Here is a 72,089-nt window from a genome sequence, read left to right on the forward strand (position 1 = left end):
AGATGGATTCATGTTGAGTCACTATTCATGAAACATGAGTCAATGAGTTTGACTCAAAATGTCACATAGTTAAATCCTAATAGCAATATCACAATTTGACTTGTTGTGGAAATTATCTCCTACTTATCAATTTACATATGCCTATTTTGCTTGTATTCTCATTGCCAAACAAGCCCTAAATGATTACAAAGTGAACTCTACCATGTCTCTTAAAATATAATAAAATTATAAATATTTATTTACTAACTTCTCTCTTGCATTAATAATTATAAAATCATTTATATGCAACTAAGAATTTAATTAAACTTGAATAATCACTAATACTAACATTCACTTCATAACTAAATAGATAATATTTATTTCATTTCAAAAATTAATAAGTTATTATTATTATTTTAAATAAATAAATCTGAAAATTAAACTATACGAATACACATGCAATTAGTATTTTTGCATGTTTTTGATCTTTCAAATCATGCAACCATACTAAGTTTTCTATTTTTAGCATTTTTTGTTCATATGCATGTAACCCTACTATACTTAGCTTTCTATTTTTAGCGTAATTGTTTTCACATACATTTAACCATACTGTACTTAGCTTCCATTTTTATCATAATTGTTTTCATGTGCATGCATAAGTTCAGTTAAAACATGCTTTCCTCTCAATTAATTTTTTTCTTTTTTCTAATAAATTTTTTAATTAAATTATTTTAGATATAAAAATAATATTTATCTATATTTAAAAAATTCATGATGATCTCATGGTTCTAATGACAAATTTAAAGTTCAAACCCTTACTATTCAATTTATTATTTTGTTTTAAATTTCAATAATGAAATATTCCCTATGTTATCGAAAGGGTTTTAAAAGAATATAATCATAATAAATTTCTACAATTTTTTCATAATTTTTTCCCTAGTCAAGTTTTTTTTATTAATAAATTTTCCTTTTCAAAATCTACAATATAATTTCTTATACAACAATCAATATAGTAAATTACTAAGCAATATGCAAACACCTAAGAAGACACGAAGTAGATAGATCTTTCAAAAAAATTCTACAATGAGTTTTCAAACTCTACCTCAAAACCACAACTAAAATCTAAGACAATCTGTGAATGCATACAAATCTTGATCCTTTAAAACTTTACAATTCTTTTGATCCAATTCTGAATTTTACTCCCCAAAAACTGTGTGTAGAAATGAGTTCAAATCTCTTAATAAACAGTTTAACTCTACCTAGGGTTTTTTGGTTTTTGAAAATGCAAAGACCTTTCCTTAAAATATTTTTTTTTCTATTTAATCCTTTCATGCACACTTAAGGAACTTTTTAATTAAAATATTCTTTTTAATTTTATTTTCCTCCAGCTTATTAATTAGTGCAAGCACTAATTAAAACATAGTTCATTATTTAAATTAATAATAACAATAAAAGCTCATTGTTTAAATGCAACTCTAATTTAATTATTATTAAATAAATCATTATAAAAAACAATATTAAATCTTTAATATTTTAATATTTTAATTCTCTTTTTGTCCAATTTCTTAAATTAGACTTTTGAATTAAATCTTTTAAATTGAAGTACATATTGATGCGGGAGCATCCAGAGGTATAAGGGCAATCCTGTGTCACCCAAAAAAATGTACTTAGACTTAGTTTCTGTTTCATGTCTTTACATTTTTGGATACCCATTTGGCTCAAATAAAGGTTCCAACTCTCATAGTTCAACTATCAGTGCGTTTGAAAATCTCAAAAAAATAGGAGCATGTATCTGGGCCATCATTTCGGTAAACTAGAAGGTGTGAATTGGCCAGATGAATGTAATCATGATTTAGAGCATTCCAGAAAAAGAATTAGGTCAATAGGCCCCACGGTTTGAAAGTTATTGCAGTTTTTTAGGTTTTGGAGACCTCCTAAGAATGCTTCAAAGTCAGGTTTGGGGCATTAAATGACTTTGAAAAGGGTTGAAAAATGGGGGACAAGCTAAGCTTGTCCCTAGGTCTATAGAGCGCTTTGAGAGCTTTCCAAAAATGTAAACGAATCATCAATCGGAGCTACGGTTCAAAAGTTATGCCTCCTGAAAGTTCGGTTACCATTTCTGGATTCTTCTAGATTTGCACCGACTTCTAACGCAGCTTTCAGAACCTTCTATTTTGTCGATGGATGCCTACTAGCACTTTCTAGAATGTACTCCTAGTCCTTAACCCTCCGGGGTCTATTTAAGGAGATTTCTGACATTGTAAAAGGCAGTTTGGAGTGGAGTTTGAGAGGAGGTGCTAAAAGGAGAAATATTCTCCAGATTTATGCTATTGTAAGCCCTTAGGGCATGTTCTGAAGTTTATTTTCTCTGTACTATTTGTACTAGCTTATTTTCTCAGTTAATATAATTTCCCTTTTCTGTTGTGTCCATTTTGTTCTTGGGTTGTGTCCCCATCAAGCGGTATTAGAGCAGGTTTTCCTGAGTGTGTAGACAGAGTGCCGACTGTGAGGTAGTTTGCACCAGGACTGTGTGGTTGTGGGTTTGAGTTAGAAGATGCCTCCATGAAGAGAGTGTGGCGGAAGGGCAAGAGTTATTAATCTTGAGGAGGTTAGAGCCCTCCAGAGGCAGGTACAAGCATTGCAAGAGGATCTTCGTAGAGGAGCAAATGTTGCCGCAGGTGACAACAGTGAGGATGACAATGAAGAAGAAGTAATGGGACCAGAAGAGGAAGTTGATGGGGAAGTTCTGAATCCTGTAGAGGAAAGGCTTTTTAGGGCCATTACTAAGTTTGGGAAAAGACCCACAATTGAAGTGGGTGTATTTTCAGGAAATTTGAAACCAGATGAGTTGATCGATTGGATCAATGAACTGGAAGAATACTTTGAGTATGAGGATATAAGGGACCCAGATAGGGTTAAGTTTGAAAAGGCCAAACTAAAAGGCCATGCCAAAATCTGGTGGCAAGCGGTTCAACTGGAAAGACTTAGAAGAGGAAAGGAGAAGATCACAAGATGGGATCGCATGGTGGACAAATTGAAGAAGCAGTTCATTCCTGTGGACTACGAGCTTGACCTATTTAAGAAGATGCATGGGTTAAAGCAAGTAGGAAGATCAGTCCAAGAATATATAGAGGAGTTTTACCAACTCTTGATTAGAGTGGGGCATGCAGAAGCAAATAAGGAGAAGGTTGCTCGTTATATCAGTGGGTTGCGACCTAGCATCCAGGAGGAATTAAGTCTGGTAAGAATGACTAGCGTTGAAGAGGCATACCAATTTACCCTACGAGTTGAAGAGAAGCTGAATAAAAGGTTTGAAGGAAGACAAAGAGGGCACAATCAAGGAGGAAGGGGAAGTGGTAGATCATCTGGAGGCCACAATGAAACCCAAAAGAAAAATGAAGATGTGGGTACTAGCAGAAACCAAAGGAATGAGGGTTTCAACCACTCCCATGATCAAGACTTTGGAAATCAAAGAGGAAGAGGTAGAGGACGTGGACAAGGAAGAGGAGGCTTCCATGGTACCTATTTCCATTGTAATGAAGAAGGTCATCGTGCCTTTGAATGACCTCAACGACAAGGAAGGAAAGATAGGAGAACTGAGGGCCAAGCTAGGGTTTCTCATGTGGATGAGGATGCACAATCATCACATTCAAAGGATGCAGAAAGAGGAGAGACCTTGGTAAATGAAAGAGTCCTACTAAGAGGTGAAAATGAACCAGGACAGCGGAGGATTTTGTTCCATACCAGATGCAAGTGTGAGGATAAATGTTGTGATGTGATCATTGATGGTGGTAGCACTAATAACTTGGTATCAAAAGAGATGGTCTCTAAGCTGAAGCTCAAGAGGGAGAAACATCCCCAGCCCTATCGGATTTCTTGGGTAAAAGATGATCATAAGGTCCTGGTAAGTGAACAATGTTTAGTAAAATTCAAAATTGGGAGTTACCATGATGAAGTTCTCTGTGATGTTATTTCGATGGATGTTTGCCATCTATTGTTGGGTAGACCATGGCAGTTTGATAGACATGCAATACATGATGGACATGCAAACACATACTCTCTGACAAAGGATGGAGTTCGCCACAAATTGAAGCCCATGAAAAAGGAAGGTGAAAAGGTATGTAGCAGTGCTAAGATTTGTCTTGTTGATGGAAGGAAGTTTTTAGATGGCATGAAACATCAGCATATGTGCTATGCTTTGATTCCTAGGAAAGATAAAGAAGGTAGTAGTGAAATACCATTTGAAGTTTCAGATTTACTAGGAGAATTTGGAGATATTATCTTTGATAATGTTGCAGATGGATTGCCACCAGTAAGGCAAATTAGTCATCAGATAGATCTGATTCCAGGAGCTAGTTTTCCTAACAAGGCTGCTCATAGGATGACTCCTACTGAAACAGAGGAGCTAAATAGACAGGTTCAGGAGCTGTTGAGGAAGGGCTTGATTCGAGAGAGCCTGAGTCCATGTGCAGTACCTGCAGTACTTGCTCCGAAGAAGGATGGAGAGTGGAGCTCAGTACTTCACAAAGATAGATCTGAAGAGTGGCTATCATTAGATACGGATTCGAGAAGGAGATGAGTGGAAAATAGCCTTCAAGACCAAGGAGGGTCTTTATGAGTGGTTAGTCATGCCCTTTGGATTGACGAACGCCCCAAGCAACTTCATGCGGCTCATGAATGAGGTACTTAAGAAGTTCTTGGGAAAATTTGTTATTGTCTATTTGGATGATATTTTAATTTTCAGCAAGACTTTGGAAGAACATTTACTGCATATTCGTAGTGTCCTTGAAAGGCTAAGGGAAGAGAAACTATTAATTAATCTAAAGAAGTGTGTCTTTGCAAAAAGGGAGTTAGTCTATTTGGGATTTGTTATATCACCTGAAGGTCTCAAAATGGATCCAGAGAAGGTAAAAGCCATCTTGGAATGGCCTACTCCAAGGTCTACTACTGAGGTAAGATCATTTCATGGTCTGGTTAGTTTTTACAGGAAGTTTATTAAGAATTTCAGTGGCATATGTGCACCCCTAACTGATACAATAAGAGGGGATAGAAAAGAGTTCAAATGGACTGCAGCAGCTGCGAGAAGTTTTGAATTGCTAAAGAAGAAGGTGACAGAATAGCCTGTGTTGGCACTTCCAGATTTTAGAAAAGTGTTCTAGGTGGATTGTGATGCTAGTGGCAATGCTATTGGGGTTGTATTAAGCCAAGAAGGTAAGCCTATTGCATATTTTAGTGAGAAATTGAATGATGCAAAGAAGAAGTATTTTGTTTATGATCAAGAGTTCTATGCAATAGTTCAGGCCTTAAAGAAATGGAGGCACTATTTATTGCCAAAGGAATTTGTTTTGTATACTGATCATTAGGCATTACAGTACCTAAATAGCCAAGGTAAATTGAATCAAAGGCATATGAAGTGGGTAGAATTCTTGCAGAGTTATACATTTGTGTTGAAGCATAGAAGTGGAAAATCTAACAGGGTTGCAGATGCACTAAGTAGGAGACAGTCACTGCTTACAGTAATGTAGGTTGAAGTAGTTGGGTTTGATGAACTCAAGAATTTGTACCCTGAGGATCCTGATTTTGCTGAAGCATGGAAAGCTTGTAAAGAACCTGTTGCTATAGATAGAACCAAGTGGTTAGACTATTTGATTCAGGATGGCATGTTGTTCAAAGGTAGTCAATTGTGCATTCCAAGGAGTTCCATGAGGGAAAATCTGATTAAGGAGAAACACAGTGGAGGGATGGCAGGACATTTTGGTTGGGATAAGACCATTGCCAGGTTTGTCAAGTTGCCAAGGGGTTTAGTCAAAATACTGGCCTATATCAGCCATTACCTGTTCCATCAAGGCCATGGGAGGACATAAGTATGGATTTTGTTCTTGGATTGCCAAGGACACAAAGGGGTAATGACTCAGTATTCGTGGTGGTTGATAGGTTCTCCAAAATGGCACATTTCATTCCATGCCACAAAACTCATGATGCTGTCCATATTGCAAACTTGTTTTTCAAAGAGGTGGTAAGACTACATGGTCTTCGAAGGAGTATAGTTTCTGATAGAGATACTAAATTTGTGGGGTATTTCTGGAGGATATTGTGGAAGAAGTTGAGAATAGACCTAAAATTCAGTTCCACGCATCACCCACAGACTAATGGTCAAACACTAGTGGTAAACAGAAGTCTAAGAAATTTGTTGAGATGTTTAGTTGGGGATAAGCCCAAGGGATGGGATTTGATTCTACCACAGGCAGAGTTTTCTTATAATAACTCTGTAAATAGGAGTACTGAAAAATCACCATTCCAAATTGTATATGGGAATAGCCTAAGGACTGCACCAGAGCTAAGGAAGATAGAACAAGGGGAGAGGAAAAGTGTTGAAGCTGAGGAATTTGCTGAACATATCAAGCGTCTACATGAGGAGGTTCAGGCACACATAACCAAGATGAATCAAGAGTATAAAGCTAGGGCTGATCAAAGGAGAAGACATAAGGAATTCCAAGTAGGAGATTTAGTCATGGTACACTTATGAAAAGAAAGATTTCCAGCCGGTACTTACAACAAGCTGAAAATGAAGAAATTTGGCCCCTGCAAAATTTTGAAGAAACATGACTCAGGAAATGCATATGAAGTGGAGCTGCCAGATGGTATTCAGATTTCTCCCATTTTCAACATTGCAGATTTAAAAGAGTATCATGATGATGGTGCAGATGAGGAGTTGGTGTTAGAGCCATGTCCAATTCTTGCTTCTAAGAAGGAGGAGATAGAAGACATTCTAGATCATCGTGTGGGTAGGAGTACCAGAAACAGGCAGTATGAAGAGTATTTGGTCAAATGGAAAGGACAACCAATCGAGGACTCAACTTGGATTTTAGCAGCTGAGGTTTCCCATACCCTAGATTTCATCAAAATTTTGATGAAATTATAGCGAGACAATTTTTCAACCATTGTCCTTTGAAATATCGACCAATGCTCATTGAAAAATAGATCCAAATTTACTAGTAAAAGACACCCTTTAAAATTCCTTTGGATAAATTTCTTTGTGAGCTAAAGGAGAAAAGGGAGAGAAATATAGGCACACTCTCCAACACTTCCTATAGCTCTACTTTTCACTCATCCTTATCTAGAAAACTAGTAAAATAGGGAAGATATAAAATTGATAGAAGGTCCACTTGGATGAACATCATAGGTTAAAGAAGCTACTCTTCTAGGTGATGTGCAGAAGAAACAAAATAAATGTTATATTTTTATGTACCCTTTTGATTGAATCCAATTTTGTATGGATTTAAATGTATAAACTCTCTCTACTATTTGTTATTCATTATGTGCTACAAGTTCTCAAATATCTACCTAAATGATCTTTAATAGGAACAAAATAAATCTTGAGTGCTTTGAACAACATTGCATTTACATTTTATAAAATTATACATTAAAAATGTAATATAAATATGATATTTGTGAAGTGTGCTTATCATTAAATGAGAGAACCCCTAACTAATTTGAAACATTCAAGAGTTAATTTCAAACATGAACTCATACTCAAATGATACAAATCAAATAGTAACACTTTGTTTTTCTATCTCTAGCAAATTTAATTCTTTACAATTTGTAGTCTAAGAGATTTTTATTGTGGATTAATATATTTATCTATTTTGAATAATACTTAGTTATTAATTATTAAATACAATTGTCGATACTAAAAAATGGTCCATTCCTATGGCCCCTTTTTAATGTGTTTTCTACATTGTGTATTAGATATTTATCTTCGCCAATATTGTGTCATTTTCTATTAATTAAATAATAATAACCTACTTAATTGATTACTATTCCTAGTCAATTTGATTGGTCAATGATGTTGATTAAATATTTTTCTCAAAGTTCAATCCTTGATCATTTTAATCTTGTTAATCAACCTTACCTATCAATCAATTGTTTCCTATATAGTACAAATGACCATTAGATTTTTCCTTATTTCTAAGACCTAAGTTTTGATGAATGCATTTTTATTTATTTATCCATGGTATCATAATTAATTAATTGACCAATTTTTTGATTTTAGAATTTGTTAATTCTTACAATTTAAATTTCTAATTTGTGTGAAATATTGAATTCTAAATTTAAATAATATCTCACATTTTACATTAGATTTTGTTCCAAAAGTCTAGCTTCCATTTCCCTTAATTTGTGTGTCATTTCATATTTTGTAGCCTTCATCCCCTCTTTTCTCCATCTCTTACACTTTCCTCTTTCTAACTCTTACACTCCCTAGTTAACTTTCATACATTTGTCAAGTTTCCAAATGAACATTCTCACTTCTTTTGGTTTATTTCTAAAATGAACATAAAATGTTGTCATAAGTAATAGCATTTTTCCAATTGCTAATTAGGAGATTTTTTCTCTCAAATTCTTCAAATTGAAATGATTTCTCTCATTTTTACTAACCAACATCTTTCAATTCTTCTTGTCATTCTTAATTGTTTTTCCTTAATAAGTGTAATTGATCATGGGAGCTACACCAATATGCTTTAGAGAGAGATAAGGGCCCGTTTGGTTGCTGGAATACAACCGGAATAGGAATAGGAAATTAGAATATGATTCGTATTCTTTGTTTGGTGCGTGGAATAGGAATAGGGAATAGGAATACGTATTCTCATTTTAGCCCCAAAATGAGCTTTTGTCCATTCCAAAAAATACCTGTAATTGGAATTGCTATTCTTGCATTCATTTTAGCTTTCTCAAATTTGATTAAATTTTCAAATCCGCTTTGACCTGGGGTGAGCGCTGGAACTTTGCTTTCAATATTTTCAAATATTTCAGCGATTTTCCAATGGCGCCAATTGCATTTTCAGAAATATTTTCAAATGGCACTGATTGCAAGTTAACCCTATTCCAATTTAAGCTTGCATAACCAAACAAGGGATTAACAAGATTGGATTGGATTTTTCCATTCCTATTCTTCATTCTCCATTCTCATTCAAATTTTCTATTCTAATTCTCAGTTCCTACGCTTGCAACCAAACGGGCCCTAAAGGCCTAGAGCATATTGAAGGGGGTGTTTTCATTGAATTATGTTTCAAGTTTTTGTGCATTTCCTTTTTATAGTGTTAACATAAGATGTTTTTGTATGCTTCTTGTATTCCATGGTTGCCTTAGGTGTATATTTCAATTTTTTCTTCACTTACAATATGAAGATAGTAGTTTTCCACAATCTATTGAAATTGCTTATTGTATTCTCAAGAGAATTTATGTTTCTACCATCATCAGCATGAGAGAGTTGAAGGAGAAAAATAGCAAGATTGCAGTTCTTATATTCCAATGAGGATATTATCCAAACATTGCTGAAAAAATAGAAATATAATCTATAAAAAAATAACAAACAATACTATTAAATATTAATTAGAAAAATAAACATTTATAAATTAAAAATATTTTTACATAAGAAAAATATTAAATATATTTTAAAATTATTAAACACTCTAAAGTATATTTTATCTTTCCCTAAATTTAAGTAGATATTACATGGAAAATCTTTAAAATAGAAAACAATATAATATTTGATAAGTAGGAGATAATTTCCACAGCTAGTCAAATTGTGATATGAATATCAGGATTTAACTGTGTGATTTTGAGTCAAACTCGATGACCCATATTTCATGAGTAGTGATTCAACATGAATCCATCTCTCATGAGAATAAATGGAACACTTAGCACTCATTGGATCTAGGTGATGCTCACAAGGGTGAAGCACCGGGACTTCCCGGAAGCTCACCCATCCCAGTAATATTTTTTCTTTCCTTTAAGTAATGGATTTTTTTCGTGAGGGCTCCACCGTCTTTTGTTTTTTAATTTTAAATGTCGCTGATTTGATGCAACCGTCATTGCTTTAAGCTTTTTTTTAAAAAGAACCGTTGATTTTTTTTTCCTGTTAAGAGCCGTTGATTTAAAATATATATATAGGAACCCTTCGATGATTTTTATTTGTAATTTTACCCTTTGGGTTTTCTACATCTGATTTTCAGTTTTCTATTTTTGTGTTTATGTGATTTATTCTAGTTCTGTGTTTCTGTGATTTTTTTGTGTTCTGTGTTTCTGCGTTCTTGTGTTTCTATGATTTCTTGTGTTCTATTTGAATTATGTTGTGTTTTCATTTTTTTATGGAAACATGATAGAAGAGGAGCAGGAATCTTCTGAGTCGTGGAGGGATTGGGCGAAGGATAAGCTCTCTTAAGCGTTGTTACAACATATGTATGTAAAGATAAATCTAAGCATCTTTGTTTTGAACATTACTAGATATCATTCACAGTAATAACTTTATGTTATAGGAGCATACCCAAATAGGTTTAAATCTGGGTTTTCATTAATGTTTTCTATTTTTGACCTTTTAGTTATTATATATTAGCTAAACCATAGAATGAATTCACGTAAGTAATTGGTATCATGACAATGCATTTAGCCTCATTGTTAATTGCAGTTTAGTTAGCTTTGAATAATTCTAAGAAGTGGGGTATTTGTGTAATATGCATGTTCGTTTTTCAGTTTGCTTCTTACTGTACTAGGGTTTGAATAATTCTAAGGAATTGTATGGTAGCATCCCAGTGTTTAAAACCAGATGTCTGTAGGATCAATTTATAGCGTAGATGGATAAACAAGAATGAAACAGGATGTTTGTAGAGGCTATAAAAGTTATAGGAAGTGATGGAAACAGAAGCCTTCTCATTGAGCCAGAGCTTGTGGTTTAAGCCCGCAATTCGTAACATATTGGCAATCCTATATCTCATAACACCTTAACAAATTACCTCCATTATAGTAACAAATTAACTTAACAATTCATTTACAGTGGGAATGATGTTGCAAGATCATGTTTCTTTCACAACATGAGAAGTACCAACTCTAAAGGGACATGGGAATTTCTAAAACCTCTAAATTCTTCCATGTTGTAATGTAAGCATCAAAGAGGCTACAGAAAGAACTATTGCTCATCTGATCTCATTTCCATGTTCTTACTATAGCCTAAAAACATAATCTTACGTCCAATGAAGGAAGAGAAGTGATTACTGAGGGGGCCAGATAGATATAATGTGTTTTTCACTACATCATGCCACCTATGTTCAGTCTACATCATGGAAAGGCGTGACTGAACCTATGTGTTTTTTGTGAACTTAGAGTGTCAACTACATCATTTTTCTCTGGAGGGATTGCATTTAAGACAACCATGGTCCTCAAAGGATCTAAAGTACCCTTTGGCTACGTCTTAGAATCAATATCCTCTATCATGAGATTCATATAATTCTTGAATATTCATTATATCAGCAATTTCTTCAATAATATCTAAATCCACAAACACTTTACTGTCTAGGCTTTTATTGTTCTTACTCTTGCATTTAGAACAACTAATACAAATAGGGGACTACCTTAACGCAAACTTCTTTTCTTTTTTAAGCAAAGCAATTCTAATTTTTTAAATTTTACCTTCATAGTATCCACAAAATTTAAGTAGTAATAGGTTTGTCAGGGAAAATAATGTGATCCAATGGGGAAGAGATAGCATCTCTGCCTACAGGGGTTTCTGAACCATGAATCATCAATTTTCCAAATTTTTGATCCACTTACCATTTTTTAGTTCTTTTGATCATTGGAAAAGTGCTGGCTTGAATTTGGTCTTCCTATTCCTTAGTTAGATCAATTCCTAGAAATGTCTGTCACTACACCTTTTCATCATATTGAGGATCCAAAATATTTGTCTCTTGATTATTAACCCCAGTGATATTCATCTTTAGATTAAGAGTGATTATCTAGTTCAACGTGATCCATGACCACATTGTCCTCCTTACTTCAAATCCATCAATTCTTTCCCCAATAATCCTCCAAGTGAAAGATATGGGTGAACCATAGATCTATATTTAAATGGTCTTGAGATTATCCCCTTCTATCAAATTTGGGTTTAATTGTGTGATGCTGCAGTTTCAACTTCTTTAGTTCAGATTCCAAATTCAAGGCATCTGAAATAGACTTACAAATGAGATAGCCCAATTCAACAAGGAATGATACTCCTGACTTCTTTTTTGTCCCTATTTTCTTATCAATGTGAGCTATTTCTATACAAATCTCAACCAGTACATAGAAATCAAGAGCATATCTGGGTAATTTGAAAGCCTCGCGATCAAAATTGCTAATTCAGATATATGTGAACTTAGGAAATTAGATATAGTAGCTTGCTTACCAACGGCATAACTTAATTGAACATCCTGTTGTTAACATTTCCCTATAGAAAATAAGCTAATCTACCAATAAAAATGTCATTTACGCCACTCTAAGGCCAGATAGATATATGTGTTTTTCACTACCTCACAAATACTCTTATAACCCTCAGATTTTGTCACAACTTTCCATGATTCCTACTATTTAAGTAAACCTAGAATGATGTGCCTAGGATAGTCTTGTGGCATTCTAAGATATTACACAAGTACCTAGAACAGTCCATATCAGAGATACATTTCAAATTAGCTATGAACATGGTAGTTCCCAAGAAGCCGTGTTCTCTCCCACAACACCCCACATTACACGCATTGTGTTAATTTCAAAAGAAACAGGGGAAAACAAAGCACACTAACAATTGTAGTAGGCAATAAAAGTATTTTCACGCATAGAAATAACATCTGCTCATGTAGAATGCCTTGACACTATTATTTAAATTGCATTTCAAACACCAAGAGGACTGACTGTCTTCTAAAGTATATGAGAACTAGTTGGCCCAAATTCATAGATTACAACAAAGGGTGCCATGATACGAAATTGGTCAAATAAGTAGGTAAGTTCTGATACTTTGATTATTGCCAGGTTGCTACAAAGATTTGTGCTAATTCCTTCCATTTTCTATTAACTCCTTCTATACTTGCTTGAACTTCTTGTACTCTTGCATGCATTTTATGGCCATATTGTTATAGTTTAGCATTTTTTGACTGAAGTTTGTTCTTCATTTATCTTTGTGGCTTAGAGATACCAACATTTTCATTTGGTTGTACCATCCCAAGTATATTTATAGATATTTCCTATCACAAGATTTTCTCTTATTGGAGTTACTAGCCAATGTTTTCCTCTATCTCCTTGTCACAGAATTAAGATATGTGTTTTGTATCATGCTACATATTCTATAGTTGTGTCATCTCATATGTGTGTGTGCCCATTTGAACTGCCTGTGCCATTGCTTGTGGAGGTGTAGTATATTGATGTGATCCAATCAGTCTTCTAAATCTTTTCTTTCATTCTCCAGATTTAAGTCTGAAGTCTTGTAGATGCTAATTTACCTTTTTCTCTAATTCTATCCATAAATTTCTCCATTACTCTTTCTGATTTACTATTTCTGGTCCTTCGATAGATAAGATATCCACTATTTTTTTTGGTTTCTTCCTATGGAAAACTAATCCAAGTCCATCAACAGATGGTTAGAACTATAATGTTTTCATTTGTTGTTTAATAATTCTACAAATCCCATCACAGGGAGAAATACTAATTGAGGTTGAACTTGCAAGGCTAGTTGGATAAAACCCTACATACAACTGGGGGACTAGTGGTTCTTTTGGTTTCACCTTATCTCTAACTGTGTCTTCTACTAACTTTTGTAAGTCATCCACACTGACCAAAAATGGACTTGTACATAATTTTTCTTGTAGAGTTGTTTGGTCAAGGATCTTAGTGAGATCTTCTACAGTTAATGGGTTGATGTTCTGACATGAGGTGTCAACAACATCCTTAATTTTTATGAATGTTGTAGGTGTGGTAGTAGAGTGAGGAGGACTAGGAGGTGGAAGTTGTGTGTCTTGCACACTTTGATCTTCTTGCTGCTCACCAGTACCCCTGTCTTCATCTTTTCCTTCCTCCTATTCAATCTTTTTCTCTACTTTTGTCTTCTCTTCTCTCCTTTTTCTTCTCTCTTCTGGCTTAGCAATAGCTTCTTCCTTGTATTCTTCTTCAAGAACATCTTCAACCTTTTTGTACAAATTCTTCCATGATTTTTTTGTTCTTTGTACAATTTCTTCAATTTTGTTTTGGAGAATGAAGAATGCCCTGTACTTAGGTGTAAACCTAGTGTTATGCCTTTTGACTGCTTTAGCTATTTGCTCCTTAGTCAAATCAGGCAGTATGCTTCCTAGGGTTGATTCTCTCTTCTCCTTCTCCATTTTCAAACAAAACTACCATTTGTCTTCTACAATTTTAGACAGTCCCTTTGGCAATTGTCCATCTAGTTCAAGAGGTGTACACTTGAACTGTGCTATCATTCCATAAACTGATTCTTCTATTCTATTTTGTTCCTCTTTAGTGAACTTATTGAAATCAACTTTATTCATGTTATTTAAGTCTCCATTTCCAATCTTTTCACATAATGTATCAACTAAAGACTTAGGAGAACGACTTACCTTTTCAGATTGATATTCCTCATCAGTATTAGGTTGAGCCACATATTTTCTTCTTTTCCTTGGCTCTTCCTATGCCATCTTGATTATTTTCTTCTTTGTAGCTTCTTCTTAGCTTTTTGTGTGGAGGCCCTTGTTGCAGCTCTGGTTGTTGGCTTTTGGGGTGTTGACATGGCAGTTTTCTTTGGTTTAGGCTAGGCTAGAGGCTATACTATTTCTTTTCTTTTCTTTGGCTCGGCTTGAGTTGGTACTTTCTTGGCTTCTTCTTCCTCAACACCTTCCTCCTTATCTTCACCCAGACCTTGAGTTAATTCCATTGGGCCTTGTTCTTGTTCATCCTTATTATCATCATCTTCTTCTTCTGCTACCTCAGTTCCTTTACCAAATTTCTTCTTTATTTTTTTCACCATTTTATCTTTCTTCTTAATTATAGAGGCAGTCTTTAATTTTGTTTCAATCTTGGATTTAACCATATCATATGTGCCAAAAGATTTGGCAGACTTGTCTATTTCCTCTGCAAGCAAAGCAGTGATAGCTGCAGATGCTTCATCCACATCTAGTTCATAACCAAATGGCCTTAGCCATCTCACCCTTGGAATTGCTACTTGGATATAGGTGAAATCAATATCAACTAGGAAACATATGTCATTGATATGTTTTTTCGCTAAGGAAACTGGTATTCTTACCCTTTGCTTCATGGATTTCTTGAAATCCTCAAAATATCTTGTCATTTGGGCTTCAAAGTTATCACCCATCTGATCAATGAACTCATTGATTTGTGTTATTGCAGTTTTGTTAGGGTCCCAATTCACCTTTCCTATAGAAGGAAACTCTTCCATAACATAAAAGAACATACACGTAAGAACTGAACCAAATTTTCATTGAGCACCTTTTGATCTCCTTATAGCTCCTAGGTTTTCATTTATCTATTGCAACATAAGTTCTGACAAATCATATGTGTGATCTTTCTTTACCAGTTTCTATACTACATCAACAGCTATGCATGGCACACTGTTCAATTGACTGGATTGATAGAATTTGTGGGATATTATTCTCACAAAAAAATCTAGGAGAGGATCAGTGATGGTATCAATAGTCATACCCCTCTTATTTCATTTTGCCCTTGTATTTCTTTCATTGATCTCTTTGGCATCATTGCCTAGGGTCTTAGTCTGATCTAGGGTTGGGAAACTCGTAACCCTATCTACTATCCCTTTCGTAATCTTAACTGGACATGTTTCCAACCATAAACATCCATTGTGGATTTTGCTTAAAATAATTTGTATCCATTCAATTTTGAATACTATAGGATAAACTAGGGCATTGGTCAAACCCTTTCTCTCGACTATCTTGTATTCATCCTTCAAAATCTTATCCTCACACAGTTTTTCATAGGCTTGGAAAATTTTAAAATCACCTATGGCACTAATTTTACATTTATAACACTTCCTTACATCCTGCACCATAACTACTTTGGATGGAATAATGGATAATGCGCCAATAGGGTTATTTTTGTAGGTGACTTTTGGAATGGGCTCGAATTCAGGTTGTTTGACTTCATTACTGACCAATTGTACTTCATGACTTTCCTTCCCTTTAGTGGTTCTTGACCCAGATGCCATTGTTTTCCAAACTAGGGTTTAAAATATAAACAAGCTTTCAAACTCTATGTAGCTCGACACTTGAATGAAATATCTTTGATCAATGAGATTTATGCTTAATCGATGTTGAAAGAGGTTGAAATCTATTTGGAACACTAGATTCTCCGCTATGAAGTTGCTTTGCTCTTTTCTTCTCCTTTGCTTCTGGTTCGTGATGAAGAAAAGTGATTAAAATAATATGCCATATTTCCATTGCATTAAATGCTCAACGGCACACTCAAATTCCATGAGCGTCCAATATAGGGTTTTTTTTTTAATAACGAACCTCTACTCAATTAACAACAAAAAATGTGTACCTAAATAATTCAAAATGTATCAAATCCATAGTCATTAGAAATCTCATTCTGAGTACTTATGTCATGCAAAATTACATGTTGTTGCAAAATTACTTATGTCATTAGAAATCTAGTGTGAAGGCACAAAGTTGTTGAGGGCTATCTATAGTTGATACATATCAAGTTATAGAGGACTAGTTAAAGTTATGAGAAAGTTACATTGGATTTATTTGAACCTAGTATTCTTTCTTTAGGAAAATTTCATGAATAGATAGAGTGAAAGTGTTTATATTAGTGAGCTTTAGGATCAAATATTTTATTGATGCAAAGTTAAAGGCATGCTTAGGACTTGGTTAGGAGTCCTTGATTAAATTTGTGTGTGTTGATGATGATCAAAAATAGGGTTGCCACAATGATACTACTAGAGCATACAAGAGGAATAATGTTTTTGGATGCCTTGATAATATAATGTGTGCCTACAAATCATGGCATGATTTATAGAGTTGTTTCATGTTCAAGTATGTTGTTGATGATCATGTTAGAATATATAGTCCACTAATGTAACTGAGATGGGGGGTGGGTGAATCAGTTATCCAACTATTAACTATTATCATAATTATCAACCTTAAACAAACTTGACCATATGAGTAATATAAATTGAAACCACAAAATGATACTCATACACAATTACACCAGATATGTTAACTAGGGAAATCCTTGATTAGAGGGAAGACCCCAGTGGGGATGGTACCCACAAGATGATGTACTAATATCAATATCCCTTATTAAGGATGAACCCTATTAGGAGTCTATGAATACATTCAATACATATGAGTCCCTGTTAGGAGACTTTGAATCCCTGTTAGGAGACTTTGTATCCCTGTTAGGAGTTGTGTCAACCCTTTTAGGAGTTGTGGAAGATAGTTGGACCCACTGCCCAAATAACTTTAAGGACAAGACGAATGAACCCACTATCCAAATAATCTATATATTATTCCTTGTAGAATAATAGAATTATACTATATTATTCCTTCCTCTTTCTTTTTCCTATCAACCGGACTTTTGCTCGTTTTGATCTTGTAACCATATCAGAAATATTATATCCAATAATCCCTTGGATTGTTTAAATGCATTTAGTAAGCACTTTGCGTATTTTCACACTTCCCACTTCTTGCAACAATGGATACACATTACAATCAAGGAAAAAATATTTCCTTTATACCATATCTTCATAATAATTCCTTGAGCTAGCCTTGAGGCTTTCCTAGTTAATTATAATAATATAATTAATTAATTACAATTACAACAACACTTTTGGTTCATAGTTTTACAAAATTTCACATGTGTGATACTAGAGCTTGTAGACTCATTGACATCATCAACTAACTATCCTCTTTCACTATTTTACTACACATCTTCTCACTACATCTTAGATATAATATAGCAAACAAACATCAAGAACTATTTTCCCAATACTCTATCTCTAAACTGCTCTCTATAACTTAGGTACATCTTCCATACATCTTTGACTCAGACTTTGTGCACTTAACCACATCATTAGGACATTGTGCCGAACATGTCCATAACTACACATTACTAGACAATTAAACCATTTTCTATACCATTAATATCTATGTTTTCTACTTAGCCAATCTATATAGAAACCATGCTAAGTTGACATCAATGACAAACATAGTTATGAATGCAACATTTCAATGCTCTCCAATGCTTAGGATAGTCCCCCAATGAAGTATCATCAACAATCGTGCTAATGAATCATTGTGATGTACTAGCCAACCTACAATGGTTTAGTTTGTAATATAAATTGATATTAAGTGCTTAGTGAGGCCCATCTTATTTATTTCTACAAGGTTGATTAATTGTATAAAAAAATGTAATCAACTAGAGTTGTGAAGAGTTCTTGGTGTGGGGATGCATGCAAGCCATGTATCGGTGACCATTTTAATAAGTTTGAGTGGAATCTAGTGTACTTCACTGGAATTGTTCACACATGTTGAAGATGCTACTATGCATTTTAGAAAGTTGTGGATTATTGTCTAGTTGTATTTGTACGGCAATGAGCTCTAGGTAGTGTGCTTGAATGCAAGGGCATTACCCTCTGCAATAAGTTATACATTTAACAAGGTATAGTTTATCATTGGTTTTAGCTCTACCATAGATTTTCCCTAATAGGGTTTTCACACAAAGATCTTGGTGTTATGTGTTGATGAGTTATTTTGGTTATGTATTTACATGATTAACATTATGATCAATAATTTTTAATGGTCTAATTCTAGAAAATGGTTAGAGTTATTGAGGTTAGGACACATCTGATTCACCCCCCTCTCTGCTTAGTTGTATAATGTTGCTACTTCTAACAAAAAGGACAATATAGATTGTGTAATAGTCTAACAAAAAGGACAACATAGGTTTTGTAATAGTTTAATTCTTTTTTCTCAATTTTGCATTAAAAAATGGAAATGCATTGTAACTCACGTGTTGAGGTTTTATAATCTCTCATTTCTGGTTTGAATGAAAGAAAACATGTTATCTTTCTCAATTTCAGTGTTCATCATTATGTTTAAGTGAATTTATGCAAGTTATTTTGATCTTCAACCCTTTACTTGTTAGTTCATTTCAAGAAATGTATGGTAAGGAAATGTATGCTCAATATAGGAAAAATCTTGTATATGATTGTTACATTAGTGTTTTGGAGTTGTGAAATATACTTTCCATAGTTGTATGTAAAGTTCTTATATGCTAGATACTTATGGATGAGATGTGAATATTTGAGATGATGAAAATATTGTCATGGATGTCAATAGTAAAAAGATAATATTATCATTACAAAGTGTTAAATTGAAAGTGTTGGAAAGAATATAACATTTATCATTGATGTCAAGAACTAACTAGACTGATTAATGTCAAAGGAAAAATGATATTTATCTTAGAAAAGACCACAATGTCAAGAAAGTAATCAAGAGGGAATATTTAATATGCAGTAATAAGACAAAATGAAATTAAAATATATACATAGGTTATCATTTATATGATCTTAATAAAGAGAAAAAAGGCACTACACTTCTTATTTACGAAGCAATGATTTTGAAATAATGTAAGTGATGATGAAAGACAAAGACACATCAAACAAAACCAATGGATTAAGGATAATTTTAGCAATCAAACCTCATACGATCAAAGACATTGAAACTAAGTTAGAATTATCATCACATGAGAAACAAAGATATTGATATCATCAAATGATGAATAGGGATCACAAATAATATAGATCCAAAGACAAGTCAAACTGCCACATATATATGAACAGATTGAATCTAACATTTCTTCCTAGAAATATATATTGAAGATATTTATTTCTTTACCTTTGTATATATATTAACAAAATATGTCACTATCAATATTTATTTTCAAAATATTTTGAAACAAAATAAATAGTATTTGAAAGATTCATAAAAAAAACTATGAATAAAATGAAGCCATCTTTTCAAAATACATATAAACCATATTTTCAAAACAGATCTAAATTGAGAAGTGTTGAAGTATTTAAACAAGAAAAATATATACTATATGTCCACAATCAATTGAAAACAAGGAGGCTAACATGCACATGTATCACAAAGATACAATAGACATAAAGCTACTATAAACTATGAGAAGATAAGAATTTCTTGAAAAGGATGAATTATTAGCTTGTACATGCTAGTAAGAAATATCAAATAATTTATGTACCATGTCAGCACTTAGGCAATGGATATTGTTGATGTGAATTTTGTTCAAGTACAACATGCATAATCAAATACTTAATGTTTCAAGAAGAAACACCAAACACTCAATCCTCTCTTGATATAAGGCCATCTTTCATGCTAAGTTGCAAAGAAAGATCATGAAATGGCTTCAATTTTCCTTCTTAATCATGGACTTCACTTAGTTATACGATGCGATATGTGTTGGTTATCACAAAGAGAACTAGGCTATTCATTCAATGAATTCCAACTCTTGCACTTTTAAATATTTGGCTCTACGATGTGCAATAAAAATATAAGTTACAACTTCCCAATTCTCCACTTTAACTTAAAGTTCTCACCTATTCTCATACTTTTATGATGAATGCAAGGAATAATGGATGATCTTGAACTCTACTAGATGTAATCTCACCAGTGGCTCCACCAATCTAGTGCAAGCTTCTAAGGAATACACAAATAATTTTCACATTAGTATCATTCTCCAATCCCATCATCTAGATGCAAACCAAAGATTGAACATCAATTAAAGTTAAGAATTTTCATTGATTTACCACACAAGGCACTCTTACAATCAAAAATTTGAGGCCAGTGGACCAAATTCATTCAAGTTAAACAAGAGAACATCCACAATAACTTCCATTCAACTACTATAATTCAAGATGAAAAAAAATGTACTCCAAGTGAAAGATTAATGAATCCATGCAACACTTCAAAGCAATAACAAGTAATCCACCATGAAGAACCAACAATGAGTTATCAATTACTTCAAAAATTATTATAGCAACAACTTCATCTAGTCTCTTCCTTAGCTACCCTAATCTACTCTAGCTCTCTACTACCTCTAATCTTTAAGATAATCTCCTAAGCTCCTCCAATCTAACCCCTTACAAATGAGAAGGCCTTGGCATTTTATGATTGTTCAATGAAAATGAAGGGCCTAGGTCAATTAAAGATCAAGGGTTGAGATTTCTTCCAAAAATCCTTGACTAGGGTTGCCCCATTTACACTAGTAGAATTTTGGCAAATAAATGACCACATGACCAAAAAATTTAGTCACAAGACTAAATTGTTTGGTCAAGTGACTGAAATTGATCAAATTTTAGTAAGATTTTTCAATTTATGAGTATAAAAGATCAAATAAATGACTATACAATTGGTCACTAATAATTGGTCACAAAAACAAATAACTAAATGGATGATCAATGATTTTTTTTATCATATTACTATGTTCTTTAACATTTTTAATAAATTTTATTACTCTCTAATAGAGTTTTTGTCCTATTAATACATTATTATTAATTAACTTCCTCGAATGTCCTGTCAATTGATATTGAATTAGAAATGAACTCAAAATCACCTCAATCTAGACTCAAACTCCTCAAAATCGACGAATCAACTATCGAAAAATTAAATCAAAACCCTCCATGCACTCAAAAGAGAACTCCAAGTACTTGCATATCAAAAAGATTTGTCGTCAATTAAATATGTTATAATCTCAACAAATAATTTCTATTAAGTAAAAAAATAATATATCAAATTAAATTGTTAACCTTACCTCCTTACAAGATGAAGCTTTAATGATAATCTTTACATTATGATTTAATAATTATAATGACTTACAAAAATTTCTCATATAATAATTATTAAATTTACATTATTTAAATTCAATAAAAAAAACAACATAAATAAATATATTTTTACTTTAAATTTATATTTTACCATATAATATATATAATAAATATTAATTGACATATAACTCACATTCTATTTTAATTTTTAGAAAGAAAAAAAGAGCCAATTAATAAAGATGAATATCAAGTATAAGACATTTTATTATTATTCATAAAACACTAAACCTAAAATAAGCTCTCACCAATGTATTTCTTCTTTAAGAAGATTGGATAAATAATAAAGCCAAAATACGTGGATTCTTGAGACACCCTATTTTGCCCTAATTTTTTAAATATTTGGTCTGCCCTTTAAGCATTCTGTTAGCATTGGAGGTAGAATTTATAGGAGAAAGGTGGAAATTCGGCACAATAGCCAAAATTTTGTTTGCAGACTTCATTTTTAACTGGTATGATCTCATTTTTATTTTTCCTGTTGATAATCCTGTGTTGAGACTAGGTTGGAAATGTTATTGTTTTCTTCTACCCTCTCCTTACCAACCCCAAATTTTTCATATATAAAAAAGCGTGCTCTTTATCATTTTTGTTTTCTTTCTGTGTTTTTTCTAAAGATACATGTATATTTGTAGCTCATAGTCAGTAGTGAAGCTTCTTAATGCTTTACCATGCATTTCCTCATATGGTTTTTTCATAAATAAACCATAGATTTGTTTCACATAAAATTGTGTTCATTTCTCAAGCACTCGGAAGAGAGCCTTTTTATATATATAATCATAAGGGTTTCTCGAGACTTTCTAATGCTAATTTATATCTTATATATAAAAGCTTTGTTATAATTTGGCGATCTTTTGTATATTTGAAATAAAAATGCATGCTTCTTTATTTCATCAATTTTTTCTATAGTTTAGTTTGAGTTAGCATATTCTCTAGATATATTCCGACATCTTTATTTCCTTGGTAGCGAGGGTTTTTATGTCTATTTCTGCCTAAATTACAAGGGTCCTCTGATTGGAAACTAGGGCATTCTATTTCTGACAATAAAATCTAGTGGATCTATGGTAACTAATTCCATCCATCTATGTATTTGACATTCTTTTCCTACATATGGGTATCTTTGCTGGTGTCATTTCTATGAAAATTGATCACTTATTTACAACATTACATACTTCTATTTGGGTCTCCTATGGATTTTGTGGGCTTGACCCAACTTCTTTTGTTCTGTAGTTGTTAAATCTAGTAATGACTTGTTTGAGGAAATAGTAAGATAACATGAGGGCAGGATACTAAGATAACAAATAGACCTAAAATCTTGAAAAAAATAGAGAGTTCATTTTCAAAATAGATTTAAGGATCCTTGGTTAATATAAAGATCAAATTTTATTTTAGAGACAACATATATACACATCACAGCCTGTGTTCCAATAAATTCATAGGAGCTTTCATGTATTGCTGATTTAGATTACGTGTATTTAAATGATACTAATGTTGAATGAAGAATCAATTAAACCAAACATAAATGATAACGGATGTGTATTTTTAATTTATGTTATCTTTCTTGTCAATCATAGTGGTAAAGATGAAATCATAAATTGGAAAGAAAATAAATAGAGTACATATCTTAAACAAGAGTTCTGTAAGGTAAACATTAAGTCTTGACAAGACACGTGAGGATTATTACCATACTCTATTCAAGAAATTTTTTCTTAGTATGGTTTAGGGTATAATTTAGTGGCTAATATTCGTAAATTGGCTAATTTCAGAATTTTTTGGCTAGTAATTTGGCTAATAATTTAAGATTTGATACAACCTAAATCGCCATAGTTTTATAAAATTCAGTTATAGAATATTTAAAATCGCTCCATAATTTATTTTATTCAAAAATTTAAACTCAAATATTCATCACAATATTTGTTACATGAATAGATTTGAGTTACCTAAATATAATATATTATTGAAGAAATTAAATTGAACTAAACAATAATTATCATAATTATTAGTTACTTTAGGGATATATCACTAATATTTATTTTTTTCACTATTCATTTAAACTATATCTAATGATTCTCATAATATTCCACAAAGTAAAAAAATGTTCAATTTTGATTTGTAATATTCCATGGTGATTAATGAACTTCCTATTATTATTGAGATTCGTCAATATTTTATATAAAAATAATTATGATTTAAAAAATAATCGCCAATATTAATCATATTTAGAATAAATAATTGAGAGATTCGCCAATAGAAATAATTTTGTTTTTTTAAGATAATGAGAGATTCACCAATATTTTATTTCTTTATTTGAAAGTGGCTTTCTTAAAGTTTACCCTGGTATAGTTCAAACCACTCTCTATTTGTTATTTGAAATATTCTTCATGACCATACAATCCCTCTCTTCAATTTGTTTGAGGAAACAATAAGATTGATTAGACTAAGAAATCATATCTTAAAAATAAATTATCTTACAGAATGGTCAAGAGTCATATTACTCTCCTATAAAGATAAACCTATGTTCAAAATACACTAAGATTCATGCTGTTTAAAAATAGTTGTTCTTTCTAGCTATGAAAGACAAAATAAAAATGAATTGATTTAGATTTTCTTGTGAGAATAAAGGTTTTGTAGAGAAAGACTACTAAAAATCGTATTAGTAAAGCTATAATAGGTGAGATAATGAGTCAAAAAAAAATCAGAATATTTTTATGTGATATCCTTATTAATCCCAAGATATGCGAGTGCCTATGTGAGCATAACTAGAGCAATATATAAGATTGTACTGGGAAAGCATAGGCTCATACAATTTTCTACAGAATTGAATATTGATTTTGGACAAGGGTTATTTCTTATTCACGTAGAAGCTAAACCATATAATCCAAGTTTAGAATTATGGCCACTTTCTATAAATCCTACGAAATCTTTATTTCTTCTTTCTAAATAAACTCGCAGCCTTTCTTTCTTTATGATTCCATTCATGAGATATTATATATTTTTCAAATAAGGTGTTATTTATCACATTATCTTAGGATATTAGTGTTAAATTATTTTAGAGGAAAAAAGGATTTAGATGAATGGATAATTTTACTGTTAGTTTGTTAAGATATTATAGAGTATTGATTTTTCTTAATTTAGAATGAGACTAAGATTGATTTTATTTAGTTAAGAACTAAATTAGTGTAGTTAGAAATAGAGTGAGAATTACTTCATAAATTAAATGTTGATTAAGTTACAAAGGCTAGTTAGATTATATATCTATATACACTTAATTTAATTATTATATTTTATTTAAAATTGAGATTTTTTATATAAATTTATTATTAGATAGAGATAATATCCAAATTAAAATCTATTTAATGATCTATAATATTATTTAGTTAATAACACATATTAATTTATTTATAGTTGGAAGATATGAATCTTTGAGGAAAATTAAAGTGAATCTATGTACTGACAAAGAATATAGTTTAACTACTCTTCTTTCATCTAATAAAGATACTCATCTCAATAAATTCATTAGCCTCTACAAAGAAATAATATCATTAGCATCTCACCAAAAAATTCCATTAAAATTATCTCCATGAACATGATGGAAGTGTAAGTCTCCATGGACATGATGCAAGTGTAGGTGGTTGATACAGTCCCAATTCAAATCATGAGGCTTTGTTATGATGCATAGTTTGTAACTACAAACAAATTTCTCAACATCTTCTTGAGTAAAATACCAATAAAAATGTTTCTTCAAATTTGAAACTATATTAACAAAGACAAAATAATCAACCATATAAGAAGTACACGCTTCTAAAATTATGAATATATTATCTTTTAGATTGCATGTCAAGTTATGCTCATAGAATAATCCATTCGTTGCACACAAAAAACATGTTATTGGCTAGTAATTATAAGTAGTATATTAAAATACAAATAAAAATGTTTCTTCAAATTTGAAACTATATTAACAAAGACAAAATAAGCAACCATATCAGAAGTACACGCTTCTTTGAAAATTATGAATATATTGTCTTTTAGATTGCATGTCAAGTTATGCTCATAGAATAATCCATTCGTTGCACACAAGAAACATGTTATTGGCTAGAAATTATGAGTAGTATATTTATTTAGTTGCTGATGCTTATGACATGCCATCTGTATAAAATCTTCTCAAATCTACTTCCCAAATTTATGAATAAGAGACAAAATAGAAATAGCTGAAACTAAACCTATTCTAAATAGAAAATTGTCAAGTTGATTTTTTGATTATTTTTTATTTAGTAATTTGTGAGACTATTATAAAAATCTTAGCTGCTTTAAGTAGACTTCTAAAGCAGTAATAACCATGCTAAACTTCAAGCCATTATGAACATCAATTATTTAAGCCACTAAGGAACTTTAAAAATTTGACCCTTTTGTTAGGTACTTGTGAAATTCTATTGGGTGATAGATTAGTAAATGTTATATGTTTCTTCTCTTGATGTACTCATTGTAGATTTTTATTTCATCTTAATCTTTAAGTTGTGGCTTTTCAATTACTCTTTATGCTTTATTGCTTTGTAAAATATATGGATTTTGTTGTCTTAAAGAGGTGAGGAGTTGGATGCAATTACACTACCTACTAAAAAAGTCATTGGTTGGAAAAGATTTTGGGGAGCTGAGCTTTGAGAATGCATACAAAATTGATGATTAATAAAAATCAGTATTAGCTATCATTGTGTCAATTTTTTTGGGTGGTATTGTTAAATCTCTAAATATATCTACCATAGGAATAGTTGTTCTAGGGGTTAATGTTAAGGTGTCTTTTCTTTGTACATATCCTATGAGTAAAAATTCCAATGTGACAAGCTTTTCTATTCAGGCACTCAAAAGTGTAACAGATTCTTGGTATAAATTTCCTTTGTGAATAATCTATTAGGATTGTAAGCAACAATACCATTCAATGTTATTTCTATTGGAACTATTCAATGTGGTGTGGGTCTCTATAGTTCCATTCTTATTAAGTTAATAGTTTCATGTACATCATAATTCATATTTAGATATTTATTTATATTTTATATTTCATTTTAGTCATGTAATGGTAAAAGTACTAGAAAACTTCAATGTATGAAATGTCCAAATGACCTTGTGCTGAGCTTCAACCAAAGTAGGTAGAATGTAATCCGATAGTTGTTTAATATAGGTTTGATCCCTTCCCTATGCTCGTCCCTTCTCTACAGCTAGTTTGGCAGACTGCAATAATTTTGGCATTGTTGAATTTAAAAACAAACAGATCTAGCATCAAAACCATGAACAGAGAAAGATGTTGTTTTAAGTCCAGAAAAGTTAAGTACTTGATACCTAAAATAACAGCTTTGTGAAATTTTTCATGGAAGTAAAATTTTAGAAGTGGAACCAACATTGGGGAAACCTGTACATAAGGGAGTATATCTACTATTAGTACATGGATCTTACCGAGAGAATTTTTGCTCCAATTCAAGAAACCTAAAATAATAAACAAAATATTGAACAACTAACCTGATCGATCCTTGGAAAGAAGTCCTCTTTTAATTCATTAGCATAGTAGCACAACATGTTACATGATATTGCCTTCTTTCAAAAATACTTGTCTTAATACCAATCTTATTATCTCCTACGGTGATAGTCTCCACACTAATTACATCACAATAAATTAGAGCATATTCACATACTTTCACATAGACTGACAAGTAAAGAAAAAATACTCTCATTTTATCAACATTACATTACTAATGAACTAAACTGCACCAACTAGATCCCTCATTTCCTACAGGTACTACATAGGAAAAAACAAACAAAAATATCAAAATTTCACTTGTAATTTTACTCCCATGGCAATGAAGGATAGGATGTGTAAAGTGAATAGTAGTTCTATCCTTCCATCTCCATCTTTATTGTACAATGATGTGGTGAATGGTTGAGGGATATTTATTTGAAGGCAGTAATCAAAACATGAAAGCAAGGAAGTAATATGGTAATAAAATTACTAAAAATGAATAGTACAAAATTACAAATAATATATTGTTAAAAACAAAATAGTTATATATTATAATATTAAATACCATCGTCTACTATAGAGTCATGTGCTTGTTCTTGATTGTCAAATGATTAAATTATTAACAAATCTTTGAAGCTATCACAATGCCCTTGCAAATTTATAGATGCACATAAAATGAAGTGACCAATAGTACAAAAGAAAATATCAATCCATTAACGGACAACGTCATGGATTGAAGCTTTGCACAAGGTCATTTGGACACTATTTCTTATAAGTTATTAAAGACATTTATGAAACATTTTTAAGGGCTATCTGCAAAGATACCTAGCTAAGATGTATTCTTTAGGCTATGAGGATACCAACTTCATTTAACTATTAAAATCAAAGCTCAATCTAAGAAAAACATCTAGTCTATTATGAAATATTAAAGCACATTCAATCGCATTGTTCTATAGGAGAAGCCGCACCTTAAAAAGAAAGAGTTGTAATGTTGTTAAAAAATGACAACATGGCTGATGTATTTACTAAAGCATTGGGTGGTAAAATGTTTGGATTGTAACATATACTTAATGTGATTGGTCATCAAACTTTATTTTTTCCTTAAAGAGTAAGTGTTGAAATGGTTCATAACCAAGTTGAACACCTGCAACTCATGTGTTATAAAGAGTTTTAGTATGAGTCAAATAAGCATTGTATTCCTATTTGAATATTCTATAAGGGTATACAATTAAGCATAAATTTTCTACTTTGTCAACCAAGAATCCACATTTAGCTATCAATAGATAAGAAAGTGTCACTCATAGCTTGAGATATTTATACAAGATGGAGGTGGGTGCCCCTACGCAACCCTCTACCCCTTAATCATTGTGGACAATAAGATTTTTTTTTGAATGATTGAAACATGATTTGTGTCAAAGGGAATTGTTTAGATGTGTCTTAAAGAGGTCTTGGAACCCTGTCCCACATTTTGTGTTTGTAAGATAAGGGTATGTGTAGGATCATGGTGTACCAAAAAGTGGCAATCTGAAAAATCTGTAGTTCTAAAATATCTCAAACCATTTCAAAATCTATTCCAACTTTTTTCCCACCCATCTTGATACTGAATGAAAACAAAAAATATCTTTACAAGGTCTACTATATTTTTCATACCAAACCTATATGGTCAACTTTAAAAAATCCTAAAAATGTGCTTTTGGCTTGTTTTTATGTGATTTTTACTTCAAACATGTAGCTAATGACCTTTTTTTCACCAAAATTTGATGAAATGAAAAGGGTTTCTTAAGAATGTTCTTATCTTTCCATAAATGTAAGGTTTGTCAAATTATGAGTTAACTAAGTAATTATTACTTATTTTCTAATGGAGTTACGTATAAAGTGTTGACTGACACACTACTTGAAAAATGACTATAACTTTCAAATGGCACAACATTTTTTAAATCCAAAAGATGCATCACATTCTATGTTTCTTCTACTATAAGGAAAAATAATGAAAATTTGAATTTTATGGAGTTTTGAATTAGTCAAGGTGGTCAAACACAGGAGTTTTTTAATTCAAAAAATACTGAAGTAAAAAATTAATTAATAATTATTTATTTAGAATAAAAATACCCAAAAATATGTGTCACATCTAGACATGAGTCTACTACTTATATCTAGAATATTATTAAAAAAATTATCATTTGATTTTGATTAAGGTGGTCAGACATATGTCTACTTCTTATTTTTGTTTTGAAAATTTTGTAATATTGCATTAAAATTAATAATTTTGACCAATTAATTTTAATTTTTTTGAGATAAGTCCTAGTAGTTTAGAAACTAGATTCAATTTTCTAGAGATTCTTTTCTCTCAACTTTTTGATATAAGTTAATAATAAGTAGAAAATTGCACATCAATTTGACATAACCCTAATTTTCTAATTTTTTATTGCCACTTAAGGGCATAGTTTGGTTGACCATGATCCTGCACATACCCATATTAAAGATTCCTTTTTTTCATACCATTCCTCTTACATAACCTCATGATTGCTATTGATCAAATTTATGTTGGGTGTTTTATGTGTTTGTCTATTATTCCACCTAGAATTGAACTAGTTGAAGATTGTGTGGAAGGATTTCAAATTAGTTATGTAATTATTTTTTAAGTCATGACTTTATAAAATAAGAAGCATTGTATTTGTATTTGTACCTCTAAGATGTCATTTGGAAGAATATGACCACCATAACAGTGATCAAGAAAGAATGCTAGGCTAACAAATGTGTGACTAGTATTTAGGAAAGAAGGTGATGCCATTAAGATCATCTACATAAACACTTAATAGTTTACTAAATACACTATTTCAGAATCTGGGCAGTGTTGTTGGTTATGAAATGAAATGGTTGGTTTTTTACACTTAAGTACTACTATTAAGGTTTCTTTTTCTTTTTCCCATAACTTTATTATAGTAAGGGGAACAAGTCACATGTAATGAATTTGATAATGGAAAAATTCTCTTATTCTTTATATTATGCATTTAATAACATCAATATTCTTTAAAGGGTACTAGCTCAATGTAAGAGCACTTGCTTTACAAGTAGGAGGATGGTGGTTCGATTCCACCCTACCCTAATATGATTAATAAACTACCAAATAAAATACCAAATATACTGCAAAATAAACTACCAAATATACTATCAAACATGCTACCAAATATACTACCAAATAAATTGCTAAATAAACTATCAAATAAACTACCAAATAAACTGCTAGATATACTACCAAAATTACCACATAAACTACCAAATATATTACCAAATAAACTGTTAAATAAACTATCAAATCAACTACCAAATAAACTACAAGATATACTACCAAAATAACCACATAAACTACCAAATAAACTACTAGCTAACAACAATAAATGACTTAATCAATGATTAAAATAGTTTAGTCATAAATTTGGTTGGGAGATAAATGTCTGGCAATAAACTACCATTGGTAATGTGATCAAAATTAGTGACATATCTACAATTTTTAGTAGTTTATTTAGTAATATATTGTTGTTTTTGTACTAGTGTTTACAATCAATTACATGAAGGTGTCAATGTATGGCCCAATAATAAAATTACAATTATTTTGATATCCAATGTTAAAATGGGATACTTTGTGCATTGTGATTGACTGTGTCTGAAACTAAAATTTTCTAATTAGAGGAGGCAAATAATTGCCACCTCATCATCCTTATCTTGTGCTTGGGGCCTTGGCATGTAGAGTATCCCCAACATTTTTTATTTTCTCCATCTTTTGAAATTTCTTGATGGAATTGACTTGAATCATTTGCATTTTGTGAATGCATGAACTTGATCTTTCTTACTTGTACTTGAAGATGTCCTCATGTAGTTGGATCTTCTAAGATTTCCTAAATTTCCTCTTGACTCTAACTTGAGTTTTTAGGTTGATAGCTTGATCATGAATCCTTCCTCCTCACTTGAGTCCTCGAGATTGAGCCATTCTCATGTAGTATCCACTTTAGGTCTTGAAGCATTGACCATCACCTTTCCCTCTAGCTTCTCCTTCTCATTGGTGTGATAATGGAGGGTACATGCACCAAAAATGCTATAATTTTATTAGAATGAAGTTCAATCCATCCCTTCTTTTCGAATTCACCTTCCAAAATAAAGGAGAAAGCATTAAGTTTGTGAGAAATCTAAAAAAGTAAAATCACATCAATAAACAAGATTCATCCCATTTTGCATTAAAATTCATTTCTCTTGCAACTATGTCCATTCAATTAGTCTTGAAGTAATTTAGATTTCTCTTTTAGCTCGTCCAAAGTTAAGAATTTTATTGGTGAAACACTCATATTTTTAAATTTGATTGCAAAAAAAACATCATCACCCTTGGAGGTAGAGTCACCTTTACACCATCAATCTTGAATTTTCACTTTTAGGAGGCAAACTATTTTGTGTTGAACAATTTTAGCGCTTGGTAATAGATGGGAATAGATGATGGAAATTTTGGAAGATGCAAAATTTCCACCAAGGGGGGAGATTTTAGAAGATCCAAAATTTCCACCAAGATTTGGTGTTCTTAAGGTTTCTTCATTCTAACATTCACTCCAACCAATTTTCTAATGCCTTAGATGATGGAAAAAGTTGGGAGACTCAATGTGGGGAAAATTTTAGGAGATGTAGAATTTCCACTAAAGGAAACTCCTTTGGAAGAAATTATCAATTTCTTCCACTTGTCATTCTACATTTGCAATGCTTGAGTTGCCACTGAATAAAGGCCTAAGTGTAAATATTTTTGGAGAGAAATGAGGAGTGGGGATATTTCAAAAGTTCAAAAATTTCCATGCAAAGGAGAGATTTCAAAAGATGCTAAATTTTGACCAAGGTGGATATTTTAGAAGATCTGAAAGTTTTGCAAATGGGGAGATCTCAAAAGATACAAAATTTCCACCAAAAGGGAGATTAAATGGAAGATCCAACATTTCCACCAAGTGGTAGATTTCAAAAAATCTAAAATTTCCACCAAAAGGGGAGATTTTAGAAGATTGGAAATTTTCTAGAAGATGGGAAATTTCTACCAAGGAGGAGATTTTGAAAGATGCAAAATTTCTACCAAGGGGAATATTTCTAAAGATCCAAAATTTTCACCAAAGGGGAGATTTTAAAAGATCTGAAATTTTCACCAAAACTTGGTTCTCTCACAAACTTCATCCCCTTTACCAACATAGAAACCCATTCCTTTTGAACCAAAAATTCCACTTTCTACTTGGAGATAGACCACTAAAATTCCCTAAGTGGCACCAAAATACTTCCACAAACTCGAGATCAAAATTTTCTTCCCAAGGAGCCAAAATTTCCCAAACTCATTCTAGACTTGGAGACTTGAAAAAAAATGCTACCAACCAAAATCGCCTAAGAAAACTACTCCTACTTACCAACACAAAAGAGGGGGTCCCCAATTGTAATGGGGGGATTATGTGGAAACCAGATGACAAATATATAGGTGTCACAAGTTTCCAACCAACATATGGAGTTATGTAAACCTTAATAACATAATATAGATAATGATTCATTATGGAAGAACAATGATAATTGGGGACTGAGTGATAACACAAAGAGAAGATATCATGTGTATCCTGATATACTTTAGAGAAAGCTCAATAAAATAAAGAAAATATATTAATAAGAAATGATATAATCATATCCTCTGGATTGAAAGGATTTACAATAACTGTCATGAAAGAACCAAACAATAATATGTTACAAGAAGTGACATAAAAGAAACATTCAAACTTGGAGATGATGTGTGAATCCTACTTCTAAGAGCCAATGCAAAAATTGGAGAAGACTATGTACTATGACAATATGTGGAGTTCATGTTAATGATTGATTGCAAGTAGCAACAAGTAATGGTTTGCAACAAATAGAAAAAAATGAAGAAAATGATGCAAGGATGGTGGTAGAAATAATACAGAGGATAGAAATTTTATTATTATCATTATGGATGTGGACAGATATAATCAAGAACAATGTTTTTAGTCTTCAGAGCTGATGACAATCATGATGCATTGAGTGAAAGCATGTACAACAATGATACTAATTTTTGAAGGCCCGAGTAAATAAATTGTAGTAAAAATTACTAAAGACAAAAGTGCACATTAGTAGTAGTGATAATAATTATTGAGGAATCTTGATAATATGGTGAATGGAAAAACTTGCAATACTACAACACATGAGAAGTCAACAAATGCAAAAGATGGTAATATAGAGGGAAGATTATGTTTAATATAGAAGAGAGAAAAAGTGCATAGAGAAAATTAATCAACTAAGGAGATAATTGACTATATATTTAGATTGAAGAAATTGAATTAAGTGTCCATCATCAGTTGTGGTAAGAAACATAGTCAAGGTGGAAAAGAAGTTTGTGCATGGTAAGTTGGTGCTCATGAAGAGTACATTGGGGATTAGTGCTTCTAGTAGGTTGGTGCATGTGAAGTGTGGGAATTGGAACTTTCAGTGAGTTAGTGCTCATAAAATTAGGGTTTGGAGCCTTTAGTAAGTTGGAGCCTACCAAACATTGTAAAAGAACAAATTTTTATATAAAGAAATAATTTTCTCCTACATTTAATTTCCACATAAATCTTTGTGTCATCATGTTCATGTGCATACTTTTTATCTCAGTATATGATTTTTTTTGGATAAAAATTTTAAATTGGAAAGGTTGTAATTATACTAATTCACCCCCCCTTAGTATAATTGAGTGATATTCAAAAGGCTTTTAAAATAATCATATTGCTACTTAGGTTACCTTTGTTAGATTTAAAGTTTTAGTGAATCACCTGCTAAGCTAGTAGTTTTCTCATTCAGTCCAATCTCTATCCCTTTTCATATCAAGATTTAGTATCTTAGGAGATTTTCAACAAGAACCAACCCTCTCTAGAAGTCTACTCTCACTATAGGTTACCTACAACTTGAGAACAGTTCCATGTTACATTGGTGTATTGAGTTTAACTTGGCATTTCATGCAATATTTATCCATTTTCCTATCAGGATTTAGGTTAGGAGACTTTCAACGAGAACTAGCCCTCTCTAGAGTTTGCTCTCACCATAGGTCACCTACAACCTATGAGCAGTCCCATGTTACATTGGTTTACTCAGTTTAACTTGGCATTTGAGGTGCAAAGCTTGGTGATAACAGTTCCTAACATGCCTAGTGGTACTAAATTAAAGAGGTTCATCATCCACTAAGAGTTTTGGTAATATTTTTAGTGCAATCAGCCTTTAGAGGTAGGGTTTCCAAACACCATGGTGACTCCAAGCACATATATACTAGTTTAAGCAACCCAAGTGCTAGTAAGTTTCAAAGATAAACTATTTTTACTAGTGTTTAGATGAATTAATGTCTTTTTATAATGAATATGTATCTTATCACCCTCCATTTCATGAGAAAAAATCTCATGTACCTTCATATTTATTATGTTAAGTTGATCAAGACACTATATGTAAAACCTTTTTTTACCACAATTATACATATGAAAAGGAGTTGGAAGAATCAAAACAATAGATGAAAACATTTTTTGCCACAATTATAAAGCTATGCAAGGTAAAATCAACTCATTGCATTTCAAATCAGCCCATAGAAGAAACATAAATCATTACCTCATGAGAAGCAATCCCAAACACCTACTTCTTCTCTTGAGAGAATTTTCAAAGGTGCCCCATTTCTTCCATCTAGACCTTTTTGTCCATGACATCATTTTATTATTTTTTGGAGAACTAATAGTTTGGAAAAAGAGTTAGTTAAATGGCTAATATATTCCTTGGGGAAAAAAATGAAGAAAAAAATGAGTCTTTAACTTTGGATACACTTGTTTATGGTGATCAAGATTGAATTCTAAATTGTTGTAGGAGAATGATGAACATCATGAATTAAGGAAACAAATTGAGGGTGAAGAAGCAAGTGTAAACTATGAAGTTCAAACTATTTTATTTAATGAGATGCCTTATTTTGTTTAAACAAATGATAAGATAGTAAAAACAATAATGTAAAAACAAAGATAATGTGATAAAAATGTAGTCTAGACAATGGTCAAGACTCAAAACAATGATTTACAAATACTTTGAGTACTCCTCAAGTTGGCAACTAATCTCTATATTTTTGTTGGATGAGTACTCAAAAGTTTACCTCTCACATTTTTATAGGCACAAAAAACATGGCTAAAGTATTTTTCACATATGTTATTTTCTCTATAAAACCATTCATTTTCCCTTTCAAGCTATCAATTTTAATGTAATACAATTTGTAATTAAATTTTACATTAACAATTTGATACTTTTAAAGATATTAATTTTTAGTTATTTCTAAGATTATAGAGTTTTTACCAAGATTTCTTCGAGTTTTTATTTAAGTATTTTCCAAGTTGATAATTTTGAGCTTGTCAAGTACTCTCCAATAGTAGCATTTGAGGCTTTTAATATATCAAACAAAACAACAACATAGACCAATAAATCAAGATACTAAATGAGGCTTTCCAACTGATGACAATAATGATCAAGAACATATAAGGCACAACCATGCAAAGAGAGGGTCACCCATGTGAGAAAATGATAAGGTGACATAGTTGATAGTGACAAAAGACAATGTACATTAATGTGACATGGGCACAAATGTTCTAGGTACAAGGAAGTTGCAAGGATCATGCTACTAAGTATATCCAAAAGACAGTCAATTCACACTGACAAGAATAGTCAATTACAAGTCAAAGAGATCATAATAATGTTTATGTGTCAAAGTGATGTTACAAGGGCCCAATAGTGATGTGACACAAATGATCGGTCATTCACTATTTTGGGGTTTGAAGGCAGTGGAATCCATAGTATCATGACACTAAAAGATTGTGATGAAATGCATAAAATAGCCAATGATGGACAATGATGTATTTTGACAATTGTTTAAATGGAACTTGAATAGTGGCAATGAGAAGGTAACAATGAAGATGTCAAGGAGCACCAATAGAATCAATAGTGAGAAAAGATAGTACAAGGGATATACAGACAACACTTCTATAAGGTTGAGTGACAATATTTCAGGAGAGGAAGATATTATCTTGACAAGATCCATGGGACAACCATAGAGATGGAAAGTCTTTTTTTTTGGAACAAAGAGCATAACTATAACAGCCATGAATGTCATGATAGATTAATATAGGGCTCAGAAATGATCTCTAAATAAAAGATGAAATGAGTAGAGATAGTGATGCAAACAAGAACAAAACAATAGTTGTAACTTTCTAATGAAGCTTAGGCACAATAGAGAAGCCATTGCTATCAAGAATGGGACAAGGTGTTAAAGATTGTAGTTGTTATAGATATCTTTATCTCTATTTTTTATAATAATATTTGAGATAATATTATATATAGAGACATGTGTCATGTGAAGATCCATGCTTTAGAAATTTGAAGAGACCCTTCTCTATGGTGTGAAGAGTCTCTCAATTCTATATATTTTCGTGATTACTTTGTGTGCATAAAATTAGAGAGGTTTTTCTGTTCTGGCTGGTTCTTTGCACTTCAAGCTGAAAAGTTTTTTCAGGATAATTATTGTGCATTTTTTGCCTATTTTCTCTACTTTTGTCTACTATTGTTTAGCTTCAATTTTGGACTAAAAAATTAAAATGGTATCAAAACCTAATTAGATAGAAGATATAAATATGTTCATCTAGTTATTTGATTTGTATTTCTACTCAGATTTCTTATCTTTTAGACAATTTTTAGCTAAGAGTCTGGTCTAATCATTTTATGATTACTCTTGCAATATTGGTTCCTATCTCATATTGAGTTCTCCCAGCTCTATTTATCATTGGTTCTGATTACTTTCTCTTATTGTATCTTATGTGTCTGGCTATGAAAGCCATAATGTGCGTCATTTGAAATGAAGTCCATTTAGTATTCAAATTTTAAGGGCTTTCTCCATTTGTCAAGGGCACAATTTTGGAAGGGCAGAGATTTTATATATTCATTTAGAGGGAAATGCGTTCACATCGTGTATTCCTTTTCGTAAAGACACAATATTTTCAAGAGCTTGTGATTGAGGTGTAATCAAGGACAAAATGGTGTTTGATGGTGGTACTATTTTGATGGAGGATGGAGAACAACCATGTGTGTGTTTGTCAATATTTGAAGATCTTCTCACATCTTGAAGAGGCTTTATTGCTCCACTAGTGGTAGTTCACTAATCCATACCTTTACACGAACTTCTTCTTCTCCAACGCCTCCCTGCACCATTGAGACACCTGCTTATCTCAACATCAACCATCTCACCACCATGTCTCTCATGGATTACACATCTTCATCTGATGAGGATACTGAATAATAACAATGTGAAGAAGTCACAAAAAAGATCAATTTTAATCTTTGAACTTCAAGTCCGTCTATGCACAAATTTTTCAAATTTGATGGAAATGGAGTTGCAAGAACTATCACCTAAGGAGTTACAAGGAGTGTGGGATTTCTTATGGGAGGTTGGAGTTTAGTGAAGTTGACATTAGGTGTGCACAGATGACTATGGGAATTCAAATAAAACTATTGGAGAATCATTCATGGGTAGTCAATGAATTAAGGTGTGCCCGAGAAGGCACTCAACAAAGGTTTCAAGTTTCTCCAAAAAAATCACAAGTTCCACGATAAATTTTGTCGATGCGGAGAAAACCTTAGTGATCTGCTGAAATTGAACTCGTAGCAGTCAATACTTTGGGAAGAGTAATCCAGACTGCAGAAAGTGTTGTGATCTTCTCATTTAAGAGTTTTCTACTTAAATATTTTAAGCTGAAATAATGAAAGCTTTACATACCACTTTTTATAGAGATATTTTAGAGTGAGGTGTTGGTGGAGCATGCAAACTAGCAAGGTAGAATAAATGTATTTGAGTGTATCATGTAGAATTGAAGTAATTACAAAATTTTGGGCTAATGCGGAGAGGGAGGAGATCTGATCTTCAAATTAAAGTGTGGATGTACCACACAAAAGGCAATACTTGAAGGATATAGATATTGTCTCTGTGCCTTTCTTGATTCAGTTATGAGTTGCAGCTAGACAAGGGTACTATCATGTTTCAACATCAAAATGCAGATTACTGAAGACGATAAAGAACTGTGAAAGACATGAAATCCTCGCTTTCATAGAAAGCATCCAGTGGTAAAAATCATATCATTGTTCTCATATACGAATAACATGGTTTATCAGAAACTAATGAGATCAAAGAGACTTTGAAATAATACGAGAACTCTTGTTCATGCACTATGAAAATTCAAAGACTTCATATATGCGTAGATGTTACATTTGGAGAGTCGTGTGTATTTTTCTTGCCAGCGTCATCATAAATCTTATTGGCTACACTATTGGCATCTATATCTTCTTTTATAGGTCAATGATAACCTTCGTTTGTAACGACAATTCTTTTTATCCATACGTCACTTTTTCATATTGTGCATCAGATATTCTCTAACTAATGACCTAAGATTCTATGTTGTGTGCGCCACGAAATTCCAAGAGATTTACAATGATGTATAGAAGTTATATGCTCTATATCTGAGTTATGTAAAGATATAGTTCTATGTATTGCCAATCCGGTTAACCTTCCTAAATTGATGGAGATGCAGGTTGGAAATAAGGAAGAAGAGTTTTAATGTTTCGTCGAGAAAACTAAAGGCTAACATATTCATAATTACATTAGGTTGCTAAAGACTACAGTTTTATACTAACACTATCAGGGTCCGTTTGGTTGTAAGCTTAGGAATTGAGAATTAAAATAGAAAATTTGAATGAGAATGGAGAATGAAGAATAGGAATGGAAAAATGCTATCCAATCTTGTTTATCCCTTGTTTGGTTATGCAAGCTTAAATTGGAATAGGGTTAACTTGCAATCGACGCCATTTGAAAATATTTCTGAAGATGCAATCGGCGCTATTGGAAAATCGCTGAAATATTTGAAAATATTGAAAACAAAGTTCCAACGCTCACCCCAGGTCAAAGCAGATTTGAAAATTTAATCAAATTTGAGAAAGTTAAAATGAATGCAAGAATAGCAATTCCAATTATAGGTATTTTTTGGAATGGACAAAAGCTCATTTTGGGGCTAAAATGAGAATACGTATTCCTATTCCCTATTCCTATTCCATGCACCAAACAAAGAATACAAATCATATTTTAATTTCCTATTCCTATTCCGGTTATATTCCAGCAACCAAATGGGCCCTCAATGCAAGATGTGGTGTGTGTGAGTAGTGAGGTGAAGATCCAATAGATGGGTGGAAAGATATTAAGATGAAATTTTGAGAAGTCAATCAAGAGTTAATTTTTCCATATTATTATCTGTTGATCACGATTTTTATTTAATCTATATGAATTTTATTGGATAAAGTATGCTTTTAGCATTGATATTTATTATAGATTTTATCTCTCCTAGTTGCAAGGAGTTACAAGAAATTAGACTTCCTAGTATAGGAAACTATGGGGTCTTATGAAATCGCCTTAGTCTTTGCATCCTTTCCAAATCTTAGAAGCATTAATTATCTAGCTACAAGTTGGCACAAAAAGAGGTTTATATTTGTGAAGATTCAAGGAGGCATCCAAGACATTCAAACTTTGATTTGTGATGTGGTAACTGTAGCCAAGCTTCTGAATATGACCGGTTGGTTTTCTCATTTGAATATTCCACTTCCATGAACTTCTACATTCAAGAAGTTTTTCCTAGTCTTAAAAAGAAAAAGATATTTGGGCTAATGGTATTTGTAGGTGGTTTGTTTACAAATTGCATTAAGAATAAATAACATGATAATTGAACATAAAAACATTGTTTGCAGTCATGGAACTGAATTGATACATATTTAGAGGGAGACATTTAGCTTGAGAGGGAGGTTACATCATCTATATTATTGTGCTAATCAAAGTTCCTATTGAGAGGGAGTCTTTGTGATGCAGGAGCATCTAGTGACATAAGGGCAATCTTATATCACCCAAAAATATGCTTTGTGTTAATTTGTATTTAATTTGTTTTTATTTTTGGATACCCATTTGGGTCAAATAGAGATTCCAACTCTCATAGTTCCACTATAGTTTTTGAGCACCTTGGGATATGCGCCAATGTAGAAAATAGGTTATTTTGTAATTAAGTCATAATTATGATGAGTTAGAGGGTGTAAGTTGGAGGGATGATTATACTTATAATTTAAAGCACTCTAGTAAAAGAATCAGGTCAAAAAACTTTATGGTTTGAAATTTATTACAGTTTTAAGTTGTCTGGAGACCCCCTAAGAATGCTTCAAAGTTAGATTTGAGGCACTAAATGGCCTTGTACGGGCCTTTAAAATAGGGGACATGAAAAGTGTCCATGGGGATATAGATCACATGGAGAGCTTTCTGTAAATGCAAATGGTTTGCCAATCGAAGTCCCAGATCAAAAGTTATGCCTCTCAGAAGTTGGACTACCATTTCTGGATTCTTCTAACTTTATATTGACTTTTGACATGTTTTCTATAACCTTCTATTTTGGCGGCTAATGCCAAATGACATATTTTATAATGTATTCCTAACCCTAAACCTCATTCGGGATACTTAAGGTCATTTATTGCAATGTAAATGTAGTTTTTGGTGGAGTTTGGGAGAAAGGTTTTTCTCCAAAATCTGATAACATTGTAAGCCATAGGGCATGTCATTGACTCTATATTCATTGCACTAAATGTAATGGTATATCACTTTTGACAATAATATTCATTTTTTCCTATTGTGTTCATTTTGTCTTGGGCTATTCCCTTGTCACTTTGTAGAGAGAAAATCTCAACCATTATTAAATTTAAATATTGGTAAATCACCTCCTATACTAGTGGTCTTCTCATGTCATGTAATATTTGTCCCTTTTCTCATCAAGTTTGAGTAGTTTAGGAAATTTTTAGTGGTAGTTGGGTCTCTTTGGACATCTATTCTCACCATAGGTCACCCAAAACCTAATAGTAGTTCCACATTACACAAATTTGTTGAATTTAACTTGGCATTTAGGGTGTAAACCATAGCAATAACATGTATAAGAGCCATTGATCTAGGGACGTAATTTATACACTTTTTGATGAAGTTCAATCAAATCCCAATGAATCATTAATGCATAAAGTTGGAGAAGTGGGTCAGTGTAAGAAGTTGGGTCTCACTTTTGGCCAAAAAGTGGAGGTGTTTTTCCTATTTTTGAAATATTTTATCAATTGATGCCAAATTTTGAGCCATTTCGAGATTAAATGTAAAAAAACTTCACAAATAAAAAATGTAGTGCCTGGGTCTTCTTTTTGAATATGCAATTTATTTGTATACTCATAGGATTTTTTTTTTTTTGTATGGATCTTTAAAAACCACTTTTTCAAAATGCTTATTTTAGGACCATACCACACTCGTGTACAAACACCATAATTTAACACAACTAAATGATTTTTTGTGAATCCTTTTAAACAAAGTTACTTGACACACCAAAGATTGATGAGAATATTTTTCTTGAATTTTTTAATGAATTTTTTAAATTAATTTTTAATTGATGATTAGGCTAATTTCTAAAATGTCTCATGTACGGGTGCCATAATTTAATCAATTTTTTTTATTTAAAAAAAAAATTTAAAAGAATTGTGTGAGGATTGATGACATGAAAATTAATTTACAAAATATGAAAAATAAAAAAGTTATTAAAGTTTTAGTAAATGCCATTTTTTTACGTTTAAGAGATACTTTTGATTAATAAATAATGGAAAAATAGCAAATGAACTAGTAACACTATAAAATTTACATTTTTGAAATCAAAACAGTAAGACCTATAATGGGTTTTTGTTTCATCAAAAAATTCAATGGGGACGACCATATAAAAATCATGACAATCTTTGAAATTGTCGATTAAATGCCTTAGAAAAGAATGGTTCATAAAGGCATGGCTTGGTGGTACCAAGCATATGCCATGCCTTTCCCCAAGGCAAAACCGCATGCAAAATTCATGGCCATTCCAAATTCCTGCCTATGTCATAAGAATCGGGCTGAAATGTCCCCTTTCTGATTTTATATGATATTTAAAGCCTCTAATCAAATTTTTAAAATCAAACAACCAATATTCAAAGATCCACCAATTTCTCAATAAAACCCAAATCAGGTATGCCCGAAATAGTGCCAAAAACTTCACAGCTTCACATATTATTAATAAATCTGAAAGTGGACATTTTTATAGAAATTTCACCAGCATAACGGCCTACAAAATAAAATTTCTAGATTTGTATAGAATTTACACAATAGCTCCTAAATGGATGACAAAAACAATGCTCATCGGGCTCCTGAAAATAACACATAATAGCTTGGAAACACCACAAAAACACTAATAATCTATCATAGAAGTATAACCATGACCCAATACATATATTTAGCTCTATTTTAACATCTAAATGTTTGAAATATAGTAGAAACTCAAACTGATATGGAATACTCAACCAAAAACACCAAACTCTTACAAAAAACACACCCGAAAACTCACAAATTTGCACTATTCAGCACAAGGGAAAACTTTACCTGAGCTTGCACATGGAATGACTTTAAACTCAGATCCTTAACCTTCTTAGAAACTTGCAAACTCCCGTCCTTGGGTCTCCTTTTCCATAGGTTTGGCAGCCTCTAAAGAATAACAAAGCAATGAGCAAAAATCAAGTTCTGGAATGAGCCCAAAATGCCTCCAAATCCTTTTAAAAGAGAGCATAACCCTAACTCATGACCAAGAGGGGTTAATAAAATATATTTTAATAATAATTTTCATTTATTAGTCCATTGGTTTTCAAAGATTAGCCCCTTTTTTTTGAAACTTTACCTTTTTGAGCCTGCCTGCCTTAGCAAATATTATTATTTTTAATTATTTGAAATAGGGACATGACAAGTCCTCCCCTCCCAAATATTGCTTGTCCTCAAGAAATGAAGGTTGGAATGCTCAAGAATATGTGCTCCTTCCCAAGTTGCATCCTCCAATGGTAATCCTTTCCATTTGACTAAATGCTCTGTAATGCTCTCATTTTTCAATCTTTTCTCTCTTGTATCCAAAATCTCTTTTGGTATCAAAACTAATTTCGCTTCATCATCAAGAGGTTGTAATTTTGTAGATACTATGATTTGCTGGCCTAGTACCTTCTTCAAGCATGATACATAGAAAACATTATGTATTTTTCTATTTGGTGGGAGCTCCAATTCATAAGCTACCTCTCCTACCTTCTTGATGATCTTATAAGGCCCATAGAACCTTGGCTTGAGCTTCTCTACCTCACTCCTCTTCAAGGTGCTTTGCTTATATGGATGCAACCTAATAAATACCAAATCTTCCACCTCAATAGATCTTTCAGTCCTTTTCCTATCAGCATACAACTTCTATTGGTTTTGTGCATGTTGTAGATTATCCTTAAGGGACCTTATTATGTCTTGGCTTTGCTTGGCAAAATCACTTGCTATAGGTACTTTTCTATCTGAAAGTACTTGAACCTTGGACAACCCAGTGATAAAGTCCATGAAAATACTTTTCCATTTTTGTTCAGGAATAGGAAGTGGCTGCAACAACCCTGCAAGAAATTTTTTCTCACTCTTTCTTTGTTGGCGTACCATACATTCCTTAATGTGTTTAAGAACATCCTCCTTCATACCCTTCCATGAAAACTACTCTCAAATTTCCCTATATGTCTTGAAGTATCTTTGATGACCAACCAAAGGTGTGTCATGAAAGGTCCTCAATATTTTCTCCTTAGTTTTCGATCCTGGCACTAAGAAGATCCTATTCTTGTAATAAATCAATTCATCAACAACCTTGTACCTATTATCATACACTAACTTATCCAAAATCTTGGTGGAAAAGGAATCTTTAGCATAATCTAAAATTATGGAGACTTTCCAATTAACAGAGATAGCTATTAAGGAACACAAAGTGGGTTTTCTTGAGAGAGCATCAACAACCGCATTATTCTTTTCTTTCATGTATTCAATATCAAAATCATAAGCTTGCAATTTGCTTACCCATTTTTGTTGATGATCATTCAAATCCCTTTGGTTCAAGAAGAACCTAAGGCTATTATTGTCTTTCTTTACAATGAATCTTCCACATACCAAATATTGTCTAAACTTATGAAGTGCATGCATGATTGCCAACATTTTCTTATCATAGATGGAGTAACCTTTCTCTAATTGATTTAATTTTCTACTCTCAAATGCTATTGGATGTCCCCTTTGAGTTAGGAAAGCCCCTATACCTTCTCCAGAAGCATCAAATTCAACCAAAAAAGGTAAAGAGAAATCTAGAATTGCAAGCACAAGGCATGAACTCATTACCTCCTTAAGCTTATCAAATATTTTTTGTGCCTCTTCTATCCAAACAAAAGCTCCTTTCTTTGTCAAATAAGTCAATGGGGCAGCAGACTGAGACAATCCCTTGGCAAATCTCCTATAGTAGCTACACAACTCAAAGAAACCTCTCAACTATGTAAGATTAGTGGGTGGAGACCAATCCAAAATTGCCTAGATTTTTTGTTGATCAACTTGTACTGCTTTAGAACTTATAATATGTCCCAAATATAGGATCTCTATCAAACCAAACTCACATTTAGATAGCTTAGCATAGAAGGATTTCTGCTCCAAGATTTCCAAAACAATGTCTATGTGCTTTAGATGCTCTTCCCATGTTTTACTATAAATCAAGATATCATCAAAAAATACCAATTTTTTTTTTCGAAGATGCTGGTTGAATACCTTATTCATACAAGATTGGAATTTTTCTGGTGCATTAGTGAGGCCAAATGGCATAACAAGAAATTCAAAATGTCCATAGTGACATTTGAAAGCAGTTTTTTCCACATCTTCACTCCTCATTTGGATTTGATGGTACCCTGATCTTAAGTCAATTTTTGAGATGTATACAACACCATGTAACTCATCAATGAGTTCATCTATGTGTGGTATGGGATACCTATTTTTTATGGCCTTCTTGTTTAGAGCCCTATAGTCTATACATATTCTCATTGTACCATCTTTTTTCTTGACAAGTACCATAGATGATGCAAATGGACTAGAGCTAAGCCTTATGAATCCCATGTCTAGGAGTTTCTTAATAGTTTTTTCAATTTCTTCCTTATAACCTCTTGGATGGCGATATGGGGTTGTTACAACTAGTTTGGCACTCTGTTCTAACTCTATAACATGCTCAAACCCTCTATCTGGTGGTAATCTTGGAGGCAAGTCATTGAAAACTATACTATGCTTATCAAGAATATTTTGAATTTCAAAATGGAAATTACCTTGATTCTTTGGAGAGCTTGTTGGATGGATTATGACTCTTGCTACCCATGCTACTTGTTCTCTTCAAAAATTCCTCTCCATCCTCTTTACAGAGACCACCTTAGGTGCTCCATTCGATAAGCCTCTCAATAAGACTTCTTTCCCATTGGAATGAAATTTAAACTCCATAGTTTGATGGTTCATGTAATAGCCTCCAATAGAGTGCAACCATTGAACACCTAACACAAGATCTGTCTCCCCAATACCAACAACATAGAATTCATCACATAACTCATAATCTCCTAAGGTCATCTTGAGTTGTTTCACCACCCGTGTGCAAGGCATAGTGAATCCATCAGTTACAGTAACATTGAATCCCTCAAAATCTTCTTTTTTAAGCCCTCTTTTCATGAAAAATCCCTCATCAAAAAAATTGTGAATTGCCCCACTATCAAGAAGAACTATCAACCTTTGCCCTGCTAGTAACCCTCAAATTCGAAAGGGATGGTATCTTGGGACTCCTGATAATGCTGCTAAAGTGCCATCCTTGCTGATTTCTTTTTCTTTCTCTTCTTCTTCCTTCTCCTTAGTGTCATGAAATTCCTCATGCTCATCTGAATCAGATTTTGAAACAACTTCAATATAGTGCACTTGACCTTTCCCCAAACATCTGTGTCTTGGAACCCGTGGTTCTCTACAAGTGAAACAAAGCTTTTCCCTTCATAATTCACTCCTAGTCTCTTCATCTACCTTCTTTTATGCCACATTTATCACATCTTTTGGTGGTAGTGTTGGAAAAGTCTTTTTTTGAAAATTCCCCTTATGTTGCCAAAAATTTGGAGGTTTTTGATTAGTGACTAGTTTCATAGGCACGCAAGTTTCAAGTTGCAAGCTTCTTTTGATAGTTTCCTGTAAGGTTGAGGGTGAGAAAGCCTTAACCAAACCCTTAACAAAATCTTCCAAACCATCAAGAAAAAGATTTAAAAAATCCTCTTTTCACTCATATCAAGTACCATAATACCCACTTTTTGAAACTCTTCTATGTACTCATTAACTTATTTGGTTTTCTTTAACTTTGACAATTCTTTAAAATACTCTTCATCATCCTTGAGGTAAAATCTATCTAGATCACTCTTTGACTGAAATCATCAAATGTAGTTACCTGATCATGACCTTGAGTAGTCATTCTATGATACCACCAATCATAGGCTGCATCTTCCAAGTGTAGACTTGCAAATTGAACAACATCACTCTCCTTCATGGGGTTAAGTGTGAAGAAGGTCTATAATTTTTGTAGCCATGCTTTAGCTGAAATTTTATTTGTTCCATCAAAAGTAGGTGTTGTAAACTTGCTTATTTTATTTTTGAACTCTCTTCCACTTATGTCATGCTCCCTCACGTACTCTTTCTTGGGCATCAAAGTGTTCATCATATCCACATATTCTCTAAAAGGAATCAAACTGCAAAAGTCTTCATCTAAGTCATTGTAAGTAGCTCTTAATGCAATCAAGTTGCCTGTAACCTCTTCCACAGGATTAAGGGCTAGATTTGGTATTGGTGGCTCATCTATAGGTAGGAAAATAGTTTTTGTTGATTTAGAGGGTGTGGGTTTAAGATTTCTTGGCTCATCTGAAGTGCTCCCTTTCTCATTAGTAGATGCAACTCCTTGCAGTTTTTCTATCAATATTCACAAAGCCTCTCTAGTTTTTGCCAAAGTATCCACTATTTTCTTTTGAGTATTCTGGATGTCTTAGACGAATATCTTTGCCATCTCATCTGGGTCAGCCATACTTTTTCCTTCCTTAGATTTTGTACTTTTACTTTTAACTGGGGGTTTGATCAAATTTTTTTTATTCTTTTCTCGCTATGAATATCTCTTTTCTCTTTCACTTAGTTGCATGCAAACTTCTACAAACCCTCAGGCTGGCAAGATCATGGCTCTAATACCACTAAAATGTCACCTTTCTGATTTTATATGATATTTAAAGCCTCTAATTAGATTTTTAAAATCAAATAACCAATATTTCAAAGATCCACCAATTTCTCAATAAAACCCAAATCGGGTATGCCTGAAATAGTGCCGAAAAATTCACAGCTTCACATAGTATTAATAAATTTGAAAGTGAAAATTTTTATAGAAATTTCACCAGAATAATATCTTTAAAAATGACATTTCTTGATCTATATAGAGTTTACACAACAGCTCCCAAATGGAGGACAAAAACAATGCTCATTGGGCTCCTGAAAATAATACAAAATAGCCTGAAAACACCACAAAAACACTAATAATCTATCACATAAGTATAACCATGACCAAATACATATATTCATCTCTATTTTAACATCTAAATGTCTAAAATATAGTAACAACCCAAAATGATATGGAATACTCAACCGAAAACACCAAACTCTTACAAAAAACACACCTAAAAATCCACAAATTTGCACTGTTCAGCACAAGGGAAAACTCTGCATGAGCTTGCACATGGAATGACTTTAAACTCCCATCCTTAGCCTTCGTAGAAACCTAAAAACTCCCATCCTTGGGTCTTCTACCCCACAGGTTTGGTAGCCTCTGAAGAACAATAAACTAATGAGCAAAAATCAAGTTTTGGAATGAGCCCATAATGCCTCTAAATCCCTTTAAAAGAGGGCATAACCCTAACTCACAACCAAGAGGGGTTAATAAAATATATTTTAATAATAATTTTCATTTATTAGTCCATTGGTTTCCAAATATTAGCCCCTTTTTCTAAAACTTCACCTTTTTGAGCCTACTTGCCTTAGGAAAGATTATTATTTTTAATTATTTGGAAAGGGGACATGACACGGGCACCCGATTTGTAATTCAAAAATTGGGGGCTTGATTTCATTTTAACCATTGATAGAATTGGGTACTCAATTGTTTAAAAATCAAGTACCGTATTCTTTAGAAATTGGGTACCTAATTTATAAGTGGGTGCCTAATTTTGAAACAATTGGGTACCTAATTCTAATGTACCTGTTGGGCCCCAAAAACTACCCCATAGGTCAATTTTCAATGATTGAAATGATTGAATATAAGTTTTGATTTGTAATAGCAAATTTTGGTCATAGTTATGCTATTTTCTTGTCTTCTTCTACAATTTGCAAGCTATTGATTCAAATTTAAAATTGGTAAAAACATGGGATCAAAGCAACAAAGCAAGAAGAAAATAAAATTTCTACAAAATGAGGAGATTGTAACAAATAAAGAGAATGAAGCACAACATCAATGAGAGAGAAGACAAAGAATTAGAGACTTGAACAATGTTTCAAAGGAGAAAGACATTGAGGATATCGCGATGGATGAAAAGGTTGAAGAAGAGAACCCAATACAAGGAGATTCAAGTGCACATGCTAATCAAACATTCAATATAGGTGTGTCTCCAAACCCTCTTGAAAAAAATTTCTCATGATGAAATCTGTGATTTTTTAGATGTAGGTTACAATTTAAATGATTTAGATTTTCTTCATGAGAATAGATTGTCAAATAATCATGCACAACAAACTCCAATAAAAATGCATGCCCCAAAAGAAATACCAAGAAAAATTGAAAATGAGATTCAAGTCCCAAATAACAGTGAAAATGAAATGTCAATTGAAAATAAAAATTATATGAATGTAGACACGGAAACACTAACTACTGAACAAACATGTTAGAATGATAGTAAAGTGCCTGAACATAATTTTCATTTTCCTAATGATGCGCTAGATAATCTTGAGGGATTGGTTTCATGAGACAAATTAGAACACATGCTAATAGATTATATAGACTTTTTTTATAATAAGAAATTTGGGTTTGAATGTTAGTTGATATTGCAACTAATTAAAATGTCTAAAATGTGAAAAGTAATGAAAAGGTTAGGAATGTATGCAAAACCCAAGAATAAAAATGAGTCTTTAAAACAAGTTGTATCCATTGTTGCTAGTGCCTATGATGTTATCAGAAAGAGTAGTCACTCTAAAGATAAGAATGCAGTATGATGAGCAATAACAACAGCTTTAGTCAACAAATCAACAACTGACAAAATATTTATTAGCAATATAAGTGGATATCTTAATGTGAATAATAAGATTTTAGAAAGAGCTGTAAAGAGAAGGGTTAACAATGAATGTGATCTAGCAAATATTTTGTGGACTTCTAGTGGTAGACTCCTGAGATGTGATATGAAATTTACTAGTGAATTCAAAAGTTTGGTAGGAAATTTTTGGCATGATAATACAAGAGTATCAACTAATTCAATAGATGTCCTTAAATTGAGAGTTGGGTCAAAAATACATGATCCACATCCTAAACACCTTTTGGACATAACTCAAGCTGAATTGTTTAGAAAATTTGTAGATGGTAAGGTATTAACTATTACCATTAGCCAAATATCTTTTGAAAAGTGTAAACCATGGTATGTAAGGATTAACAAGGAAAAAATCACATGTTTTTGTAAAACTCATGTTCAATTTTGTCACCATTATGATGTATTTTGATCTATACGTGGTACCATGCATAGTAAAGAAATGTTGAAAGAATGTGTATAAAAATACCACCTTAAACTATAAAGGATTTCATATCAGGTTTGTTTTGTAAGCCACCTAATAATCAATACCTTCTTTTCAATACATGTGATGTGTGGCAATCTTTCTTTGTTAGATGAATGTTTGCATGAAAATGCTTTGACTACTTTTGGACAACAATAGTTGATATAAAAAGATTCAAAACTATTGAATATACATTGAAGGATGAGAATATTGGAAGAAGGTGTGATCTAGTTATAGATAAAGTTAGTTGTGATGCATTTATGGATGAGTTTAAGAGTGTGATCATACAAAAATATGTTAAACACTCTCAAGGACAATTTTTCATATGTGATGTAGGCAAGGTAGAATAATTAGGGCCAAAAGCACACCCAGCTATCCAAACCACCCTACAAGAGTTAACATAATGGAAGCAAACACAAGGAATAGTAACTAAAGGAGGAAGAAGAATAAAATACTTTTATTGATTTATCAAAACATCTTCATGCATGCCTAGCTATAAGGCCTTCTAGGTTATGGCCAATTACAATACATTCATATACAAAGATCCAACAACAAACTCACACCTTCAGTTCTACTCTAAAATCTTCTTCTCTTAAAACTTGCCTAACTCTAAGCTAAAACACTTTATATATACTTGCCAAAACAGCTTACAAATCATTCTAGAATCATTACATAAGAGACAGGCTGACCCGACAATGGTCTGGACTCATCTCAAGAAAATATCTTAACATAAATGTCACAAACAAAATAAATCCCACAAGTTAGCTCACAAAATCACGTCCAAATATTGACACACAACATATACTGGGTAACTTGGCACATGAAGAAACACTTGGCATACACTGAGAAACTTGGCATATGAAGAAACACTCGACATACACTAAGTAACTTGGCACATGAAGAGTCACTTTACATACATTGGGTAACTTGGCACATGAAGGAATTGCTACAGTAACTCGGCACATAAAAGAATTGCTACAGTAACTATACACATGAAGGAATCAATACTGCTAGGAACATGAAGGAAACTACACTGCTAGGCACATGAAGGAAACTGGATTGCTAGGCACATGAAGGAACTACTAGGCACATGAAGGAACTACAAAATGAATAAAATGAGCAGGATAACAAGACAACTCAAGATGCTCCTACATCAGACAACTGGGGTTGAAAGAAATGATTCTCTTGAATCATTGAGATGTCCCAATTTGAGTTGAATCCAAATCAAATTGAGAAATCCATGAAGCATCTTCAATAGGTCTATTCTTCCACTTCACCAAATATTCATTGTAATCTTTTCCTCTTATGCTCTTGCCAATTCTTTGATTCAATATCTATTCAACTTCTTCAATCTGCTTTTTAGGATAATCATCTGATACAACAACTTTATCCTCTAACTCATGATACTCATACAAATCAACAATATTGAATATAGGAGATATATCCATGTCATCAGATAACTCAACTTCATAAGCATTACCACTGTCAAACTTCTTCAAGATCTTACAAGGTCCAAATTTCATCTTCAGCTTACTGTATATTCCAACTAAGAATCTTTCTTTCTTTAGATGAACCATCACCTCATCACCAACTTGAAAATTATGGTGTCTTCCAGATTGATCAACATTCTCCTTATACTTTTGATTACTTTGTTCCAACCTCAACTTCACTTTCTAATGCAAAGACTCCATAAAACTAGCAAATTCTTCTCCTGCAACACTCTTTTTTTCTTCACCAACAACATCTCTCGAATCTGATATACCTCTAGGATGAATTCTAGTAACAATCTCAAAAAGTGTTTTCCCTGTTCTCCTATTCATAGAATTGTTATATGCAAATTTAGCTTTTGCTAATACCATCTCCCAATTATTTTGCTTATTCCTAACTAAACATCTTAGCAAATTACCCAAGTTTCTATTTAAAACCTCTGTCTAACCATCTATTTGTGGATGGAATGTAGAAGTAAACTTCAATTCAGTACCCATCTTCTTCTACATAGTCTTCCAAAAGTAGCCAACAAACTTACTATCTCTGTTAGAAATAATACTTCTTGGTAATCCATACAATCTCACAATCTCTTTAAAGAAATGTTCAACAACATGCTCAGCATCTGATGTCTTCTTACATAGTATGAAATGAGCCATCTTAGAAAATCTATCCACTACAACAAATATAGAATCATACCCCTTCACTATCTTAGGCAATCCAAGAACAAAATCCATACTAATGTCAGTCCAAAGTTTTTCAGGAATAGTAATAGGTGTATACAAACCACTATTTTGACTCACTCCCTTTTCAACTTGACAAACTCCACAACTCTTTACAAATTTTTGAACATCCTTATACATTTGTGGCCAATAATACTTCTCTTTTAGCAAACTCAATGTCTTATCAATTCCAAAATATCCAACTAATCCACCATTATGCTTTTCCTTAATCAGGTTCAACCTCATAGAATTTCTAGGAATACATAATTGAATACCTTTGAACAACATACCTTCTTGAATAAAGTACTTATCATACTTACTTATGTGATCAGTCAAATTTGGTGCTTTGCACTCTCTCCTTGCCTTAGAAAAATTAGGATCAACATCATACAACTCTTTCATCTCATTAAAACCAAGAATTTCAACCTTCATTTTAGTCAATAAAGAACATCTTCTACTCAATGCATCAACAACTCTATTAGTAACTCCACTCTTATGCTTAATGAAAAATGTAAAACTTTGTAAATACTCAACCCACTTCATATGTCTTTGATTCAATTTCTATTGACTTCCCAAGTATTGTAAAGCTTTACGATTAGTAAATAACAAAAACTCCTTAGGCATCAAATAATGTCTCCACTTCTTTAATGCTTGAACAATAGCATAAAACTCTTGATCATACATAGAATATTTCCTTTTAGCATCATTCAACTTTTTACCAAAGAAAGCAATGGGCTTACCTTCTTGACTTAATATAGCTCCTATTGCATTACCACTTGCATCATATTCAACTTGAAATACTTTTTTGAAATCAGACAAAGCCAATACAGGTAATTTATCAACCTTTAGTTTCAAAGTCTCAAAACTCTTATCAGCTCCATGTGTTCACTTGAATTCCTTTTTATCTCCCCTCATTGTCTTAGTCATAGCATTACAAACAACATTAAATTTTTTTATAAACTTTTTGTAGAAACTAGCCAAACTATGAAATAATCTTACTTCACTCATATTCTTAGGTGTAGGCCATTCCAAAATTGGTTTAACCTTCTCAAGATCCATCTTCAGACCATCAACTAAAATCAAAAATCCTAAATACACAATCTCCTCTTGCATAAAAGAACACTTTTTCAGATTAATCAACAATTTTTCCTCTTTTAACCTCTGCAATACTTGTCTAATATGCTCAAGATGTTCTTCCTTAGTCTTGCTGAATATTAGAATATCATCCAAATAAAAAATCATAAACTTACCTAAGAATCTTTTTAGAACTTCATTCATCAACCTCATGAAAGTACTAGGTGCATAGTCAAACCAAGAGGCATAATCAACCATTCATACAAACCATCTTTTGTCTTGAAAGTAGTCTTCCATTCATTACCTTCTCTAATTCTAATTTGACGATAGCCACTCTTCAAATCAATCTTGGTAAAATACTTTGCTCCACTCAAACAATCCATTATGTCATCCATCCTTGGCATAGGAAACCTATATTTCATTGTGATTTTGTAATGGCTCTAGAATTAGTACACATTCTCCATCATCTATTATTTTTAGGTGCTAATATAGTAGGTACAACACATGGACTCAAGCTTTCTCTGATCAAATGTTTCTACAATAACTCATGCACTTGTCTGTTAAGTTCCTCATTCTCTACAGGTGTCAATCTATATGGTGCTTTGTTTGGAAAACTAGCTCTAGGAATCAGATTCATACAATGAATTATGCTTCTTACTAGAGGTAAAGCATCAAGAATATCATCAACAACAATCTCTTTATACTCATTCAACAATTCAGCAATTTCCTTTGATACTCGACTTCCATTAGTTTTTGTTGTCACTCAGTCACCACTAACTCGGCTAATAATTTTTTCTGGCACACAACTTGGTCCTCTAGGAATTATAGAAAAAAAAACTTGGTTCCTTTCATTTCTTTTTCAAATTTTTTCCCATTAACCATATAAAATTTTATTGTAGTACAACTGACCTCATTTGGACTTTCAATCAAAGGCAATAATATTTGTTTCTTCCCATTTACCCAAAAAGTATATTGATTCAATCTTCCATCATGTATAGCATATCTATCATATTGCCAAGGTCTACCCAACAAAATATGACAATAATCCATGGGCATAATATCACACAAAAATTCATAAAAGTAATATCCAATTTTGAACTTCACAAGGCATTGCTCACTTACCAATATCTTATGTGCATCTTTGATCCATGAAACATGATAAGGTTTGGGATGTTTCAGCCTTTGCAACTACAACTTGGTAACAATCTCTTCTGATGCTAGATTTTTAGAACTTCCACTATCAATTATCACTTTGTAGCATTTTTCAGCCATCTTACATCTGGTCTTGAAAGACTTCTCTTTAAAATAGGTTCCTCATCACTTCCCTTATTACATAAGGTTCTTCTCACCATCAGATTTTCTCCTACCTTAGGTCCACTTGGTGAACTCTCAATATCTTCTTGAATCACAACATTTCTATTATTCTGTCCACTTTTAGAGAATTTACATTCAAAACATATATGCCCTTCTTTTCCACATCTAAAACAATTACCATGAAATCCACCTCTAGAATAAGAATTACCTCTTCCTTGGTAAGAATTAGTGCCTCCTCAGTAAGAATTAACACTTTTCTATTCGATCTTTCCTTTGGCATCATTCTTCCATTTAGATTTGACTTTATCTTGCATAGAACTATTAGATCTTCTACTTTCTCCATAAGATCTACCTCCACCTCTTTGAAATCTGCCACCTCTACCTCTTTGCCTTTATTCATGCTTCTTTGTCAAGATCTCCTCAGCTTTCAAGGCATATTGATATTCTTCTTCTACACTTTCTAGCTTCACAAAACTTATTTCATCCTAAATTCTAGATCTCAATCCATTAATGTACCTTGCAATTTTCTCAACATCATCATCCACATGTCTAGATCTTATGTCCAATCTATAGAATTCCTTAGTATATTATTTCATAGTCATGTACTTTTGTTTCAAATTTTGCATTTTTCTCAGCAAGCTAACTTGGTAATCAGTAGGAAGGAATTTGTTCTTTACCTTGTTCACCATATTTTGCCAAGTTCTAATCTTCATCTTTCCTCTCCTTTGTCTATTTGTTTGCAAGTGCTCCCACCATAGTGATGCATGACCTTTCAACGTAGTGACTACAATTTTCACCTTTCTGTTATCAAGAGTGTTTTCATACTCAAAGAAATTTTCCATATCAAAGATCCAATCTAGCATAGCATTGGTATCCAATTTTCCATCATAGGAAACAACTTCTACAATAGGCTTTGAGTTTTCCCTAGAAAACACTCGCAACTCATCTTGATCTTCTTTAGGTTTTGGATTATGGTTTGGTGTTGCTACTTCATCATCACCTACATCATCAAGATGTGCTCCTCTCCTCTAGGCTATCTCTATAGCATCTAATCTGGCTGCAATTTCTCTCAACTGATCCAATATAGTATCATCAACATTTTTTCTACTACAAACTATCTTTACAAGTCAGGTTCCTGGAAGATTGTAACCCTCTGCAAGTTGCAGGTCAAATCTGCAGATCTGCCACCCTACAACCAAATCCAAATTAGGGTTCTACATGATCTAATCTTGACAAGGATGAACCTTAAGCTCTGATACCAGCTAACATAGACAAGGTAGAATGACTAGGGCCAAAGGCACACCCAACTATCCAAATCACCCTGCAAGAGTTAACACAATGGAAGCAAACACAAGGAATAGCAACCAAAGGAGGAAGAAGAATGAAATACTTTTATTGATTCATCAAAATATGTTCATACATGCCCAACTATAAGGCCTTTTGGGTTACAGCTAATTACAATACATTCATATACAAAGATCCAACAACAAATTTGCACCTTCAGTTCTGCTCTAAAATATTCTTCTCTTAAAAATTGCCTAACTCTAATCCAAAACACTCTACATATACTTGAAAAAGTGTCTTACAAATCATTCTAGAATCATTACATAAGAGGAAGGCCGACCCAACAATGGTCTGGACTCATCCCAAGAAAATATCTTAACATAAATGTTGTGAACAAAATAAATCCTACAAGTCAGTTTGCAAAATCACATTCAAATACTGACACTTGACATACACTGCATAACTTGGCACATAAAGAAACACTCGACATACACTGAGTAACTTGGCACATGAAGAAACACTCAACATACACTGAGTAACTTGGCACATGAAGAGTCACTCAGCATACACTAGGTAACTTAGCAGATGAAGGAATTGCTACAGTAACTCGGCACATGAAGGAATTGCTATAGTAACTCGACACATGAAGGAATCAAAACTACTAGGCACATGAAGGAAACTGCACTGCTAGGTGCATGAAGGAACTGCTAGGCACATGAAGGAAACTGCACTACCAGGCACATGAAGGAAACTAGATTGCCAGGCACATGAAGGTCTGCTAGGTGCATGAAGGAACTGCTAGGCACATGAAGAAACTACTAGGCACATGACGAACTACTAGGCACATGAAAGAATTGCTAGGCACATGAAGGACTACTAGGATCATGAAGGACTGCTAGGCACATGAAGGAACTACAAAATGAACAAAATAAGCTAGATAACAATGCAACCCAGGATGCTCCTGCATCAATATGTAAGTATACATTTCCAATTGGTACTATACTTTTGGTTGTTGACTTTAATAAGAACTACACACTTGCACTGCAATATGAGATACAACCACACTATTACAATTCAATGCAAGTAACGATTTATGTTCATATAGTTTATAGGCATGCATCTAATAGTATAGAGAATGATCAAAAAATATTGAGAGAGTACCATTTCTATATGAGTGATAATAAACTTCATTCATCTAAGTTTGTCCAATATTGTTTCAAGGTCTTTTATGATAATTTAAAAGAGAGACAAATTCAAATGACACAACATTGGGTATGGTCAGATAATTGTACAAGAAAATTCAAGAATGCTAGAATGTTCTATTAGTTGAGTAGGACACATAGGAGAACTAATATCCAACATGTGTGAAGTTTTTTTGAGGTTGGACATGGTAAAGGAGAATATCATGGTGCTGGTGCATGTGTGAAGAGAGCCCTTAGTAGAAAGCAATTCAAATTTGAGAAAAAATCCAAATTCAAAAATGCACATGAGATTGTCGAATGGTGTAAAAAATATTTACACATAGGATCAAGTGAGAACTCTACAATCAAACATTTCTTCTACCAATTTGAAGAGAAGAATATCATTTCAAGAAATGGATGTGATATAATTAGTGGGTCAGCTAAATGACATTCATTTAGGAGTTCAGATTCTAGCACTTGGACTATATGGACTAGAGAGATGTTTGTTTTTGTTTGTTTTGTCTTGCAGGTGAATGGGAAGAATGTGAGAATACAGAATGGGTTGAAGATTGACAACAAAAATTATTAACACCTACTAACACACATTTTCAAGATGATATAGTAAATGAGGACTAGAATGCTACTTTTGCATCAGAAGACTATGGTCATATTTCAGACCTTATACAACCTAGTATGCACACTTTAATTCAATTTTTTTGTGATCATGCTTCAATTTATATTATTTATATATGTACTCATGTGATTAAAGTGTTTATGTACTTTATCTTATCTTGTAGGACATGTTTATGCTATTATAGGACATGTTTATGTTGTTATTGCACCTAATGATAACGATGAATAGATTGAGTATTGGCTAGCTAGATGTGTGGAACCTAATAAAAAATTGATATGTCATCAAGTAGATGATGATGGTTTTGAGTATCCAATTGGGTCTGTCATTGTAGCTCGCACCTGGCTATGTAGATACCTAACAAGAAGAAATTGTTTACTAGCATTTGAAGACTACCAATCTGAAAAGAAGATTTTGCACTATTCTCATTTGGTTATGGAAATGAATATCAAATTAGAAAGATACAAAGGAAGACCCACCAATAAGGTATTATGGACAATTTCAATGGATGAGCATGAGACAATCATAGATGCATTGCAAAAGAGAGAGGATGTAGATGGTACAGTGGGATGACTGCATTTAAATCAAACACATGTAAGTTTTTTTCTTTATTGTGTTATTTTTATATATGTACTTATATAATTTAATTACATGTATGTATGCATTGTCAATACCAAATTAGAGAACTTATATGTACAACTCTTATTTAGGTCTTAATTACAATTCATGCAAATTTAAATGTTAAGGTGGATTGAACATCAACATCTCGTGCAATTCCACATAGTGAGTACATACAAATTACACATATATTTACATAGTTTAGATAGCTCATATTAATTTATGCATTTATTATGACGTGTTTTTGTTTTACAATTTTCTTTTATAGGACCTCATTTGAAGAAATGTGTTGAACCAATTTTATATTTTGAGTTCACTTTTATAAATATATTATTGGCATTGTCTTACATATATTGTGAAATATGTTGTAAACAAATTTAAAAACAAGAGTTTAATTCTATTTGAAAGTTAAAGGTGTGCACTTGATATTATAAATTAATTGTCAATTCAAGTAATGACCTCCTATTTTTTTCTATTACTTTTACATTCCAACATGTTTAAATTAATGTTTGTATATAAATAGTTAAAATTATTGTTCATGTACGATATATACTTACAAAATGTGTCATGACATGAATAAAATATGTCACAATAAAAAAAATGGTTTGAATACTTATAACATGATAACATAATAATATATACTACATACACTAGCATGATAAGAAGTCGAAAAAAATAGTACATGGTCTATATGTCATAACATGATCTATGAAGTCAAAAAATACATATAACATAGTTAACTGTCCTAATACAAAGTGTATCAAAATAAAAATAAAAATGTCATGAAAACACAATCTAAAGGTGCCAACAAGACCTAATCTATATAATTTGCAGTCCTCTTTACTCCACGTGAAGAGGACTCAAATGGATCATCCTATGTAATATGAGTTGTCTCATCATGTAGGACACCCCATGAGGTAGATGGATCATCCTATGTAATATGAGTTGTCGCATAATGCGGGACACCCTATGAGGTAGATGGATCATCCTGTGTAACATGTGGTGTCTCATCATGTACATGCTTAATTGAAATGGGTTTCAAAATCTAGCTTGCAAATAAATTAAATATTCACTACATAATAAAATTAATACCACATGAGATGAGTGTCCCTCTATAATGAGAGGAGGTGCACTATGAAAGCTACCAAATGTGGTAGTGGTGAGGTCCTATAATTTACAATACATACATTTTTTAAATTTGATAAATAACATAATGAACTATGTATGTACATAAATCACAATACTATCCTCAAAGGATAATGTAGGTACCTCCATATGACTTAGTCCCATACTCTCAGCAACACTCATAGTGACATAGTCCTAAAATTATGGATGCATAAACGTTGAGTCAAAATTATATATACATGAATTATAAAGTATGTAAATTAAAAAGTACATAATTTGTATACTAAATTTTTTATACACTATAAAAACATGTATATATCATACCTGAGTAGTAGCCAATGTCACAGATGTGTCTAAAGGCATGCTAGCATGATGATCAAAAGATGGAGTTGAAAATAGACTATACCTAGGCCTGTATCAATAAGTATGATCCATCTCCTACTCATAAAATCAAAATGCATAAAATTATACAAATGAGTCAAAAAAATTTAGATTATAAGTTAATAACAATGTACATACATAAAAATAGTATAAATTATTTTTCTTCATTCAAAAGTTCATACCATAGGTGATTGAGGCTATGCCTCAGTGGTCAATGGATCAGGACTTGTACTGACATCAAACTATGTACCAGTCGACAATCCCTACAAAATTAGATAAAAAGAACACATGAGCAAACGTTATTAAATTTGAGTTTGAATGTACATTTTTATAGTGTAATTTAAAGTGCACACCATATGACGTGAGGGTGGGGGAGGGGGAGGGGGTGGCGGTGGGTCCATTAAATATAATCTGCATATATGTTTAAATAACATCAAAAATCACAAAATTACTATTTAATAAAATAAATCTAAAATATCAATTATATAAATGCACATTTCTTTAAAACCATATCAATTAAATAAATAAAGTTAAACACTTAAATAAACTTTAATGTTAAGGCTAATTGAACATTATATCAAATTTAAGCCTAATCATAAAATAATACTCAAAAAATCTATATTAATAAATCAACTATAAATCTAGTTTTAATGTTAGATATGAACTTGTTTTGTCTATGCAAGTTGAAGGGAACATGTTTTTGATATTAAGAAAAAGAATGTGAAAGTTCCCAATAGTTTAACCATTGTTTTGTTAGATTATGATCTAGATCCTCCATGGAATTACTTTATGATATATTATAGTGATTTTTTTATTATTAATATTTTATATCATGCTAGAGTAGTTACATTCCTATTCTATTTAGTTTTTAAAGTCTTGTTGAAAACAATATTATAGTTATATGTTTATGTCCTAGACCCCTAACGAGCCTTATATAAAGGGAAAATATATTTTGGTACTCCTATAAGATTTGTTATTCAATATTATTTATGCATTTATTTGGCCTACTAAACTTGTGAGGAAATGCACAAAATCATTAAGAAATATAAGGATAAGATGAGATAAAAATGAGGATAATTAAGATTATGGAAGGAAAGTATGAAGAAATTGGTAGTAGGACTAAGAATGCAACTTCTAATGTGCTGATGGAAATAGATTATAAGGGCACATAAGTACCATAGTCTATGGGTGTAACAATCAAGGATGATTTAGACAAACCATGTGTGATTAAGGATATAAAAAAGAACAATGATGATGATGATGATTTTAATCAATTCTTTAGTATTGTATAGAAGAATGACTCCTTATGTTAGGAGTTCTAATTTTATTGGATGCATCAAAGGAGGAATCAAGGACTCACTTCTAGGTATTTTCGTCAATAATGAGTGAAGAAGAAGAGAAGGAACTAATTAAAGTTAAGGATTACAAATGTTGCAGAAGATATTATGACTAAGAAAGAAAATAGAAAGGTAATTAATGAAGGGTAAGGGGTATGTGCAGGATCATGGTGTGCCAAAAGGTGGCAATGTGAAAAAAATAGAGTTTGAACACGTCTAAAAGCGCTTCAAAATCCGCTTTGACTTTTTTTCACCTATCCAGGTACCAAACCTGGAAAGTAAGGCCCAAGCCTTATCGGATATCTGATATGAGATCGGATATCGGATCTCATATCGGATATCGGATCTCATATCGAATATCCAATATGAGATTCGATATCCGATATCAGCGGCATAAAAATTGGAGGGAAAAGGGACAAAAATTAGAGGGAAAAACAAATTTGTAAGTGATATAACTAATTTGAGTTATGAAATATGTAAAGATATAATATATAATCTATAAATATATAATATAATAACATAACTATTATATATAAAATAATATATAATCTATATATTATATAATAATATAATATAATATTATATATATATATATAACGTAATGTAAAGATATAATATATAATCTATTAATATATAATAATATATTATGTTATTATTATTACTATTATCTATAAATATAATATATTATTATTATATTTACTATAATTTTATTAAATATAATAACATAATATATTATATATATGTTATTAATACATATTATTATTATTATCATATATAAATTATAATTTATAATATATTATTATTATTATTATCATATGTAAATTATAATATATAATATATAATCTATAATATATTATTATTATTATCATATATAAATTATAATCTATAATATATTATTATTATTATTATCATATGTAAATTATAATATATAATATATAATCTATAATATATTATTATTATTATAATCTATAAATTATATATATATATATATGATTGTTATACTATATTATTATTATTTTTACTATATTATTTCTAGTGGAGTCATTTATATGGGTCAAAAGGGCTCACAGGACCTATGACCCCTTTCGACACATTCCATGATGACATATGTCCCTAAGGGATCCTAGGACCTCTAGGGACATATTAGAATAGTTTATATGGTTCGAAGGGGGTCACAGGATGACCTATGAACCCTTTCGACATATTACAAGACGACATTTGTCCCTAGGGGTCCTAGGACCCTTAGGGACATATTAGAATCATTCATATGGGTCGAAGGGGGTCATAGGGTGACCAATGGCAACCTTCAACACATTCCATGATGACATATGTCCTTAGGGGTCCTAAGACCCCTAGGGACATATTAGAATCATTCATATGGGTCGAAGGGAATCATAGGGTGACATATGACCCCCTTCGACACATTCCACGATGACGTATGTCCCTAAGGGTCCTAAGACCCCTAGGGACATATTAGAATCTTTCATATGGTTCGAAGGGGGTCATAGGGTGAACTATGACCCCCTTCAACACATTACATGATGACATATGTCCCTAGAGGTCCTAGGACACCTAGGGACATATTAGAATGCTTCATATGGGTCAAAGGGGGTCATAGGTTGACCTATGAACCTCTTTAACCCATTAAATGATGACATATCTTTGTAGGGGTCCTAGGACCCCTAGGGACATATTAGAATCATTCTTATGAGTCAAAGGGGCTCATAGGGTGACCTATGACCCCCTTCGACCCATTAGATGATGACATATGTCCCTAGGGGTCCTAGGACCCCTAAGGACATATTAGAATCGTTTGTATGGGTCAAAGGGGGTCATACGTTGATATATGACCCTCTTCGACACATTACATGACGACATATGTCCCTAGGGGTCCTAGGACACCTAGGGACATATTAGAATGCTTCATTTGGGTCAAACGGTGTCATAGGTTAACCTATGACCCCCTTCGACCCATTAAATGATGACATATATAGCTAGGGGTCCTAGGACCCCTAGGGACATATTACAATCATTCTTATGGGTCACAGGGGGTCATAGGTTGACCTCTAACCCCCTCTGACCCATTACATGATGACATATGTCCCTAGGGGTCCTAGGACCTCTAAGGACATAGTAGAATGTTTCATATGGGTCAAAGGGGGTCGTAGGTTGACCTATGACCCCCTTCGACCCATTAAATGACAACATATGTCCCTAGGGGTCCTAGGACCCCTAGGGACATATTAGAATTTTCAACCCATTACATGATGACATATGTTCCCAGGGGTCCTAAGATTCCTAGGGACATATTAGAATCATTCATATGGGTTAAAGAGGGTCATAGATTGACCTATGACCCTGTTCGACCCATTACATGATGACATATGTCCGTAGGGGTCCTAGGATCCCTCGGGACATATTAGAATCGTTCATATGGGTCAAAGGAGGTCATAGGTTTACCAATGACCCCCTTTGACCCATTAAATGACAACATATGTCCCTACCGATCCTAGGACCCTTAGGGACATATTAGAACTATTCTTATGGATTAACGGGGGTCATAGGTTGACCTATGACCCCCTTCAACCCATTAAATGATGACATTTGTCCCTAGGGGTGCTAGGATCCCTAAGGACATATTCCAATCATTCTTATGGGTCAAAGGGGGTCATAGGTTGACCTATAACCCCCTTTGACCCATTACATGACTACATATGTCCATAGGGGTCCTAAGACCCCTAGGGACATATTAGAATCCTTCTAATCGGTCAAAGGGAGTCATAGGGTGACCTATGACCCCCTTCGACCCATTACCAAATGACATATGTCCATAGGGGTCCTAGGACCCCTAAGGACATATTAGAATACTTCATATGGGTCAAAGCGGGTCATAGGTTGACATATGACCCTCTTCAACCCATCAAATGACGACATATACCCCTAGGGACATATTAGAATCATTTTTATGGCTCAAAGGAGGTCACAAGTTAACCTCTAACCCCCTTCGACATATTACATGATGACATATGTCCCTAGGGTTCTTAGGACCCCTAGAAACATATTAGATTCGTTCATATGGGTCAAAGGGGGTCATAGGTTAACCTATGACCCCCTTCGAACCATTAAATGATGACATATGTCCCTAGGGGTACTAGGAGCCCTAGGGACATATTAGAATCATTATTATGAGTCAAAGGGGGTCATAGGTTGACCTATGACCCCCTTTGACCAATTACATGATAACATATTTTCCTAAGGGTCCTAGGACCCCTAGGAACGTCTTAGAATTGTTCACGACCCATTACATGATGACATAGTCCCTAGGGGTCCTAGGACCCCTAGGGACATATTAGAATCTTTCATATGGGTCTAAGGGGGTCATAGGTTGACCTATGACCACCTTCGACCCATTATATGATGACATATGTCCCTAGGGGTCTTAGGACCCGTAGGGACATATTAGAATCGTTCATATGGATCAAAGGGGGTCATAGGTTGACCTATGACCCCCTTCGATCCATTAAATGATGACATATGTTCTTAGGGGTCTTAGGACCCCTAGGGACATATTAGAATCGTTGATATGGGTCAAAGGGAGTCATAGGTTGACCTATGACAACCTTCGACACATTATATGATGACATATGTCCCTAGGGGTCCTAAGACCCTTAGGGACATATTAAAATGCTTCATATGGGTCAAATGGGGTCATATGATAACTTATGACCCCTTTTTACCCATTAAATGACAAGATATGTCCCTGGGGGTCCTAAGACCCCTAGGGACATATTAGAATTGTTCTTATGGGTCAAAGGGGGTCATAGGGTGACCTATGACCCCCCTCGAACTATTACATGATGACATATGTCCTTAGGGATCCTAGGACCCCTACAAATATATTAGAATGCTTCATATGGGTCAAAGGGGGTCATAGGTTGACCTATGACCCCCTCTGACCCATTAAATGATGACATATGTCCCTAGGGGTCCTAGGACCCCTAGGGACATATTAGAATTGTTCTTATGGGTCAAAGGGGGTCATAGGTTGACCTATGACCCCCTTCGACCAATTACATGATGACATATGTCCCTAGGGGTCCTAGGACGCCCAGGGAGATATTAGAATCGTTCTTATGGGTCAAAGGGGGTCATAGGGTGACCTATGACCCCCATCAACCCATTAAATGATGACATATGTTCCTAGGGGTCCTAGGACACCTAGGGACATATTAGAATGCTTCATATGAGTCAAAGGGTGTCATAGGTTGACCTATGACCCCCTTTGACCCATTAAATGATGACATATATCCTTAGGGGTCCTAGGACCCCTAGGGACATATTAGAATCATTCTTATGGGTCAAAGGGGGTCATAGGTTGACCTATGACCACCTTCAACACATTACATGATGACATATGTCTCTAGGGGTCTTAAGACCCTTAGGGACATATTAGAATGCTTCATATGGGTCAAACGGGGTCATATGATGACCTATGACCCCCTTTTACCCATTAAATGAGAAGATATGTCCCTAGGGGTCCTAGGACCCCTAGGGACATATTAGAATTGTTCTTATGGGTCAAAGGGTGTCACAGGGTGACCTATGACCCCCTTCGAACCATTACATGATGACATATGTCCTTAGGGATCCTAGGACCCCTAAGAACATTTTAGAATGCTTCATATGGGTCAAAGGGGGTCATAGGTTGACCTATGACCCCCTTTGACCCATTAAATGATGACATATGTACCTAGTGGTCTTAGGACCCCTAGGGACATATTAGAATCATTCTTATGGGTCAAAGGGGGTCATACGTTGTCTTATGACCCCCTTTGACCCTTTAAATGACGACATATGTTCCTAGTAGTCCTAGGACCCCTAGAGACATATTAGAATCATTCTTATGGGTTCAAGGGCGTCATAGGTTGAACTATGACCCCTATGACCTCCTTCGACAGATTACATGATGACATATGTCTCTAGGTGTCTTAGGACCCCTAGGGACATATTAGAATTGTTCATATGGGTCAAATGAGGTCATAGTTTGACCTATGACCCCCTTCGACCCATTACATGATGACATATGTTCCTAGGGGTCCTACGATCCCTAGGGACATATTAGAATCGTTCATATGTGTCAAAGTGGCTCATAGGTTGATTTATGACCCTCTTCGACTCATAAAAATGATTCTAATATCTACCTAGGCGTCCTAGGACCCCTAAGAATATATCTCATCATTTAATAGGTCGAAGGGGATCATAGGTACCCCTATGGGCCCCTTTGACCCATAAGAACAATTCTAATATGTCCCTAGGGTTCCTAGGACCCCTTAGGAACATATGTCATCATGTAATGGATCGAAGGGGGTCATAGGTCAACCTATGACCCCCTTAGACCCATAAGAACGATTCTTATATGTCCCTAAAGGTCCTAGGAACCTTAGGGACATATGTCGTCATGTAATTGGTCAAAGGGGGCGATAGGTCACCCTATGACCCCCTTTGACCCATATGAACGATTCTAATATGTCCCTAGGGGTCCTAGGACCCCTTGCTATATATGTCATCATTTAAGGGGCCGAAGGAGGTCATAGGTCAACCTATGACACCCTTTGACCCATATGAAGCATTCTAATATGTCCCTAGGTGTCATAGGACCCCTAGGGACATATGTCATCATGTAATGTGTCGAAGAGGGTCATAAGTCAATCTATGACCCCCTTTGACCGATAAAGACATATGTCATCATCTAATGTGTCGAAGGGGGTCATAGGTCACCCTATGAGCCCCTTTGACCCATAAGAACAATTCTAATATGTCCCTAGGGGTCCTAGGACCCCTAGGGACATATGTGGTCATGTAATTGGTCGAAGGGGGTCATAGGTCAACCTATGACCCCCTTTGACCCATAAGAACGATTCTAATATGTCCTTGGGGGTCATAGGACTCCTAGGAACATATGTTATCATTTAATGGGTCGAAGGGGATCATAGGTCAACCTATGACCGCCTTTGACCTATAAGAATGATTGCAATATGTCCCTAGGTGTCTTGGAACTCCTATGTACATATGTCATCATTTAATGGGTTGAAGGGCATCATAGGTAAACCTATGACACCCTTTGATCCATATGATGCATTCTTACATGTTCTTAGGGGTCCTAGGACCCCTAGGGACATATGTCATCATGTAATGTGTCAAAGTGGGTCAATTGTCAACCTATGACCCCCTTTGACCCATAAGAACAATTCTAATATGTCCCTAGGGTTTCGAGGACCCCTAGGGACATATGTCATCATGTAATGTGTCGAAGCGGGTCATAGGTCAACTTATGACCCCCTTCGACTCATAAGAATGATTTTAATATGTCCCTAGGGGTCCTAGGACCTCTAGGGACATATGTCATTATGTAATGGGTCGAAGGGGATCATAAGTCAACCTATGAGCCCCTTCAACCCATATGAATGATTCTAATATGTCCCTAGGGGTGCTAGGACCCCTAGGGACATATGTTGTCATGTAATGGGTCAAAGGGGGTCATAGGTCAACCTATGACGCCCTTTGACCCATATGGATGATTCTAATATGTCTCTAGGGGTCCTAGGACCCCTAGGGACATATGTCATCATTTAATGGGTCGAAGGGGGTCATAGGTCAACCTATGACCCCCTTTGACCCATAAGAACGATTCTAATATGTCCCTATGGGTCCTAGACTCCTAGGGACATATGTCATCATTTAATGGGTTGAATGAGTTCATAGGTCAACCTATGACCCCCTTTGACCCATAAGAATGATTCTAATATGTCCTTAGGGGTCCTAGGACCCCTAGGGACATATGTCATAATGTAATGCGTCGAAAGGGTTCATAGGTCAACCTATGACCTCCTTCGACCCATAAAAACGATTCTAATATGTCACTAGGGTTCCTAGGACCCCTAGGGACATATGTTGTTATGTAATGGGTCGAAGGGGGTCATAGGTCAACCTATGACCCCCTTTGACACATATATATTAATAATATACATATATATTAATAACATACATATTAATATAATAATATATATTAATAACACACGCACACACACACACACACACATATATATCTATATATCTATATATATATGGTTATTATATTTAATAAAAATATTACGTTATTATATATATATTAATAACATACTTATATATATATATATATATATATATATATATATATATATATATATATTACGTTATTATCTTTAGTAAAAATAATAATATAAATTATATTTATAGATTATAATGAGAATAACATAATATATTATTATATATTAATATATTATATGTTATATCTTTACATTACATTATTATATATATATATATTTATATATATATATATATAAGGTTATTATATTTAATAAAAATATTACATTATTATATTTAATAAAAATAATAATAATATAAATTATATTTATAGATTATAATGAGAATAACATAATATATTATTATATATTAATATATTATATGTTATATCTTTACATTACGTTATAATATATATATATATAGATATATAAAATATATTATAATACATATTTACATAGTAATATAACAAAAATAATTTATAAATCATAAGCTATAAGTCTTAAATCCGGTTTTCCCTCCAAAATGGGTTGGGATTTCAAATTTCTTACTAAAATTAACCTAGCCATATCGGATATCCGATTTGAAATCCAATATCCAATTTCAAATTCGATATCCGATATCCGATTAGGCTTGGTATTTACCAAGCCTACCCGGTCAACCCAAAAGACGTGTTTGAAGAGGGTTTTAGTGATACTCAGACTTTGGATAGTCGTCTGACAATGTTATTTTGATTGAAATTGAATGAAATGAAAAGAGTTTTTTAATATCGCTCTGAAGATTCCATCAATATAATTTCTGTCAAATTCTGATATCGATAACTATTTATTAGTTAATTATCAATGAAGATTATTGTAAAGTGCTGATTGACATACTGATTGAAAAACAACTATAATTTTCAAACGGTATAACATTTTTTAAATCTAAAAGTTGCGTCACATTATATGATTCGCATAGTATAAGAAAAAATAAAATAAAATAAAATTTTGTTAAATTTTCTATTAATTAAGGTGGTCAGACACGGGACCTTTTTTTTTCCGAAAAAGTTTTGGTAAAAAATTCATATTTAATTATTTATTTGGAATAAAAATACCAAAAAATATGCGTCACATCCGGGAATGAGTCTACTTTTCATATCTATAATTATATTAAAAAAATATTATCATTTGATTTTGATTAAGGTGGTCAGACATACACCTACTTTTTATTTTTGCCCTGAAATGTTTGTAGTACTGCATTAAAATTCAACCTTTTGACCAATCAATTATTTTTTTCTCCTAATAAGGCCTAGTAGTTTAGAAATTACATTCAATTTCTTACAGATTATTTTCTTACAACTTTTTGATATAAAGTCCATAACCACTTTAAAATTATGTATCAAGTTGACATAACCCTGATTTTCTGATTTTTCACTGCCACTTAAGGCCATAGTTTGGTACACCATGATCCTGCACATACCCTAAGCCTTCAATGCTTTTCCTTAAAATATTATGATTGTGAGTGAACAATCTTTGTGATAAGAGAAGGTGACAGATAAAATGGAAAATATTATCTAGACTAACATTCCTTGTAGTGTTGAGAAATTAGGCATAAGTTTATAGTTGGTAGGTGATTTTGGTAAGACATTAGCAAAATTTGGAAAGGAATAAGACTTAGAGACATATGGTGAGGATCAACTCATGATATAGTTATTGATCCTTTGTGAAGGAAAATGAGAGGTTAGAGAAGAAAATGGAAGAAGATTGTTGGAAAGTGTATTCCATGCGACCATATAGATGTTGTCATTCATGGAAACTTATCTCTTGGGTATGATTAGTAGTCATGATGAGTCAAATAAGAATATGATCTCTATGTCTAGGAAGGACTCACAGTGTACAATTGGACATTTTTGGTAAATAACTAAAAAGGAATGATCAGATGTCATTGTAATTACAAGGATATGATGTATCTATTATGGTTGGTGGTTTTGATACGTGATGGAAAAAATGTATGGTATAGGTCTAGGAAGGCAACAAAGACAGAAATTTTAGTATTTGAGAAAATTGTCTTGGTAAATTGAATCTAAATGACAATTAAATTACTTAGGATTGAAGGGATAACATCCAAGGTATTAAATCTTGGATAACATGATTTATCTCGTGTTTTGATATGGGTACAAATATGTCTGATTATGTCCTAGTGAACCTGACATAAATAAGTAGCTATGGTGTTATAAATGAATATATTACATCTTACATGGATATGGAATGGTATTGATGAATTGTGTGAGCATTTATGCTAGTTATCATACAAAATTAGACATGATATTACATTGGAACTAGTTATACATTGTGATGCTATTTACAATTCATTGGGTATAGCACAAAATTTTATGAAATATTTCATGTAATGGACAATGAGTCCTCGAAGGTGGATTTAACCTTCATTCTTTAAGAAATGCTTTATCATTTAACAAATAATGATGTTATGAGTTTCTTTATTCTTTATATTTGATTTCTATTTTTATCATTTTATTTATTGTTTGGTTTATGGTCAAAATATTAAATTACTCATAAGTATTAAAATATTGGTTCACCCCATAGTGTTGCTTGATCCTAATAAAGGGGTCATTAGTGATGGCCTAACCAATCATTTGGTTTCCCAAAGAAACCTTAACAGCTAGATTTAATGCCACAAAACCCTCCTTTGACAACAAATACACTTTTGGTAAAACCTATACAAGTGCCAACACAAGTAGTAACTAATCCCAATAGAAAACCCTTAAAGCATTAATTTTATTGTCTCATATCTAAATCAACAAAAAATATACACCACAAGGATTAATGATATCGATCTTAGATCAAAAAATACTATTCCAACCTGACCATCTAATCCTATAACCATAGAGATACCTTTAGAGAAAATGGCCCAAGAGGAATCTATTGATCCACTTGCTAAAACAACTTCAATACAATGACACTTCAATCTAGTTCATATATTTGAAGTGGTTTCTATGAAAAATATAGTTAGTTCTCCATCCAAGATTGAGAAAAAAATAGATAGAGACAACTAACCCCATCGATGTATTAGGTGCTTAGTGGACCTCATAGTTGTTTGTTGGAATAGGCCCATGATTTTGAGATTCAATTAGCTTTCTTTAGTTCTCCTTATTTTACTCTTATGTGATGACATTGTGCCCACAACTACACTAGAAATTGAATTGATCCTTATTAACACTATGGTTTTCATCATTAATAAGTGGTAAAATTTTATTCTATTCAAAGGAGGACCATATTGGATAATTTATTACTATTGTAGACTTGGCAAGAATTGATAAGTTTTGGAATGTACTTTAGATTCAATTTCTATTCATCAAGCACTACATAATCATCACTATAGTTTAAAGAAATGGAAATTAATGGTCCAATGTGTTCTATAGAGGATCAGTGGTAGGCTTGTAAGAAAACTAAGACCATTCAAACATTACAATCAATTGATTACCTCTACTAGCTTTCAACTTAGTGTAGATAAAAAAGGAGAAAAATTATAAATAAATTCCTCTTGGAACAATGTACAAAGGCTCTCTCTCTCAACCATCTAAAATTTACAATCATCAACACTATCAATTTTTATGTATATTTATCTTGTGACACCGGGAGATTGTATTCTCATTATGGAATATATGTTCATCTCGGGGTCAAACAAAATTTAGTAATGTAACCTTTGTTGGCTCAAAATCTTAGTAATGAATGGGTTAAAAAGGTTATAAAAT

Source organism: Cupressus sempervirens, chromosome 4 (assembly GCF_028749045.1).
Source record: "Cupressus sempervirens isolate cs-2001-9-10 chromosome 4, ASM2874904v1, whole genome shotgun sequence".
In the NCBI taxonomy this organism is placed as follows: domain Eukaryota; kingdom Viridiplantae; phylum Streptophyta; class Pinopsida; order Cupressales; family Cupressaceae; genus Cupressus; species Cupressus sempervirens.